The sequence below is a fragment of the Hordeum vulgare genome, chromosome 5H (assembly GCF_904849725.1).
Source record: "Hordeum vulgare subsp. vulgare chromosome 5H, MorexV3_pseudomolecules_assembly, whole genome shotgun sequence".
NCBI classification, from domain to species: domain Eukaryota; kingdom Viridiplantae; phylum Streptophyta; class Magnoliopsida; order Poales; family Poaceae; genus Hordeum; species Hordeum vulgare.
In genome coordinates, this window is record NC_058522.1 from 519107483 (window position 1) to 519179571 (window position 72089).

Genomic DNA, 72089 nt, shown 5'->3' on the forward strand with positions numbered 1-72089 from the left:
GTCCATGAGGACGCCTGAGCTCGACGGAGTCGCACGGCCTGAGCTCAACGGAGTCGCACGGAGTCGCACGGCCTGGAGATCATGAAGCTGCAAACCGGGGGAGGACGGACGCCTGAGGCGCCGGGTCGTTGCTCAGCAGCACGGCCGAGCCCGGCGACGCGGCCTTCGAGCTCTCCGTGCTCTGCGACGAGACGCACATAACCTGTTCGATGTAATGCACATGAGGATGGAGAGAGGTGGAAGAAAGGTCTGACGTGTGGGTCCTATCTGTAATAACGGTCAAAGTTAATGATCAACCTGACTTGTGGGCCCAGCATGTCAGAAAGGTGCTTAGAAGAGGTTAATGGAGCAGTTTTCACACTTGGTAGTTTTTAGCAACGGATTAATAAAATAGTAGTAGTTTTTGGGACAAAATCGTATTGTTGTAGCTTCTCGACACGGTTGCGCGAATTGTGGTAGTTTTTTGCAATTTACTCCGCTCCGTCCAACCCAAAACAATTGTCACAGCTTTGGACCCAAAACAATTGTCACAGCTTTAACTGAAGTTTGTCCCTGACTAAACCTGGTTTTTAACACCTTTGAACAAAGTCATGGTATCATTAAAGAGAATGGGAGCAAATATCTGAGTATGGCATCGAAAACATAGTGAAAGTGCATTTGAACTACTGCACTGAATTTGGTTCTTAAACAGAAAATTCGACAAGATTTAGAGATTCTCAAACAGAAAAATCGACAAGATTTAGTATTCAGCACAAACTTTGGATCTTTTACCATACCATTTCTAGGGGTGTAAACATACACAGCTTCGACAGTTTGTTCGAATTTGCCCCAGCTTCCGCTGCGAGGGAACATACCAGAGTCGGAATACAAGAGAATGAGACTTTTGAATTCTCGTTCAGCTATACTACATAAAATACATGAGGCCACAACACGCCAGGCCTCTTCTGAAGTTTTAACTATGGCTACTGCTCCCTGTCCTGTTATACCGAGGGAGATTCAGACAGAACTCTCAAGCTTGCTATTTCCTTGCTGCAAGCCTGCAGATCCTCATAGGTTTCTGTCAGTGTTTGTTTGTTTGGGTCAGCCACGGACATCATTGGTTGGTCATAGCGACCGCCTTTCACGGTGCCGCCTGAAGAAGCGGTGGCTCAGGGCTTCCTGGGCGGTCAGCCTGGCCGAAGGCTCGTATGCCAGGAGGCCCTGCAGCAGCCCGATCAGGTCCCCGGCAGAGTGATCCACATGCTGCATCACCAGGTTCTGCATTGCAGGATTGGATGAAGGTAGTTATAAAACAATCTTCTCTTCTGACAAACTTAAGCAAATACTGTGTCACTGCGGTGGAGAAACACAAACACATTTTGAATCCAAACAAGGAAACTTAAGAGCCACTGGCACTAGATTTCAGGGCGAGAAAAAATTAAAATGCTCCGGAAACTAATAGGGAACCTAGTCCTGTTTGCGTACCTGGAGGCGAGGCAGCTTGAGAACAGCTCTCATGCTCTCTCGTGTCGTTGCACCTTCTGGCCAGTTCAACCTTCCTCTTCTGATGTACTTCTGCGCATGGTGGCTGCATTCACACAAGGCAAAAAGGTCAACCGTCAAAACTAATCACATAGGTGGCATTAGATCCTAATAGTGGCAATCTACAACACAGATAATGGATAATTAATAAACATACTCGGCTCTTTCCAGCATGTGCCGTGGGAGAGGACCTAGAACCCTCTCCATCATCGCCAAGTGCTCCAAGTTTTCATGGGTCTGGAATAATGTCTCACCCTGTAAAACATGAGAGGGCAGTTCAATCATACATACATGGATGAACGTCCCAATAACAAAGACAAACAAGATACACAAACACATACCGAGCAAAGCTCAACGAGTATACAACCAATGCTCCATATATCACATGGATAGCTCCACCCGTGCCCTAACACAAGACCAGGGAAAGTCAGCTCCAGTATTTGATAAAACAATCAACATGCACCTAATATCCAGTCATGTCCAAATTCATACCCAAAATAACCTCAGGAGCACGGTAGTGCCTAGTAGAGACAATGTAGCTACAGTCTTGATGACCATATGCTGTGCTACCAAAGTCGATTAACTTGATCGCACTTGATTTTGGCACCTTCTTTGAGAATGATCCATCCTAGATTTTAAACATGTATACAATTAGGAAAAATAATGCAGCGTGCTGTATTTAACACAGAACTATACTGAACGCGACTTTTATCTGCTTTAAACATGGTGCAAATTTTAAGAGAGAGAAAATCGGTGTTATGCAACGGTAATACATACCTTGTTTTCAGCTAACTTAGCATCCTCTGAAGAAACAAGGAGAATGTTCTCTGGTTTTAGATCAGTATGAATTAACTTCAGGCCATGCATAACTGCAATGAGGTAAGATAAATATAAAGATACATGACACAGAAGTATATGAACCAAATTATGAGCACCCGAATACACACAAAAGCAGATAGCCTAAAAATCAGAAACAAAAGAGAAGAAAAATGTATGCGGAAACTTCTACTCATTTTTCCAAGAACAACGAAAGTACTCAGTCCAAGATATGATACTTAGGCAATAAAAGGTGAGATATAGAAGAATGAGTGCGCAGAGATAAAGAACAGCAAGCAAAGAGTAGAATCTTAATAGAAAACAAAGCAAGTACGAAAAATATGAGGTTTGCAAAGGTACTGTCTCTACACACATGCGACAGATTCCAAAAGTTGCTCTCCAAGCTCGCGAACTAGGTCGATTGGAAATGGGCGGTAGGCAGTTTTCCGCAGAAAGTCATACAAGCTTGGGCCAAGCTTCTCGCATACCTGTCGAGTCATTGAAATTTATTGACTAACTGGACCCCAAGTCTAACAGACAAGTTGGGGAAATTCTATGAATCAAGCATATATACTTACAATACAAATATGGTTACGATAGTCAAACCAGTTCCGTATTTGCACACAGCTGCAAAAACACTCAGGAGTATGTAACTTATTTCTTTAGCAACATGACACGAAAAACAAATACACAATTTAGTCCATCCCATACTTATTTGTTTAGCTTCCTTGTGGAGGTAGAAGAGTTAGATGTGTAACTTACTGTTTTCCTGTGGCGTCATTTCTTGCGAGCTTCTGCAGCACATCAATCTCTATCATTGCTGCGTCACTGTATTTGTTTACAGCGCGAACAATTTTAATAGCTACCATTTCTTTTCTTTCCCTGTCCCAACATTCCAGTACCTGGCCAAAAGTACCTAAACAGACAAAGATATTCCAATATTATTGTAAATATAAAATAGAAGTTAGTTACTAGACAATATCAGGTGGATCTGAGCAACATTGGTGTCATTCACTACTTTAAGACTTAACAGATCTATATACTCATGATCATAAGAAAATACTAACCTTCGCCCATCTTTCTGTATATTTTATCTGCAAAGATAGTGAGAAGGGGTATGAGAACAGAGCCTTCTAAGGAGCTCAATAATTTAAGACAATTTGTGCAAACAAAGATAACTAGCATGCACTTTGCAAAAAGACATGTTTGTGTTAAGAGTAAGACATAACAGTAACATCATCTGGTGCAGCTACAAAATAGGCCAGCATGGAAAACTTTGTAGACTTCAAACCACCCGAAACCAAGCAAATAAAGTTAAATGTAAAAAACCTACACAAGAAAAGGGGAAATCCAAAAACTATTTGAAAATTCAAAGATGGAAAACAAATTTGAGTTAACATGAAACTAACTATATCAACCTTTTTTTTGTAAAAGAAGTTAAATCATGGATTTAAAGGTACTTGTTGACCGAACATTACATAAGTAACCAAGGAACATAAGCAGGTACCATATGTCTGCAGAATGAACAAATTCAACATAGAGATACATCTCTAGTTTTATGTAGTGCAGTTTAACCAATGCTAAAACATTTTTTTATTAAAAAGGAAAATGGAAAAAGAAGTTTCCTGCAGGCTAAGGGAAACACAGTCATTATACTCAAATAATGATGGTCAAGTGTAATTACAGCGAGAGGTCAAATTCTCTCCAACAGCAAATACATAATGGCCATCTTTATCGTCTTCTCTCCGAGGAGGGGAAGCATTTCGAGCAACACCCTTTGAGAGCAGAGAGAAGCAAGTATAGTCCGGAGGATGTGCCGGCAATACCATGGTGGTCATATCGCCAACTTCTTGCCCACAAAATGTTATCTGAGCCTACACACATCGATCACTCATGTTTTTCATGCAGAAAAGAAAATATAATACCCATCTGATGTTAATGCTCTCAAGTGGAACATAAAATAAAGAAAGCTCAGAATCGAACATTAGCATCACAGTAATAAACCTATAGCAATTATAGCATCATACAAAAAATAACTTACCTGAAAACACTCGTGTTAACAAAGAAAATGAGACTTGGTATGCTAGACGCTATTCATACGTGTAAATTTGAGCCACTAATACGCTGCCGAATATTCTGAAAATGCCGTCCATAGTTCTCACTAGATGAAGCGAGTTATGTTAGACAATAATGATGTAGATCCACCCAAGTATTTCACATACACATATTATTTTTTATAGGCAGTGAACATAGGTGTATCATGTTAAACATGAATTGTACTAAGTTCAACAACATCATGATAAGCTGAAAGTTTGTATGAAACTAAGCACTCGAACTCAAGCAAACGAGGCCTGAGGGAGAACCACAGACACAAGAAATTACAAGGGTAATTTGTTCCAACATCGTGTAATTTAACCTACGCTGGCCCCATGTTAGCTGCAACAGCTCTACACAATCGCAGAGCCGATGGTATCTGCGGTTCAATCAATCAATCGCGGCCTGAGCAGGTCTAGCATCGGACATACGACACTCTAAACGCTGGATTCTGCACCAGAATTCCCGCTAGGCGCGACCCCTACGAGCTAGATCTACAAGGACCGCGCCTCGTTCAGCTCACGCTACACCTCGGAACAGAAGCAAAAGGCCCTGATCATGCTACGGCTAACGAAACCGCGGACGAATTCCGTGGAACCGCGCCCCGAATCGGCGGATCGGGCCAGGGCGGGGTGCGTGGGAGGGACGGGGGGGAATGGGGGCGTCTGTTTACCTTGGTCGCTGGCGCGACGTCCCAGCCGTGGCGGGCCCGCTTGCGGGGGCGGCCGGCGGGCAGATCGGCCGCGGCGGCGCACCTGGTCGCCATCGGTGGGCTCGAATTTGGGGGGAGGACGGGACGGGAGGGAGGAGAGGTGGGGGAAACGCGCCAAAGGGGAAAGTGTGAGGCCGGTTGCTATGTAGGGAGGGAGGGGGTTGGGTTGGGTGGGGATCGGATGCTGCCTGGTTTTGACTTTTGACCGGGCCAGCGCGCCGAGATTCGTGCCAGGCCTGATGTTAGGTACTCCTCCTTACTACAAGGTTGGGAAATTTGGTAAACATGGTTTTTATGGGATTTGCAACGCTTAGAGCATCTCTAGCAGACCACGTATAATGTCTCGATTCATAAAATAATCGTTAAAATACAAGCCGGGGCGGAAAATGCTGCCAGACCACACACCGCAAACGCGTCCGGTCCGTAATTTTTTTTGCGGGGCGCGGCAAAAGTTTGCCCTCAGCCTTCAGTTTCACGGGGTCGGAGGCCGACCCGAGCTCACCCCTTATCCACAACGAGATTTGGCACAAGGAAAATTTCCCCGCGGTCGTTCCCCGCTCCCCCCCCCCCTCCTCGGCAGCCGTTGCCCCGCCCACCGCATGCTCCGGACCTTCTTCCCCACCATTCTTCGCTGCCATGGAAGCCTTCCAGCCGGCGGATCTCGTCAACGTGGAGGTCGCGCACGCACAATATCGTTCGACAGATCTCGTCGTCGGCCATGTCGCCCCCGCCATCGCCCTAGTCACCAACGCGCTAGCCCACAAGCGGCAAGGCAACGTTCTCATGCAAGACGGCAATCCGGCTGGCCCAGTCGGAAAGGAAGGCGTGCCAGGCGTCGCCCCTGCTGCGCGATCTGCCCGGTCGCCGACGGGAAAGATGAGCAAGGTTTCGGGCATGAGGCAGAAGAAGGTTCCTATGAAGAAACCTTCGTCCATTCCATCCGCCCCGGTGAGACGTTCCTTGGCGGTGCCTTTCTACGGCGCGGCTTCCATCGCAAGCGAGGTGTTCGATGAAATGGCCGGAAGGTATGCATCTTCGCTCATTTACTTTTTGCTTCGATTTTTCGCCATTTTTAGTAGGTCGTGATGTGCTTTCACTCAATGTAGCGGTGGTTCGAAATGTCGTTGCCGAGTTCGTGAACTTGTTGGCCACCAATGCAGTCGACATCGATCAAGCCCCGGTCACTGGTTTCGATTACAATGAATTGGAAGGTGGCGTTGATGACCACGGTGGTGAAGATGAGGTGGAGGAGATAGATGAGGGGACGTATCAATAATCGCAAGGGAAAACGTGAGGTTGAAGAACTACACGATCTTGGAAGATCAAATCTTGATCAAGGCTTGGAGTGCGGTGTCTATCGATCCTTGCACGGGGGTGTCCCAAACCGCGAAGACGTATTGGCAAAGAACTAAAGATCAATACTTCCAACTCATGGCCAAGTATCCCAACAGGATAGCATAGACCTTTCAGTCACTCCAAGGTCGTTGGGACATGATCAAGCCGACTTGTTGTCGTTGTGCAGCTTGCTTGGATCAAGTTTACAATGCTCCTCCAAGTGGAACCGTCGAATCCGACTATGTGAGTTGGTTCATGTCAAATGGTTTCATCAGTTTGCATAATGTAAAATGGTTCCATCAGTTTGACTTTGTTTTTATTGTGTAGAAAAAATTGCCCAACAACAGTACAAAGCCATGGATGCTTCCGAAGGCAAATTATTTAAACTAGAGCATTGTTGGTAATTGCTACGGTGACAGAAATCCTTTTGTCGTCTCTTGAGCTTGCGTTGGTTTTCCCTTGAAGAGGAAAGGGCGATGCAGCACAGGAGCAGTAAGTATTTCCCTCAGTTTGAGAACCAAGGTATCATTCCAGTAGGAGAATCGCGTCAAGTCCAAAGTACCTGCGCAAACACAAAAGAGCTTGCACCCAACGCTATGAAGAGGTTGTCAATCCCTTCAAGATTGATTGCAAAGTGAGATCTGAAGGCGGAAAGTGCAACGAAGTAAAATTGTAAGGCTAAAAATATGGTGTGAAGTAGACCCGGGGGCCATAGTGTTCGCTAGAGGCTTCTCTCAAAATAGCAAATAATGCGGTGGGTGAACAAATTACTGTCGAGCAATTGATAGAACCGCGCAAAGTCATGACGATATCTAAGGCAATGATCATACATATAAGCATCACGTCCGAGACAAGTAGACCGATACTTTCTGCATCTACTACTATTACTCCATGCATCGACCGCTATCCAGCATGCATCTAGTGTATTGAGTTCATGACGAACTGAGTAACGATTTAAGCAAGATGACATGATGTATAGGGATAAACTCAAACCAGTGATGAAAACCCCATCTTTTTACCTTTGATGGCAACAACATGATGCGTGCCTCGCTACCCCTTCTATCATTGGGTGAGATCACCGCACGGTATGAACCCAAAACCAAGCACTTCTCCCATTGCAAGAATCATAGATCAAGTTGGCCAAACAAAACCCACAACTCGAAGAGAATTACAAGGATATCAAATCATGCATAAGAGAGATCAGAAGAAACTCAAATAAGATTCATAGATAATCTGATCATAAATCCACAATTCATCGGATCTCGATAGACACACCGCAAAAGGAACATTACATCGGATAGATCTCCACGAAGATCATGGAGAACTTTGTATTGAAGATCCAAGAGAGAGAAGAAGCCATCTAGCTACTAGCTATGGACCCGAAGGTCTATGGTGAACTACTCACGCATCATCGGAGAGGTCATGGTGTTGATGAAGAAGCCCTCCGTATCCGAATCCCCCCTCCGCCAGGGCACCAGAACATGCCCCAGATGGGATCTTGCGGAGACAGAAGCTTGCGATGGCGGAAAAGTATTTTCGTGGATCTCTCGCGCAGTTTTGGAATTTTTCTGAATTTATAGGCGGAAGAGGTAGGGCAGACGAGCAACGGGGGGCCCACAAGCCTGCTAGACGTGGGGCCCCTGGGCGCGCCTAGGGGGCTTGTGGGGTCCCCTGCTGGCCCCTGCCTTGGTTCTCAAGTCTGACGCGTATCTTCTGTTCCGGAAAAAATATTTTTGGAAGTTTTATTCCGTTTGGACACCGTTTAAAATCCTCCTCTAAAAAGGGTCAAAAACACGGAAAAAACAGGAAGTGGCACTTGGCACTGAGTTAATAAGTTAGTCCCAGAAAAGATATAAAAGGCATACAAAACATCCAAAGTTTGACAAGATAATAGCATGGAACCATCAAAAATTATAGATACGTTGGAGACGTATCAAGCATCCCCAAGCTTAACTCCTGCCCGTCCTCGAGTAGGGAAGTGATAATGACTGAATTTTTGACGTGGAATGCTACCTAGCATAGTTGTCCTTTGTAACTTCTTTCATGTGACATGAATGTTCAGATCCGTAAGATTCAAAACAATAGTTTGCTATTGACATGAAAACAATAATACTTCAAGCAAACTAGCAAGGTAATCATGAACTTTCGAAATAACAAGGCCAAAGAAAGTTATCCCTGCAAAATCATATAGTCTGGCTATGCTCCATCATCCTCACACAGCTAGCTTAAATCATGCACAACCCCGGTATTGGCCAAGTAATTGTTTTCACACTCTTACTTTCTCAAACCTTTTTCAACTCTCACGCAATACACGAGCGTGAGCCATGGATATATCACTATAGGTGGAATAGAGTGTGGTGGTGATTGTGAGACAAAAAGGAGGAGATGGTCACATTGACTCGGCATATTAAAGGGCTATGGAGATGCCCATTAATAGATATCAACGTGAATGAGTAGGGATTGCCATACAAAGGATGCACTAGAGCTATAAGTATGTGAAAGCTCAAAAAGAGAACTAGTGGGTGTGCATCCAACTTGCTTGCTCACGAAGACCTAGGGCAATTTTGAGGAAGCCCATCATTGGAATATACAAGCCAGGTTATAAAATAAAGATTCCCACTAGTATATGGTAGTGAAAAAACGAGAGGCTCTCAATCATGAAGAACATGGTGCTATTATGAAGCACAAGTGTGGAAAAAGATAGTAGCATTGTCCCTTCTCTCTTTTTCTCTTTTTTTTATTTGGGCTCTTTGGCCTTTTTTCTCTTTTTTTGTGTGGGCAACTTTGGCCTCTTTTTTTTATTTTCTCACATGGGACAATGATCTAATAATGATGATCATCACACTTTTATTTACTCACATCTCAAAGCTTAGAACGATGATGACTCTATAGGAAATGCCTCCGGCAGTGTACCGGGATGTGCAACGATCTAGCTTGGCGTATGACGTTGAAACATCTCGCTAGCTATCTACTATCATGCAATGGAAATATGAGAGTGACGGCACAAGTCATGAGACGAAATGGTGGGAGTTGCATGGCAATATATCTCGGAATGGCTATGAAAATGCCATAGTAGGTAGGTATGGTGGCTGTTTTGAGGAAGGCATATGGTGAGTTTGTGCACCGGCAAAAACTGCGTTGTACTAGAGAGGTTAGCAATGGTGGAAGGTGAAAGTGCATCTATACCATGGACTCACATTAGTCATGAAGAACTCACATACTTGTTGCGAAAGTTTTTATTAGTAATCGAAACAAAGTGTTAAACGCATACTCCTAGGGGAAGGGTTGGTAGGTGTTAACCATCGCGCGATCACGACCGCAACACAAAGGATGACAATCAATAGATTAATTATGCTCCGACTTCCTAACATAGCGGTTCACCATACTTGCATGTTACGGGAATTACTAACTTCAACACAAGTATTTCTAGATCCACAACACCCTACTAACATAACTCTTAATATTACCAAATCCACGTCTCAAAACTAATTGAGAGGAATCATACTTCTCTTTCTACTCAATGCACATGAATATGGAAGTTTTTGTATCCTCTTTGGGTACCTATCACCTTTGGGACTACTTTCATAGCACAAACCAACTACCAAGTCACGCACCGCCGTGCTCTAAAAGATCTAAGTGAAGCACATAGAGCAAAATTATCTAGCTCAAAAGATATAAGTGAAGCACGATGAGCATTCTAGCAAAATCACGATGAGTGCATGTCTCTCTCAAAAGGTGTGCAACGAGGATGATTGTGACACAACAAAAATAAAAGACTCCTACGATACAAGACGCTCCAAGCAAAACACATATCATGTGGTGAATAAAAATATAGCTCCAAGTAATGTTACCGATGGATTGAAGACAAAAGAGGGGATGCCTTCCCGGGGCATCCCCAAGCTTAGGCTTTTTGGTGTCCTTGAATTTGGCTTGGGATGCCTTGGGCATCCCCAAGCTTGATCTCTTTCCACTCTTTATCCCTTTGTCCATGAGAACATCATCCAAAACTTGAAAACTTCACAACACAAAACTTAAACAGAAACGTGTGATATCATTAGCACAAAAAAACAAACTACCACCTATTTAGGTACTGTAGCAAACTTGATTTCTATTTATATTGGTGTTAGATTACTGTATTCTCACTTTTTCATGGCTAGTACCCCCCGATACTATCCATAGTTTCATCAAAACAAGCAACCAACTCAACAAAAATAGAATATGTCAAAAACAGACGAGTCTGTAGCAATCTATATACTTCGTATACTTCTGGTACCTCAAAAACTCTGGAAAATTACGAATGCCTGGGACAAAGGTATATCAACCAGCAGAAAAAAGAATCAACTCAAAATCTCTTTCTGAATAAAAATGAAAAATAATCTCGTGAGCGAAAAGTTTCTGTCTTTTTCCAGCAGGATCAAACAACCATCATCAAGACTAGTCATAAAGGTTTTGCTTGGCTCAAACACAAAAAGAAACACAAAAAACACAATCATAACAGAATTACGATGGTGTGGACGCAAGAAAACAGAAAAAAAGATAAATTCATTGGGTTGCCTCCCAAGAAGCGCTATTGTTTAACGCCCTTAGCTAGGCATAAGGCGATAGAATCACGTATCGTCGTCTTTGGTGCTCAAACCATAAGTAGCCCTCATCATAGATTCATAAGACAATCTTATTTTCTTTCTAGGAAAATTCTCCATGCCCTTCTTTAAAGGAAATTGAAATCTAATATTTCCTTCCTTCATATCCATGATAGCACCGATAGTCCTTAGGAAAGGTCTACCAAGAATGATAGGGCATCTAGGATTGCAATCAATGTCAAGCACAATGAAATCCACGGGTACATAGTTCCTATTTGCAATAATAAGAAAATCATTGATCCTTCCCATGGGTTTCTTGGCAGTAGAATCCGCAAGATGCAAATTAAGAGAACACTCCTCATTCTCATTAAAACCCAGAACATCACATAAAGACTTTGGAATCGCGGAAACACTAGCACCCAAATCACACAAAGCATTGCATTCATAGTTTTTGATTTTGATTTTGATAGTAGGTTCCCACTCATCATGAAGCTTTCTAGGGATAGAAACTTCTAATTCAAGTTTCTCTTCAAGAGATTTTATCATAGCATCGATGATATGATCGGTAAAGGCCTTGTTTTGGCTATAAGCGTGTGGAGAGTTTAGCATGGATTGCATCAAGGAAATGCATTCAATCAAGGAGCAACTATCATAATTGAATTCCTTGAAATCTAAAGTAGTAGTTTTATTACTACTCAAGGTTTTAATATCTTTTACTCCACTTTCAATGCTTTTAGCATCAAGATAGATGGACTCCAAATCATTGGGGCGTTTTTCAACCAAAGTGGGTTCATATCCAGCCCCATCATCATTAGGTTTGACACAAGAAAACAAAGATTCAATGGGAGTCACACCAAACACTTTAAGATCTTCGTGATTCTTATCACGAGAACACGCCTTTTTAAGCCATTCATGTCTAGCACGAATTTGGGCGGTTCTTTCTTTGCTCTCACTCATGGAAACACGCATAGCTTTCAAAGTTTCATCCATGTTGATTTTGGGAGGAGCACATCTAACTTTCAAAGCATCAATATCACCAGACATTCTATCAACGCTCGTAGCCAAATCGTCAATTTTGAGTAGTTTTTCCTCTATGGACGCATTGAAAATCTTTTACGAGTTGATAAACTCTTTGATATTACTCTCTAGATCAGAGGGTAATCTATTGTAATTTTCATGAGTATTGTTGTGGGAGTTGCCAAAGTTATTAGAGGGGTGATGACCCACAAGTATAGGGGATCAATCGTAGTCCTTTCGATAAGTAAGAGTGTCGAACCCAACGAGGAGCAGAAGGTTCTGATAAACGGATTTCAGCAAGGTAATAACTGCAAGCACTGAAAGTAGCGGTAACAAGTGATTGTGTAGCGAGGTGAAACGTAGCAAGCAAAGAGTAACAAGTAACAAGTAGTAGCAACGGTGCAGCAAGTGGCCCAATCCCTTTTGTAGCAAGGGACAAGCCTGAACAAAGTCTTATAGGAGGAAAAATGCTCCCGAGGACACACAGGAATTTCTGTCATGCTAGTTTCATCATGTTCATATGATTCGCGTTCGTTACTTTGATAGTTCGATATGTGGGTGGACCGGCGCTTGGGTACTGCCCTTACTTGGACAAGAATCCCACTTATGATTAACCTCTCTCGCAAATACAAAAGAAGAATTAAGACAAAGTCTAACCATATCATTAAACTAGTGGATCCAAATCAGCCCCTCATGAAGCAACACATAGACTGGGGTTTAAACTTCTGTCACTCCAGCAACCCATCATCTACTTACTACTTCTCAATGCCTTCCTCTAGGCTCAAATATGGTGAAGTGTTATGTAGTCAACGTTCACATAACACCACTAGAGGAAAAACAACATACAACATATCAAAATACCGAACGAATATCAAATTCACATGACTATTATTAACATGACTTATCCCATGTCCTCAAGAACAAAAGTAACTACTCACAAGACATAATCATAATCATGACCAGAGGTGTAATGAATAGCATCAAGGATCTGAACATAAACTCTTCCACCAAGTAATCCAACTAGCATCAACTAAAAAGAGTAATCGACACTACTAGTAACCTTACAAGTACCAATCGGAGTTGCGAGACGAAGATTGGTTACAAGAGATGAACTAGGGATTGGAGAGGAGATGGTGCTGATGAAGATGTTGATGAAGATGCCTCCCCTCCGACGAGAGGAGTGTTGGTGATGACGATGGCGACGATTTCCCCCTCTGGGAGGGAAGTTTCCCCGGCACAATCGTCCTGCCGGAGCTCTAGATTGGATCTGCTCAAGTTCCGCCTCGTGGCGGCGGCGAAACCACGAAAAAGCTCCCTCTTGATTTATTCCAGACCAGGACGCTTCATATAGCAAAAGAGGGGGGCTAGTGGGCCTTCAGGCAGCCCACAAGCCTGCCCTGCGCCACCAGGGGGGTGGCGGTGGGCAAGTTTGTGGAGCCCTGGTGGCCCCCTCCGGTAGTTCTTTCGCCCAGTATTTTTAATATATTCCAGAAAAAATCCACGTAAATTTTCAGGGCATTTGGAGATGTGCAGAATAGTGGACTAGGATTTGCTCCTTTTCCAGTCCAGAATTCCAGCTGCCTGAATTCTCCCTCTTCAAATAAACCTTGCAAAATAAGAGAGAAAAGGCATAAATATGGCACCACAAGTAATATAACAGCCCAAAAAGCAATAAATATCAACATGAAAGCATGATGCAAAATGGACGTATCAAGGGGTTACTAGGAAAAGGCCTAGGAACATAGTTTCCTAAAAAAGCATTGTTGTTGCCAAAATTATTCCTACCAACAAAATTAACGTCCAAACTAGCGTTGCTACTCTCAATCAAGGAAGGCAAGGGCATTTCATTAGGATCTAAAGGAGCACTTCTACTAGCAACCAAATTCATTAACTCATCCATCTTAGCACTCAACGAGTTAATTTCTTCTATAGCGTGTACCTTCTTACTAGTAGGTGACCTTTCAGTGTGCCACTGAGAGTAGTTCGTCATGATATTGTCTAGGAGTTTTGTATCTTCTCCTAACGTGATTTTCATGTACGTTCCACCTGAGGCGGAGTCCAAGATATTTCTAGAAGCGAAATTCAAGCCAGCGTAGAAGATTTGTGTAATCATCCAAAGACTCAAGCCATGAGCGGGACAATTTCTAATCATCAATTTTATTCTCTCCCAAGATTGTGCAACATGTTCATGATCAAGTTTCTTAAAATTCATGATATCATTACGGAGAGAGATAATCTTAGCCGGCGGAAAATACTTGGATATATAAGCATCTTTGCACTTGTTCCAAGAATCAATACTATTTTTGGGCAAAGACGAAAACCAAGTTTTTGCTCGATCTTGCAACGAGAAAGGAAAAAGCTTCAATTTAATCACATCATTATCCACATCTTTCTTATTTTGCATATCGCAAAGCTCAATGAAGGTATTAAGATGGGATGCGACATCTTCACTAGGAAGGCCGGAGAATTGCTCTTTCATAACAAGATTCAGCAAAGCAGCATTGATTTCGTATGATTCCGCACTAGTGGCGGGAGCAATCGTAGTACTAATAAAATCATTATTATTAGTATTTGAGAAGTCACAAAGTTTGGTGTTTTCAGTCATGGTGACTTCAGCAAGCAAACAAGCACACAAGCGAACATAAAGCAAGCGAGAGAAAAGGGCGAACGAAAAAGGCAAACGAAAAAAAGGCAAATATTTTTGTAAATTTTTGTTTTTCAGAAGTGGGGGAGAGGAAAACGAGAGGCAAAAAAGTAAATGCAAGAGATGAGTTTGCGACACTTACTTGGATGAGTTCTTGACTTGATCCTCCCCAGCAACGGCGCCAGAAATTTCCACGTTGACAGAAGACTATTCTTGACTTGATCCTCCCCGACAACGGCGCCAGAAATGATTCTGCTACGGCGACAGAAATCCTTCTGTCGTCTCTTGAGCTTGCGTTGGTTTTTCCCTTGAAGAGGAAAGGGCGATGCAACACAGGAGCAGTAAGTATTTCCATCAGTTTGAGAACCAAGGTATCATTCCAGTAGGAGAATCGCGTCAAGTCCATAGTACCCGCGCAAACACAAAAGAGCTTGCACCCAACGGTATAAAGGAGTTGTCAATCCCTTCAAGATTGATTGCAAAGTGAGATCTAAAGGCGGAAAGTGCAACGAAGTTAAATTGTAAGGCTGAAAATATGATGTGAAGTAGACCTGGGGGCCATAGTGTTCACTAGAGGCTTCTCTCAAAATAGCAAATAATACGGTGGGTGAACAAATTACTCTCGAGCAACTGATAGAATCGCAAAAAGTCATGACGATATCTAAGGCAATGATCATACATATAGGCATCACGTCCGAGACAAGTAGACCGATACTTTCGGCATCTACTACTATTACTCCACACATCGACCGCTATCTAGTGCAAGAACTGACACTTGGCACTGAGTTAATAAGTTAGTCCCAGAGAAGATATAAAAGGCATACAGAACATCCAAAGTTTGACAAGATAATAGCATGGAACCATCAAAAATTATAGATACGTTGGAGACGTATCAATAATTGCTCAAAAACTGCGACAAGTGGGCGTTGATTGACAGAGAATCCCCACCGAAGAGAGGTTCATTTACGGACATGGATGAAGATAAAGATGATGATGGCCCAAGAAACTTGCACAAGCCCCATGGTGACAAAAAGACAAAGGAGAAGATCAAAAGGGAACACGAAGCATTGACCTTGCGGGACAAGATAGATTCCTTGTTGCAATCAAATGAGGTATTGCTAGTAAAGTCTTTGGAGGAAAATATAGAGTTAGCCGATAAGAAGGCACGAGAGAAGCAAGAGAGGTGGAAATTGCTCAAGGAAGTTGAAGAGAGAAAAGCACGTGCCGCTGAGAACAAAACCATGGCCAACCTTCTTGCCGAAGAGAATAGGATCATGACTTTGAACCGCAATGACATGGACGACATCAGCAAGGAATGTCATGATATGACAAGGAGGGAAATCTTGAAGAGGAGAATGCTTGTGTGTTACAATGGCGGCAATGGTTTCTTCTCTGGAATCGGAACCGATGATTTCAGTACGGGAGTAGGAACAAGTGCAGGCGATGGATTCGGGGGCAGCGATGACCCCGATGGTGCAGAGTGAAGAGCGACTAGGATGCATGAAGTCCTTTTGCGTTTGTCTTTTAAACTATGCTCTCATTTCACGTGCGAACATATGTTTTATTGTTTAAATTCGTACTCATTTCCCGGAATCGCTGTCAAATTCCAACTATGTTTTATTGGGAGGTTTTTCGGTTTGCGGGTCGACGCGGTGGCGCCCGACCAGATCCCTCATTGACGACCCGTATAATATCATATTCTACGAATATCATTTTATACGGGTCCGTTTGGAAGGGTCAGCCTCCGTCCGCACCCGCGCCAGTCCGTAAAAAACGTTTTTTGCAAACTGTAAACCACTTTTGCGGGTCGGCCTTATACGGGATGTGCTAAAGATGCTCTTAGCCGTTTTCCTCAGTGCTTATAAACGAATGAACTACTCCCTTTGTTCTTATAAGACATTTTAGAGATTTCACTATAGACTACGTATGAATGTATATAGACATAGTTTAGAGTGTAGATTCACTCATTTTGCCTCATATGTAGTCTATATCAGAATCTTTAAAAGGTCTTATATTTAGGAGCGATGGGAGTACATCAGATTATCCGATGCATAGGAAACCGAACGGAGGGTCGGGTGGAGGCAGTGGCGATTTCATCATGGAGGCTTCAATAGGCTTAAGTCTATCCTCCAAAAATCTCATTTTAGCTAAATATACTACTCCCCCGTCTCAAAATTCTTGTCTTAGGTTTGTCTAAAAGTGGATGTATCAAAATGCTAAAACGCGACTAGATACATTCATATCTAAACAAATCTAAGACAAAAAATTTGACACGAAGGGAGTACTTGGCAGTTATACTAAGATGTTTATCATGTAAATTGCTATGCATTTGCTAATTAGATTTAGAAACTTGACGTTTTGAGCCTACCCTTCAATTCCGTGTTAGATTCACAACTGGGTGGAGGAAACGTTCTCGTCAACTACGAGTCGCATGTGGTGACCTCGTCAATCTCAACATGATATATCGGCTTAGTTTCTCGGAGTATATGTGCATATATATGGGGCGCATGCATCTATACTGTGTTCTAAAAAATAAGTTCTCATTTGATGCGCGCATGTATGTACTCCCTTCGTCCCATAATATAGAAGTGTCTTCGACACTCGAGTACATTTCATGTGCCATATCGTGGGTTGAACTTCTCTTGTGGTGATTTCAATCAAGAAGCCAAAGGGGAGGCATCTAGGGGTAAAGTCCGTGAAATTTTGTTGCGTGTATCACATGTGCACCTCATTGGATCGAATTCTAAGATATAACCATATCTAGAATGATAATGATATTGTAAGCATTCTAGCAATATACATGCACATGCATGGACCAAGAATGAGACCCTGGAAAACTAATGTGATCATTACGAAATACATATGCACAAGTCACCAGTTATAAACCTTCAAGGACAAGATTGATGAGAGATTTGTCAGCAAAAATGATTCAGCAAAGAGCGGTACCAACTTCTAAGAGAAATGATGAAAATCAGGGAGAACCCGGCCACCAGCTCATTGACACATATACTCTAGAATTTTCTATTGGTTACAACTAATCTAGAAATCCTACTCTACTCTAGAACCTCTATTAGGGTATTTCTTGCATTTGTGCATATATCAAGATTCTTAAACTGGAGCAAACATGTATAAACACACTATAAGACCTCTAAGTGTCATGCATTATTATGCTGTATTATTTGCTCATATTTAGATGGAATTCTGATTTACTAAGATACATCTAACTACTTTTTCAGAAAATAACATACCCCCACCCCTCGGCCCCTGGGCTAATAAACACTATATTTACACACTTCATATTTGACAACATGGACATTTGGATTGTATAACAACACACTTTGAATTTCAATGTTGGTTGCGATTTATTGTTATAATATAATTGTAAGTTAATGCATTTATCATCAATAAATAAAGTTAATAGCAAAAAATGATTTATAAAAGATAGAAATATTTAGTATAAATAGGTGATGATTTGTTCATCATTTTATCATACATGACTCGTGAACTATCGAAGTAAAGTGAACTTGTATTGTTTTTCTATTTATTTGATGACATATTATTGTTCGTAGTCACATAATCGAGTTATGCGAAGCACGGTGCAGTAACTAAACCATAAATAAAAGCATCATGATTATGACTCTTGTATAATAACTCAATGAGATGACCCTCATTTCGACCCTTTTGAATATAGCGGATAACAATGAAGCAAAGCTATCAAATTGGTACGAACGTAATCAAATTATCGACACCGGGTCTACCATTTTTTAATTATTTTAAGCTTAAATAACCCGCATTCCTTTCATTCTGAATTCGTGTCACCAATTCAAACTCAGTGACTCTATGCACATACTCAACACTAAATGTCAAAAGATGTTGATCGTATAGAGTACTAGAGTGAAATTACACTTGAATGAGTTAATAACAGAGACATGACAACTTAGGCTCATTATGAATTAGTGGCATCATTATTTGATCCATGGCATCTGTACTATTGAAAATAAAAATAATAAAGTTTTTTAAGAAAATAAAAAATAAAAATAATGAAGTTCCCCAAGAAAACTGAATTAATGGCATTGATATTACCCTTTAAGAATACAGAAAATAAAAATAGTGAGAAAACTAAGGCACAATTTATAGAAAAATTTAGCGTTTTTATATATGCAAAAATAAGCATATAATAGTGCATCACCAAAAATGTCATAAGAATGAATGAATTAATGGCGTTGGTATTAATGCTTAAAGAAATATTAAAATGAAATAAAAGACCAAAACCAAATCAGGAAATAATGAAGTTTCTTAATAAAAAATTGAATTAGTTGCATTGGTATTACAGGAAGAAATGAAAAATAAGAAAGTAAACAATGAACGAAAGTGGACTCAATTTACACAAAAATCATGCTTTTTTATACTATGCAAAAATAAGCATGCAATAGTGGAGTTTTCACAAAAGAAAGTTTCTTAAGAGGGCACTAATTAGTGGCATTTTATTATCATTAAAGAAGAAAGAAAATGCAATAAATTAAACAAAACCAAAATAGTGAAGTTCTATAAGAAAGAACGAATTAGTGCATTTGGTATTATCCTTTAAGAAAGAAAATGAAATAAGAAATAAATCGAAATCGAAATAATGAGGTTTTCTAATGAAGAAAGATTTAGTGGCATTGATATACCCTTTAAGAAGAGAAGTTCACATGGGGAAGTAAGCATTACAACAATTCACATGGGAAAATAAGCATTTACAACAGTTCCATTTTTCTATACCCACCAGTATCAATGTTATTTACATTAAATGGTATTGCCAAACGACAAGTCATACCATGAATTTTCTCTCAGTAACCTCACAAGTCAAAATAATGAAGTCATATGGATTTTATTTTGCTGCACAACTCACTGTGAGGACTTAAATCACATTTCAGTGTCACCCATTCCATCAGAGCCTACAAGCAATAGCTTGTTAGGATATGCTTCAATGTGCCCGAATGCACTGGTGCGAGGAGGACACTCTAGCGCCGCCTCAAGGGTGCGATGGTGGACGCCGTGAGAGTCCACTGAGTAGCCACCCTTGTGGTCGTGCCCGGCGAAGCAGGCCTTAACACAGCTGTACTGTCGAACAACAACCATCACCTCATCATAGGATGCAATGCACTATTGGAATCTGCTAGTTTGCCGACAGCTTTAAGCTTTGCCGTCAGCAATTTTACGGGGCTGACGGCAAAGAGACTTTGCCCTCAGCCAAAATACAAGCTGACGGCATAGGAGTGGCTGACGGGAAATAAAATCTATGCCGTCCGCTTTATCTAAGCCGGTAGCCAGCTGACGGCAAAGGACAAAAAAGCGGTTGGCATAGGAAGGCTGACGGCATAGGGGCTAACCCCAGTCGCCGCCTCGGCCAGAAAAAAAAATCGGGGGCCTTCTTTGCCGACAGCCAGCTGAGGGCAAAGACTAACGGCTGTCTTTGCCGACAGCTGGCTGAGGGCAAAGAGGCTAACCCCATAACCTGCCTTATCCCCCCGTGACCTCTCTGTCACCGCGCGCGTCTCTGTCTCACCGCGTCTCTCTCGCCCCGCCGTCGCAGCCTCGAGCTCGCCCCGCCGCCGCCGCCTCGAGCTCGCCCCGCCGCGCCCGTCGCCGCGCTCGTCGCCTCGCCTCGCCCGGCCGCGCCCGTCGCCGCGCCCGTCGCCTCGCCTCGCCCGGCCGCGCTCGTCGCCCCGCCGCCTCGAGCTCGCCCCGCCGCCGCCTCGAGCTCGCCCCGCCGCCGCAGCCCCCTCCTCCCGTGGCCCGCCAGCAGCTCGAGGTAACATTTCATGAGCCCAACTCAGCCACTCCAAACGAAAAACACACCTTGAATTTTGGGCATTTGTAGTCTGATGCAAATCGATTTCTAGTTAAAAATATCATTTCAAGTCACTTGAGTTTTCCTTAAAAAGACATTGACTGGCCTTTACTTAAATCGCTGGTGAGGTGGTTATTGAAGACCCTATGAACACTTTGACATATGCATTGTCTGCATTTTCTGAGTTTGATGGCTGACCTTTACTTGAGTTTGATGGCTGACATATGCACTGGCCTTTACTTGAGTCTGATGCAAATATCTAATTATACTAGTACTACAAAATAATTGATTCAGATGGGTACTTGTACATAGTGGGCCGTTTGAAAGACACTATCAAGTACAAAGGATTTCAGGTATGCCTGCACCGCCTTTGCTCAAGTACAAAGGATCCCAAGGTGACAGCCGGCCTAGGATAGATCAAAACTTGGACTATATGTTAAGAGAGAGAGAGATACGTTAGAGATATTATTTTTTGAGATAGAGATACGTGAGGGATGCGTAACTGACAAAAACGGATATGTGAGAGATTGAATTGGAAATATCTGGTATTTCCATAGTATAAAAATAACATAATATATATTGCAAACTTCATATTATATAGAGTAATCTACACCGTAATAACTTGGTCCCACCAGATTAACGGCTCCTAATTTCTAATTAATGTAGGAATTTCTTGTGTTCATTGAGTGCATTTAAATGTGCAGTAGCTTCTCCGCGAGGGATTGGTTTTCGACGACCTCCCCTGCATTCGAAAGTGAGCACATTTGTTAACTCCTCCTCCACCCCCTTTATTTTGCTCTGTTCCGGCCTTCGTGCTGATGACACTATCTAGCTAGGTATTTTTAGTATTAAAATGCAAAGGTGTTGCGTAACCAATATGCGTCTCCCATTCGAAAGGGTTCCTGTCATAAATATGCATGCATTTGCATATTTATAACGGTGATTCTTTTGAATTGTCCAACGTTATCCATGGACAGCCCGGGTATGTGTAGATTGGGTTGTTTCCCACGCTTTGCTTCGGATCCCATGCAGAGTTTCGACAGCTCCTCCTTGTTGTTCTCCGGGTACACATCCTCTCGGTTAGTTGCCGAGACGTGTATCAGGAGAACAGCGGGGAGGTGCTGCCGAAATTTTGCGTTGGGTCGGGAGCAGAGCAGTGGGAAATGACCCAATCTACACATACTCGGGTGGGATTAGGACCCATCTTTACCTAGTAGCTGGTAGGTGTGCATGCCGTGCATCCCAATGTATTAACCATGATTAAAAAATGGCCATAATTAATTTAACATACTTGATGAATTGATATTTTATATTGTTTTATATGTGGATACTATGTAGCTAGCTTGCCAGAATGACTGATCGTGAATGGATGTACACCGGTCACCATAGTCAGAGAGATATGACCGATGAATGGTTGAGCAAAACCTATGAATTCGTGGAAACGACGTTTTCTAAAGGCCAACCAAAAACATGGTGCCCCTGCACTAAGTGCAAGAATTATTCGCGACAGACAAAGGATGTAATGGGTAAACACCTGCAGATGCGTGGTTTTACTCCCGGCTATACCTTGTGGACATTTCATGGTGAGTCGGCCCAACGTAACAGAGACGAGGTGTTGCGTCGGCGCACCGATGATCATGGTACAGGGATTGAAGACATGGTGAATGACTTTGATGATGCTCGGAACAAGGACGAAGAGATGGAGGAATCCGCGAAAGCCTTCTATGCCATGTTGGAGTCTTCAAAACGTCCTCTTCACGAGCACACTAAGATTTCTCAGCTAGATGCCATCGCACAAGTAATGGCTCTGAAAGCCCAGTTCAACATTGGAAGAGATCTGTTTGACTCAGTGATGACCCTATTTGGGCGCTTTCTACCAGAAGGTCATATTATGCCTTCAAACCTATATGAGTCAAACAAAATCCTTAGTGCACTCAAGATGCCGTATGAGCAGATACATGCTTGTGAGAAGGGATGTGCCTTATTTAGGAAAGAGTATGCGGAGGAAACATATTGTCCATTTTGCAAGTCTTCCAGATATGTTGAGGTAGAAAACGGTGAAGGTGAGAAGAAGCAGAGCAAAATCCCCGTGAGTGTCCTACGGTATCTGCTGATCCTACCAAGACTTCAACGACTTTACATGCTCGAAGAAACAACAAAACAGATGACATGGCACAAACATGGAATTAGGAAAGAATTAGATGAACACGGAGTTCCGATGTTGGTACACCCTTCAGATGGTGACACATGGAAGGCATTCGATAGTATACATAAGGAAAAAGCTAAAGAACCAAGGAATTGTCGAATCGCCATCAGCCTCGATGGGTTCAATCCTTTTGGTATGACGGCTACCCAATATAGTTGCTGGCCTGTATTTGTCGTTCCCCTCAATCTTCCACCATCATCCATTATGCAAAGAAAGCACATATTTCTGACGTTGATAGTTCCAGGGCCAAAATACCCGGGGAAGAATATGAGTGTGTACATGCAACCGCTGATGGATGACTTGAAAGAAGCTTGGGTGAATGGGGTCAACACATACGACGCAGCTAAGAAAGAGAACTTTCAAATGTATGTTTGGTACCAAGAAGAACCTCTGAAATAGGTTTGACTTGAAAGAGAACTTTAGGGTCGAGGAGGGGACGGAGGAGGCGGCCAAGAAGAACCTCGTGAAAGAGTGCAATAGTTTATTGAATAACACGAGGCACGAAATGCGTGTTCAGGCTGTTCGAGATTGGTACGCCAAGCAAGGGGAGCCGAAGACAAAGACTGAATGTCGAAAGATTTTCCTTGATAAGACCGAGTACATGGAGGTATGTACATTCCAAAGATCAATTCTTAGGTCTAGTTAGGTCTATTTAGTTATAATACTTAGTTTCATTCTTCATTAACTTACATTCATAGGTGCCCCCGAGATGGTTGGCCGATAAGATGGATTGTTGGGAGATGATAGCGGACAGGTGGTGCACAGAGGCTTGGTTGAGCACCCACACTATGGCCAAGGACCGTCGTGCCCAACTGGTTGGTGTGCCACACCACCAAGGCAATGCCAACATCAAGCAATACGCCAAAAAATGGGTATGTGTGCCTTGTTTTGTTTCATCAATAATCCGTTCGTTCATGATTTTTGTTGTACTAATTCTGTCTTTTCGTGTAGGCCAAACACAATAACCAGCCCGAGCCTGAGGGATACGCCGCGTTTAGCATGGCCCATAAGGGCTCGTACAAGACGGCGAAGGCATATTCTGAGGGGGACGGGCCGTCGGCGTACACAAGCCTGTCCGCCTACAGCAAGATGACGTCTTATTCTGAGGTGGTCAAACAGCTGCGCGGGCCTGACTTTGACCCGAGCCAGAATCCTATCGATCCAGAGGCGTTAATGATCTCTGGTGGCGGTAATAGTCATGGCACGCTGGCCATGTGTGATGGCTTCGTCCCTATCACTGAGACTCTATCTCAGATCAAGTCGAGGCAAACGAGCTCGGCTCCTGCAATACGGCAACGCGCGAGGCCAGTTGATCTTGCCATCGAGGTTAGTTTTCTTCATTAGTTCTTTCGTTCTTTTGTCCCTGGATGGATGATGAAAATTCCTTTTGAGGAGTGGTTGTAGGCCGCACTTATGAAGGAGAGGGAGGCCACCAGGCTCTTGTTGGAGGAGAGGGACCGGAATACGCAGAGGTTGCTTGACGATGAGAGGGCACGCAATAATGCCCATGCGAAGGCCATGCACGACTTCGTTGCGGTAAGTCAGTTGTGTGAGAAGCAAGGCCATGTGTGAGACGCAACAAGGCTATTTCTTTGACTCCTCGAAAACTAATTTGCAGGCTATGTGTGAGAAGCAAGGTTTGCCGCCCCCTCCGCCGATGCCTTCTCCGGTGGGAACGGTGAGTTCCCTTTCAATGACCGACCTTGCACGGTCTTATACCATTGTCTGTTGCCGTGCTAACCACATATTTTAACTCTTGCCTTGTTGCAGCATCATTCAAGAGTTGAATCCCACGATCCCTTTGCTTCTCCTGGTGAGAGCCCTAGCAATCCAGCGACCAACGGAGATGCAGCTTCTCCTTCGTTTCCTGGCATTTGGTAAGTTATTCCTCTCCTTCTTATTCTTCTTATTGTTTAGATCAACTTAGATTATGCCAGGCTTTAATTAGCTTAGTAAATTCTAGTTGATATTAGCCATGGTTTAGTTAGCTTAGTAAATTCTAGTTGATATTAGAGCTCAAAAATGACATAATTAGTTTAGAAAGTTTTAAAAGAAACCAGAAGAGAAGAACAAACAAGAGATGAAGAAATAAGAGAAGAAGAAAGAGGAGAAAAAGATAACTTCTCTTCTTTCTTTTTCTCTATCTTCTTCTTCTTCTTCTTCTTCCACTTCTTCCACTTCTTCTTCTTGTTCTTCTTCTTCTTCTTCCCCTTCTTCTTCTAATTGCTTAGCTTAATTTAGGTAACTTCTTTCTTATTGTATTCTTCTTCTAAATTCTTTCTCATTATGCAAATTTTGATAAAGCAGCATGGCATATGGATGGATGCTCGAGACTTTTTAATGCACTTGTGTAGTCCTAGATGAACTTTGTAATGCAATTGTATTTGTGGATGCACTTGTGATGCTTTGTAATACTTTGTGATCTTGTTTGCACTTTAATGACATATATTCGTGTTGTTTGCACTTGTGTTGTGCTGTCCGTACTTTGTGATGCACTTGTGGTGCTGTTTAGGGGCAGATTCAATATATATATGTTGCTGTTTGTATCTATGTTTTGCAAATGCAGGGAATTAACAGAAAACAAATATGGAAAAAAAGCAAAGAGGGTCTTTGCCGACAGCTCACTGACGGCAACACCTTTGCCATCGGTGGGCTGTCGGCAAAGAGGACACGTGGCGGCAGCCTGTGCATTCTGGCAACTCTGGGCATCACAATTTTTCGGCTTTGCCGTCAGCTGGGACAAAGCTGTCGGCAAAGAGGCGGCCAAGGGGACTCAGGGGTAGGCTTTGCCGTCAGCTGGGACAAAGCTGTCGGCAAAGAGGCGGCCAAGGGGACTCAGGGGTAGGCTTTGCCGTCAGCTGGGCTCTAGCTGTCGGCAAAGAGGCGGCCAAGGGGACCCAGGTGTTTGGGCTTTGCCGTCAGCTCTGCTGCGGCTGTGGGCAAAGAGGGGAGGCTTTGCCGTCAGCTTTGCTACGGCTGTGGGCAAAGCCTACCGTTAACCTTCTAACGGAGCTCGGCCTGTGCCGTTGCCGCCACTTCTCTTTGCCGTCAGCCCGTGCCACAAGGCTGATGGCAAAGTCTTTGCCGTCGGTGGAGCTCCGGCTGTCGGCAAAGAAGGTGATTGCCGATAAAATCTTGGCCGACACCTTTGCCGACAGCTCACTGACGGCAAAGCCTTTGCCATCAGTTAAACTGTCCTTTGCCGTCAGCTCTGGCTGTCGGCAAACCAACAGATTCCAGTAGTGATGGGAGGTGACTGCACAAGACAACATTCCCTGTGCCGACCCTCCGATGCATCCCGTAGGACATCAATGAGGCAGGACAACTGCTCCTTTCCAACCGCACCATTCAACTTCACGAACCGCTGGTCGACGCCCACCAGACCCTCGGGGCTGTTCTTGTCGGCGTTTGGGTTGTTTTCTTCAAGGAGCCTCATTGCTGCTGCAGTCACCGGATGATCACGAGGCCAGCCAAGCGTGCTGAAGCCATAAGGATCCAGAGCAACAAATCTCTATTCAGGACCCGGCGTACGCGCGGTCGGAACCCGTCGGCATCTTCATCAAAGCCACTAGCTCGCTCCGAGGTAGGTCGGTCCGTCGAACTTCTGAAACTCGCAAGGACCTTCTGCACCGTGCACAACGACTTGTCCTTTGGGCAGAACCCGTTGACGATGTTAAATTGTGATTCAAATTTTACCGTATTGGATTAGACGTAGTACAAACGGTGTGGACCTTTGCGTTGGTACCGACGCGTATGAGGACAACTCGTTTACTTGTCCTTCAAAGACTCTCATGTATTGTCCCTCATATATACTTCATGTAGTCGCACCTAAAAACGGTATGTCGTCTCGTGCTTGTAATACTCCACCTCCATATTGATTGCGTCTTTATACGTCCGTGGTTTTCTTCCGCAAGGGTTTCCACGTAAAAATGCATGTCTCTCGTATCTCGTTTTATCTAACAAGTGGTATACATAGCTATGATTTAGTATACGAGATTTAAGACGAGAGGATTAGGATTTGGCGTCCTGCCGCAACCGACGCGACCTGGCCATCCGAAGCCATATCGATCCAGAAGCCGAGCCGAGTTCGACGGAGAGTCGATGCAGGCCGCCGCTGTTAAATCGCTGCCCGGTTGCTGCGTTGTCGCTGCAGAGTCTTGTCCGATCCGCCGTGTTACTCTGATCCAACGCAAGGAGGAGCGACCTAGCAGCCGTTCACGTGAAGCCGCCGTTGTTCTGCTGCTCAGCTGTCACGCCGCCACTTCCTAACACGTGAAGATCGAAATCGCTGTTGCCACCTCACGTCCACAGGAGATCAAGTCGATTGCTGTCTACAACTTTAGGTCTGTTTGTTTCACAAGTTCCGGGATTTTTTAGTTTCAACTTAAAAGTCCCTAGTTTCTACCCGTTTGTTTTCAGTGACTAAATAAGAACTAGAGGTCATTAAATGACATGCAAAAACACCATGTTATCCTTAGTAATGTAGTAGTAGTTATTAAATGACACGCTAAAAGTAATGACATTGTTGAAAAAAGTGTCAAAAAAGTTCCAAAAAAACCCTCCCGTAGGGACTTCTCCAAATAGTCCCAAATACCCCCCTTTTAGTCCCTAAAAGTCCCTCCTATTTGTTTCACATGAGATTTTTTGGATTTTTTTTAGTCCCTACACCAAAAAGTCCATGGAAACAAACACCCCCTTACGTCCGAGTGGCAAAGAAAAAAAATCCATCAAGCAAGCCGGCGTGGAAACCAATCCGCTGTGGTGCTGCTTTGCAATTTTTTTCACATCGATCCATCCATCCATGAGCACCTGAACGAACTACTACAAAGTACTACTCCATCCGTTCTTAAATATAAGTTTTTTTAGGATTTCATTAGGAGACTACATACGGAACGAAATGAATGAATGTACATTTTAAAGTATGTCTATATACATCTGCATGTAGTTTTATAATAGAACACCTAAAAAGACTTGTATTTAGGAACGGAGGGAGTAGTATTGTACTAGTTCGTTCCTTGCTCTTAGTTCGATCCTTGATCTTCCATCTTGGGCTGCTACATCTATCCGAGACATACTACCAGGTGTTATTTACTCTGTTTGTTTCATCCGCATATTAATTCTCTCAAGAATTTTTCTGCTGCTTGTACTACTTTGTGTACACAGATTTATCTACTAATGGCTTTCATGAAGTACGATCTTTCGTTGCTGGATCGTGACACAAGGTTTATTCTATAACAAGTCAAGATGCGGGCGTTGTTGGCGCCCATCGACTACGATGATGCACTGGATAGTTTTGGGAAGAATAGAATTGAGGATTGGACTGCTGAGGAGAAAAGAAGGGATCGTAAGACTTTATTACAAATTCAAATCCATTTGCATAATAATATTTTGCATGAAGTTTTGAACGAGAAAACTGCCGTCGCTCTATGCTTAAGTTGAAAGGGATTTGCATGACAAAAGATCTCACGAGCAAGATGCATCTGAAGCAAAAATTATTCATGCACAGGTTACCCGAGGGAGCTTTGAACTCTAAGGAGAAGATGAAATTAATGATGCCTCATGATGGTTTGAGTTCATCCCAAGCCGAGGGATTATGTGACAGCCCGATGCCGACGTTCCAGAAGATTCCCCTCTCTTTCCGTTTTCGTCGTGTGGCTTATTTTATTTGTCGTGTCATCATCGCATTCTGCGCATCATCTGCATTGCATCGGCATCTCCGTTGCCGCCAGTTTTCAAAACTTGCATTCGTTAGTAGTTGCCGGTTCTCGTCGTCGTCCGTTCTGAGTCCAACCGCACACGCACGCGCCCGCGGCACCGTCGAAACCCTGTTTTAAAAGTGTGCGTAAAACTTCCTCTGATCGGGTTGAGATTTGACGTGCGGTCGTAATTAGTTATCGCTAGACCGCCTGTCGAATTTCGTCGCGATCAGAGACCGTCAGGTACCCGAACGGTCGCCCGTAGCGGCACCGTATTCGGTTTACCGTCGGACGTCTGTCGGTGTTTTAAAATTGTGTCGCCGCGCCGCCCGTTCTCCCTCTCGTCTCCGGTAAACCACCATACACGGCCATTTAGTCCGTCCTGCATTCAGAATTAGTCGAATCCGACCGCGCGGTTGAAATCGGGGCGGAATTTCGCTAAACCTAGCCCCCATTTGTCTATATATAGTCCCGTGTGCATTTTTAGACAGCCAACCCCCTCTGCCTCGGGATCCGCGCGCCTACCCCCGAAACCCTAGCCGCCTCGCACCAGCACCCTCCTCCCACCTCCAGCGCCGCCGGCCCGCCAGGCCCAGATCGGGCCCGGCCGAGCCCATCCGGCCGCCGCCCGTTCAACCTACTACCTCTCGAGCTCCTGCCCAAGGCCTCCTCCCTGCCTCCCATCGCTGTGCAGGAGCCGGCCAGCGCCACCCCTTGCCCTGCCGGTCGCCGGAGCTCCCACTACCGGAGTTGCTCGCAGCCGCCGCCGGGAGTGGGGCTCCCGTGCCCGGATCCACCAAATCCGGGCGGCCTCCTCACCGGTCGCCCTTTCCCCGCCGTCGCCTGGTCCCAGCTGGAGTCGCTGTCAGAGGGCTCCTTCCCGCGACGCCCGCCTCTCCCTGCACGAGCGTCAGCACGCAGCCGCGACCAGATCAGCGCTGGCTCGATCCCAGCGCCCCTCTGCGTTGACCAGGGTTCCAAGGCTCGCGTCGTTCCGCGAGGCAACGCCGAGGCTAGCGCCAGCTGCCGATCGAGGGGCCAGGCCGAGCCGCCGGCCCAGCTCGCCTCTCCACCACAGCGCGCCCCGTGGGCCCCGCGTCGACCCAGTATCCGCGCCGCAGCGGCCCAGCGCTGCCTCCCGAGGCCGCCTTCCCTCCGCTCCTCAGATCCGGCCCAGCCCGTGAAGGTAAGATCCCCTGCCCCCCTATGTTGTTCCAGTGGCAAGATTTACTATCTTGCGCCCGCCTGACCGGCCCATTAGATATTAGGGTTGTTTTTTTCGGAATTAGTTAATTCCAGAAATTAGACGTTTAGTTAAACCCCCGTATCTTTTTATCCGTAAGTCGGAACGAGGAGTATTTTAGATGGTTTTGGGGTAGCTTCGCGAATAGAACACGATTCCACCACATGCATAATCGTTTGACATCGTTTGGCGTGTCGGATGCCTAGAACAACGTGCTGTTTTAATAGGTTTCGACCCGTATTTATTTTTCGTGCAAGACCGGGTTGCCCGTATGCCTTAGATTAAATGCCCGTATTTTAGGAACCATAATTCCATGTTTTTTAGAGCGGTCGTAGGTATTTTTGCATGTAGGGTTTGCCGGTAGTTTATTTTCCGGTATATCGGTTTTTTTCCCGCATTAATGTGTGGCTTTATTTTGTGTTGCAACCCCACGTATTTTATATGTTTCCGGGGTAGAAAAATCCCATGGTACTTGATATCAATTAGTTTTAGGTTTCGAGTAAGTTAGTTCGCGAGATATTTTGCTATGTTGCCCTTTTGATTAATTCGTAGGATTTATTCCGTGCATCGTTTGACGGAGTTGTCAACTAGAGAGTTGATCTTGGATGCTTTGTTTAGCCCATGGTATTTTTGCTTGCAATAGAAATGCATGTTTAGGTGTGTTTTGCTTGATCTCAAGTTGCTAGAAATAGTGCTGTTTTAGAGGAGCTGAAATATTTCTAAGTCTGGAATCTGTTATTATTTTGTTGCTGTCTTGTCTTGCTTGCATATTGTGATCTGTAGCTCTTTTGAGGTTGGTCCAATGGAGTTAGTTGTACCCCTTCTGTTTCTCTAGCATGTTGTAGAGTTTCATGCCATTTGGAGTCATGTAGCTTAGGATTGTTCTGCTGTCAATATTGCTTCAGATCGAAAACTGCACTTTCATGAGGTGTAATTTTCACTAAGTCTGAAATAGTGTGTGAGATGCCATTTTGTGTCTTCTTTTCCTAGTGCTCCTTGCCTCCATGATAGTTGTTGTTAGTTGTTTGTAGTAGTGCTTCTTGCCCTCTTCCGTGCCATGCCTTGCTTGAGCAAATCGGAGTTGTGTAGGCGTAGTTGTGGGGCGTAGAAAATGCTATGTGGCTGATTTTGACAGATTGTAGTAATTTCTTGTTTTGCTCGTAGTTGTTGAACCGTAGCTCCGATCTGATCGTGTCCTACATGAAACTTGCTTATAATCTTGTGTAGTTTCATTTTCTCTTGCGGGTTGTTTGTTTTGAAGTGCTCGTAGCCGTCGTTGCACACATATTGCATTCATGCCATCATATCTTGCGGTGCTTGTATCTTTTGAACCGTAGCTCCGTTGGAGATGTTCTTTATGTGTAGATTGCTTGCCTTGACGCGTAGAATCACGTGAACCTATTTGTTTTGCTGTTTAACAACTAATAAAAGGTGTTAATTCAGATCTGGACAGAATTGTAAATTAACATGTGAGGTCGTCTCGGAGATGCTATATGTCATTTCCGACCTCGTTTAAAATGTCTAGATAGGTAGGTTAATTTGCCCTTCATCTCTTGCCATGTTTAACCACATTTAATATTGCCGTGTATCTAATCGGGATAGAACCAAATAATTAACGTGGAGTTTCGTCAATATGCAACTCGTTGCATATAGAACTTCACTTAAAGTGTAGTGTTTGATTGGGTGAATTGTCTTGCCGTGACTTGTTTGCATTCAGCCTGTCCATGCATCATATGTGTTGTGCATCGTGTGGTGAATCCCGTGTGTTGATGCTTGTTTCCGGTTTTCCCCGTCTCGATAGAGTTCCGCAAGCGTGTCGGATGTGAGGACCCGTTCGACTACGTCGGTTCGTCTGCTTCACGGAGGCATTGTTCTTCTAAGCGGGATCTCAGGCAAGATGATCATTTTCCTAGATACCATCACTATCATTGCCATGCTATTTTTATCGCTTCGATCGATTATGTCTCGTTGCCCACCACATGTTAAATATCAGCCTTCTCAACAATGCCATGAAACCTTCAACCTGTTCAACCTAGCAAACCACTGATTGGCTATGTTACTGCTTGCTTAACCCTGTTGATAGCGTTGCTAGTTGCAGGTGCAGATGCTTCCATGTGAAAACATGGGTTCCTTGTTATATCACCATATTTAAATGCTATTTAATTTAATGCACCTATATACTTGGTAAAAGGTGGAAGGCTCGGCCTTTCTAGCCTGGTGTTTTGTTCCACCTTTGCCCCCTTAGTTTTCGGCTACCGGTGTTATGTTCCATAATTGAGCACTCCTAACACGATCGGGGTTGTTATGGGGACCCCCTTGATAATTCGTTTTAGATTAAAGCTGGTCTGGCAAGGCCCAACTTTGGTACTACATTTGCCTAATAACCTAATAATAATGCATAGGGACCCGCCGGCACCCGAGGATAATTTAATCAACCCCCGGGCCAGTGCTCCTCATGAGTGTTGGTCTAAATTGGCAGACTACGGGGCCACCGCGGGGCAATCCGAGGTTTGGTTCTGCTAGTGTGACCCATCCGTCGTGTCCTGAGAACGAGGTACGCGACTCCTATCGGGATCGTCGACACGTCGGGTGGCCTTGCTGGATTAGTTTTACCTTTGACGGAATATCTTGTGCATCGGGATTTCGGTGATGCTTTGGGTAATCTCAGAGTTGAGGTTTCCACTAGGGAATCCGACGAGATCGAGAGCTTCGTGATGGAGGATTTCTATGCGGCTTGTGGTAATTTGTGATGGACTAGTTGGAGCACCCCTGCAGGGTTAAATCTTTTCGGAAAGCCATGCCCGCGGTTATGTGGCAACGTGGAAACTTTGTTTAACACTGGTTCTAGATAACTTGAAGTTAACTTAATTAAAACTTGCCAACTGTGTGCGTAACCGTGACTGTCTCTTTCGTGAGTTCCTTCTCCGATCGACGACACGGTGGGGTTATGTCTGACGTAGGTAAGTGTTCAGGATCATTCATTTGATCATCAGTAGTTCACGTCCGTTATGCGTAGATCTTCCGCCCTCTTATTTCTTGTACTCGTAAGTTTAGCCACCAAATATATGCTTAGCCGCTGCTGCAACCTCACCACTTAACCTGATCTCACCCTTTAAGCTTTGCTAGTCTTGATACCTTTGGAAATGAGATTGCTGAGTCCCATATGGCTCACAGATTACTACAACACCAGTTGCAGGTACAGGTAAAGGTCACTCGACGCGAGCGCGTTGATTGTTCATTTGGAGTTGCTTCTTCTTCTTCTTCTTCATCGATCTAGGATGGGTTCCAGGCCGGCAGCCTGGGATAGCAAGGATGGATGTCGTTTCATTTTCTCGTTTGTTTTCGTCCGTAGTCGGACCCTGCTCTTATTCTTGATGATTATGTAATGTACTGATGTGACTCTGATGTAGCTTGTGGCGAGTGTAAGCCAACTCTTTATATATCTCTTCTTTTTAGTACATGTACTTGTAACGATATCCATTCTTGCGACACGACGAGATGCGCTTCTATCCCTGACGAGGCCCTCGTGCCAAATTGAGGATAGGGTCGCATCTTGGGCGTGACAAGTTGGTATCAGAGCAAGGACCGACCTAGGAGCCCCCTTGATTGATCGAACTTGGCCGAGTCGAGTCTAGTGAAAAACTGCTTTGAGTCTAGTTATATATCAGAGAGTAGGATTCTTTTTTCTCCTCTTCTATGCTCTGGTGAGGAATCTTGACGTAATAATTTATTCTACTTCTCTTCTCACTCAAATTTTTTTTAGGATCACGCGGATATTTTTGGAATCTATATGATGCCGATGTGACGGAGTTCTGTCTTGGTGCCTCCTGTCTGACTTGATTTTCTTCCAGGGAGTTGAGCTCCATGGGATTCTTGAGCACATCGTTATCATTCAGATTTCTTAGTATCTCAGTACGAAGGATGTTCGTAATTGCTTCAATACTAGTAGTGGCGAGATAACCCCGATGTCCCCAGTACTGGTGCAGATTGTTCGGGAGTACTGCCATACTTTGTATCGTTGTGATCACGAGGGTCTGTTGTAGATGAAGGTCCGAGATCCTGGTCATGTGTTGACGGATGTGATACAGGTGACGGGTTAGTTTAGGAGTTGTGTGATTATTACTCCTTGTATCCGTGTACCAGATTGCATGACCAGATATTTCGGGAATTCTTAGGTGGGAATTCAAGTAGTTACTTATAGGACATTCTTCCAACAAATGCATGATGTTAGGTTGGGGTTCGACATCTAGTGGATTCGTTTGTTCACGGTCGACTTACAGCGGTACACGTTGTGTCTTAAAGAGTCCTTGTAGCTTGCTACGACTCGGGGGCGCTTCGTATGTCGGGTGCACTGCCTTGCACTTGATGGCTACTGTAAGGATCGAGCCCGTGCGATCCTGTCCACGAAAATATCGGACGAAATCTCTCTCATGAGTTTGTTCTGGCTTGTTTCATAAGCCTCTCCCTTTGTTTTGTTGAATATGGTAATTCAAGTTGCTTCGATGTCAAGTGGTGATTTCAGATCTTTTCTAAGAGGTGTTCTCATATTTTTATGAGAGGATTAATTCTTTGCTCAATCAATTGTCATATCAATTCTTGTCAACCGGAGTCGTCATGTTAATTCTTTTTCAACCTGTGTGTCTCTCTTCAAGTAATTCTATCCTTTCCAATTTTTGCAAGATCATTCTCTCATATTATTTCGGAGTTCATCTCATCTGTCCCAAGTTGTCTTTGTTTTCCCCACCCTCCCGCCCTTTTTCTCAGTGATTCAATTTTCATCCAAGAGTTTTCTTTTCATTGTGCTTCCGTTGTGTGTTCTTTTCTCTCTTACCCGGTGATTCTTGTGAAGATTCTCAGGAGCTTCGTGTTATCATCTTGAATTTGTTCCCAATCATGAGAATCCATTTCTCGCTATCCGGTGGTTTTCTTTCTCGTTCCTTCGAAGGCCATCATTTTAGAAGATTCTTCGTTCTCAACTTTCAGCTTTCATCCTCAATTCTTCTCAATTGTTGTCTCTTCGTTCGTCTCTCGTTTATCCGGTGCCTTATTCAAGTTTTCTGTTAGGTGGATCATGATCTCTTCATTCTCATGTGTTTCCATGCATTCTTGGTATCCCCATTTAATTGTGAATTCTTACCGGTGCTTTCTTCAATCATGCCTCAAGTGATGCTTATCTCTCTCCTCAATCATCTCTAGAAGAATAAGTTGTATGCTAAATCCGTTGCTAGTCATCAATTAAACTTGATGAAGGATAAGCATAACATAATTCTTATTCTTGTTCTTCCTTCTTCCAAGAGATTTAAATTCTTCTTCCGGAGTGGCTCATGGGTTCAATTCTTTTCTCGTGTGCTTATCTTTTTCCGGAGTTCCATGTTCTTTTAATTATCTCTTTGTGAGGCTTCATCTAAATCCCGGCAAGGTCATAATCTTATTCTTTCTACCTTGATATCTTTGCATCATTCATTCATATACGGAGGTCCTTCTTGGTGGTCCTTCAAGGATGTGATTCATTCTCATGTGTTCTTCAAGATTCTTGTTGGAGTACCTCAAGTATTCTTTCCCTTGCATTTCCAATGCGTTTGTTATTCCTTTATCCTTTGAGGTGGTATTATAGCATTCTTGTAGTGTAGGAGCCTCGAAGAGTTTTCCTTTCAAGAATAAGATAATTAAACCCACCATTCTATGATCATGAGATATTTTCAACCCATGATTTCTTCATTGAGCTATTTTGGTTTGGACTTCACCTAAAGCTTTTCCTATGGATTGTGCTATCAAGGTGCTTGTCATTAATCCCAGTTCTCAATGTATCCTCTTGGTGTAAGTAAGTGTTCGTATCTTGTTGCTCCGAATCTATCCTTGTTTTTTAGTGGTTGGTTGTCACCTTATAAATGTGAGATGATTTCCTTAAGCCCACTACTATCTTGTTCTTTCGTTGTTGTTTTTCCAACAACTTCGTCCAATTCTTCTCGCAAGGATGCTTGTCAAGTTCATTTGAGTTAGTAGTTGTCATTCTCTCTTCATTCTCTTCTTCCGTATGAGCTAGTTCCTATTCTATTGTTCCGGAGGCATTGTGTTGTTGCTCTTTTGGGTCTAGCTTCTTGTTCTGCCAAGATCATGGTCTTCCCTTGCTCTATTTAGTTGTTTGTTATGAATATTGTCTAATTCTCTCTTCTTATCGAATTTTTTGTCCCTTTTTCCTACCGAAGTGCTGCCGAAATTTTTCGTGAATTCTTGCTTCTCTCCCATATCATTCCTCATCTCTTTGCAACTTTCAAGGATCGTTGGTTTCACTCGTTTGTCAAAGAAGCGACTAAGTTTTACCTCTGGCTTTCTCGTCCTCTCCCCCTTTCGTTCTTGGATCTCGGGGCGAGATCCTCTTGTAGTGTAGGAGAGTTGTGACAGCCCTATGCCGACGTTCCAGAAGATTCCCCTCTCTTTCCGTTTTCGTCGTGTGGCTTATTTTATTTGTCGTGTCATCATCGCATCCTGCGCATCATCTGCATTGCATCGGCATCTCCGTTGCCGCCAGTTATCAAAACTTGCATTCGTTAGTAGTTGCCGGTTCTCGTCGTCGTCCGTTCTGAGTCCAACCGCACACGCACGCGCCCGCGGCACCGTCGAAACCCTGTTTTAAAAGTGTGCCTAAACTTCCTCTGATCGGGTTGAGATTTGACGTGCGGTCGTAATTAGTTATCGCTAGACCGCCTCTCGAATTTCGTCGCGATCAGAGACCGTCTGGTACCCGAACGGTCGCCCGTAGCGGCACCGTATTCGGTCTACCGTCGGACGTCTGTCGGTGTTTTAAAATTGTGTCGCCGCGCCGCCTGTTCTCCCTCTCGTCTCCAGTAAACCACCCTACACGGACATTTAGTCCGTCCCGCATTCGGAATTAGTCAAATCCGACCGCGCGGTTGAAATCGGGGCGGAATTTCGCTAAACCTAGCCCCCCATTTGTCTATATATAGCCCCGTGTGCATTTTTAGGCAGCCAACCCCCTGTGCCTCGGGATCAGCGCACCTACCCCCGAAACCCTAGCCGCCTCCCACCAGCACCCTCCTCCCACCTCCAGCGCCGCCGGCCCGCCAGGCCCAGATCGGGCCCGACCGAGCCCATCCGGCCGCCGCCGCGCCCGTTCAACCTACTACCTCTCGAGCTCTTGCCCAAGGCCTCCTCCCTGCCTCCCATCGCTGTGCAGGAGCCGGCCAGTGCCACCCCTCGCCCTGCGGGTCGCCGGAGCTCCGACTACCGGAGTTGCTCGCAGCCGCCGCCGGGAGTGGGGCTCCCGTGCCCGGATCCACCAAATCCGGGCGGCCTCCTCACCGGTTGCCCTTTCCCCGCCGCCGCCTGGTCCCAGCTGGAGTCGCCGTCAGAGGGCTCCTTCCCGCGACGCCCGCCTCTCCCCGCACGAGCGTCAGCACGCAGCCGCGACCAGATCAGCGCTGGCTCGATCTCAGCGCCCCTCTACGTTGACCAGGGTTCCAAGGCTCGCGTCGTTCCGCGAGGCAACGCCGAGGCCAGCGCCAGCTGCCGATCGAGGGGCCAGGCCGAGCCGCCGGCCCAGCTCGCCTCTCCACCGCAGCGCGCCCCGTAGGCCCCGCGCCGGCCCAGTATCCGCGCCGCCGCGGCCCAACGCTGCCTCCCCAGGCCGCCTTCCCTCTACTCCTCAGATCCGGCCCAGCCCGCGAAGGTAAGATCCCCTGGCCCCCTCTATGTTGTTCCAGTGGCAAGATTTACTATCTTGCGCCCACCTGACCGGCCCATTAGATATTAGGTTTTTTTTTCGGAATTAGTTAATTCCAGAAATTAGACGTTTAGTTAAACCCCCGTATCTTTTTATCCGTAAGTCGGAACGAGGAGTATTTTATATGGTTTTGGGGTAGCTTCGCGAGTAGAACACGGTTCCACCACATGCATAATCGTTTGACATCGTTTGGCGTGTCAGATGCCTAGAATAACGTGCTGTTTTAATAGGTTTCGACCCGTATTTATTTTTCGTGCAAGACCGGGTTGCCCGTATGCCTTAAATTAAATGCCCGTATTTTAGGAACCATAATTCCATGTTTTTTAGAGCGGTCGTAGGTATTTTTGCAGGTATGGTTTGCCGGTAGTTTATTTTCTCGTATATAGGTTTTTTTCCCGCATTAATGTGTGGCTTTATTTTGTGTTGCAACCCCACGTATTTTATATGTTTCCGGGGTAGAAAAATCCCATGGATTTTTCTGTGCAATTAGTTTTATCTTTCGAGTAAGTTAGTTCGCGAGATATTTTGCTATGTTGCCCTTTTGATTAATTCGTAGGATTTATTCCGTGCGTCGTTTGACGGAGTTGTCAACTAGAGAGTTGATCTTGGATGTTTTGTTTAGCCCCTGGTATTTTTGCTTGCAATAGAAATGCATGTTTAGGTGTGTTTTGCTTGCTCTTAAGTTGCTAGAAATAGTGCTGTTTTAGAGGAGCTGAAATATTTCTAAGTCTGGAATCTGTTATTATTTTGTTGCTGTCTTGTCTTGCTTGCATCTTGTGATCTGTAGCTCTTTTGAGGTTGGTCCAATGGAGTTAGTTGTACCCCTTCTGTTTCTCTAGCATGCTGTAGAGTTTCATGCCATTTGGAGTCTTGTAGATTAGGATTGTGCTGCTGTCAATATTGCTTCAGATCGAAAACTGCACTTTCATGAGGTGTAATTTTCACTAAGTCTGAAATAATGTGTGAGATGCCATTTTGTGTCTTCTTTTCCAAGTGCTCCTTGCTGCCATGATAGTTGTTGTTAGTTGTTTGTAGTAGTGCTTCTTGCCCTCTTCCGTTCCATGCCTTGATTGAGCAAATCGGAGTTGTGTAGCCGTAGTTGTGGGGCGTAGAAAATGCTATGTGGCTGATTTTGGCAGATTGTAGTCATTTCTTGTTTTGCTCGTAGTTATTGAACCGTAGCTCCGATCTGATCGTGTCCTACATGAAACTTGCTTAGAATCTTGTGTAGTTTCATTTTCTCTTGCGGGTTGTTTGTTTTGAAGTGCTCGTAGCCGTCGTTGCACACATATTGCATTCATGCCATCATATCTTGCGGTGCTTGTATCTTTTGAACCGTAGCTCCGTTGGAGATGTTCTTTATGTGTAGATTTCTTGCCTTGACGCGTAGAATCACGTGAACCTATTTGTTTTGCTGTTTAACAACTAATTAAAGGTGTTAATTCAGATCTGGACAGAATTGTAAATTAACATGTGAGGTCGTCTCGGAGATGCTATATGTCATTTCCGACCTCGTTTAAAATGTCTAGATAGGTAGGTTAATTTGCGCTTCATCTCTTGCCATGTTTAACCACATTTAGTATTGCCGTGTACCTAATCGGGATAGAACTAAATAATTAACGTGGAGTTTCGTCAATATGCAACTCGTTGCATATAGAACTTCACTTAAAGTGTAGTGTTTGATTGGGTGAATTGTCTTGCCGTGACTTGTTTGCATTCAGCCTGTCCATGCATCATATGTGTTGTGCATCGTGTGGTGAATCCCGTGTGTTGATGCTTGTTTCTGGTTTTCCCCGTCTCGATAGAGTTCCGCAAGCGTGTCGGATGTGAGGACCCGTTCGACTACGTCGGTTCGTCTGCTTCACGGAGGCATTCTTCTTCTAAGCGGGTTCTCAGGCAAGATGATCATTTCCCTAGATACCATTACTATCATTGCCATGCTAGTTTTATCGCTTCTATCGATTATGTCTCGTTGCCTACCATATGTTAAATATCAGCCTTCTCAACAATGCCATGAAACCTTCAACCTGTTCAACCTAGCAACCCACTGATTGGCTATGTTACTGCTTGCTTAACCCTGTTGATAGCGTTGCTAGTTGCAGGTGCAGATGCTTCCATGTGAAAACATGGGTTCCTTGTTATATCACCATATTTAAATGCTATTTAATTTAATGCACCTATATACTTGGTAAAAGGTGGAAGGCTCGGCCTTTCTAGCCTGGTGTTTTGTTCCACCTTTGCCCCCTTAGTTTCCGGCTACCGGTGTTATGTTCCATAATTGAGCGCTCCTAACACGATCGGGGTTGTTATGGGGACCCCCTTGATAATTCGTTTTAGATTAAAGCTGGTCTGGCAAGGCCCAACTTTGGTACTACATTTGCCTAATAACCTAATAATAATGCATAGGGACCCGCCGGCACCCGAGGATAATTTAATCAACCCCCGGGCCAGTGCTCCTCATGAGTGTTGGTCCAAATTGGCAGACTACTGGGCCACCGCGGGGCAACCCGAGGTTTGGTTCTCCTAGTGTGACCCATCCGTCGTGTCCTGAGAACGAGGTACGCGACTCCTATCGGGATCGTCGACACGTAGGGCGGCCTTGCTGGATTAGTTTTACCTTTGACGGAATATCTTGTGCATCGGGATTCCGGTGATGCTTTGGGTAATCTCAGAGTTGAGGTTTTCCACTAGGGAATCCGATGAGATCGAGAGCTTCGTGATGGAGGATTTCTATGCGGCTTGTGGTAATTTGTGATGGACTAGTTGGAGCACCCCTGCAGGGTTAAATCTTTTCGAAAAGTCGTGCCCGCGGTTATGTGGCAATGTGGAAACTTTGTTTAACACCGGTTCTAGATAACTTGAAGTTAACTTAATTAAAACTTGCCAACTGTGTGCGTAACCGTGACTGTCTCTTTCGTGAGTTCCTTCTCCGATCGAGGACACGGTGGGGTTATGTCTGACGTAGGTAAGTGTTCAGGATCATTCATTTGATCATCAGTAGTTCACGTCCGTTATGCGTAGATCTTCCCCCTTTATTTCTTGTACTCCTAAGTTTAGCCACCAAATATATGCTTAGCCGCTGCTGCAACCTCACCACTAATCTGATCTCACCCTTTAAGCTTTGCTAGTCTTGATACCTTTGGAAATGAGATTGCTGAGTCCCCTGTGACTCACAGATTACTAAAACACTAGTTGCAGGTACAGGTAAAGGTCACTCAACGCGAGCGCGTTGATTGTTCATTTGGAGTTGCTTCTTCTTCTTCATCATCGATCTAGGATGGGTTCCAAGCCGACAGCCTCGGATAGCAAGGATGGACGTCGTTTCATTTTCTCGTTTGTTTTCGTCCGTAGTCGGACCCTGCTCTTATTCTTGATGATTATGTAATGTACTGATGTGACTCTGATGTAGCTTGTGGCGAGTGTAAGCCAACTCTTTATATATCTCTTCTTTTCAATACATGTACTTGTAACGATATCCATTCTTGCGACACGACGAGATGCGCTTCTATCCCTGACGAGGCCCTCGTGCCAAATTGAGGATAAGGTCGCATCTTGGGCGTGACAGATTATCTGTTCGTGGCAGGACAAAGGAGAAGAACTTACACAATGGAAATCATGGAAAAAGTAAGAACGGCCAGAGGGGCCGCTCGCAATCCAAAGACAAGAAGCGGTCTTGCAGGTATTGCAAGAGAGACGGGCATGACATCTCAGAATGTTTCAAGTTGCAAAACAAGGAAAAGAGGAATGGTACGTATAAACTGAAAGGTAACAAACAAGGTGAAAATTCTGCTAATGTTGCTCGTGATGATAGTTCCGATGATGCTCTTGTTGTTATTGCTGGATGTGCTCAGACCAATGATGAGTGGGTACTTGACACTGCGTGTACTTTTCATATGTGCCCGCATAGAGATTGGTTTACTACTTTTGATTCTACTACCGCTGCTGGTTCCGTTTTGGGTTTTGATAATTCATTTTGCAAGATTGAAGGCATAGGTTCCATTCGAATCAAGATGTTTGATGGCACAATCAGAACTTTGACAGATGTTCGGTATTTTCCGAAGATGAAGAGAAATCTTATCTCTGTGAGTGCCCTTGATGCAAAGGGGTACAAGTATTCAGGTGGAGATAGCGTTTTGAAGGTCACCAAAGGTTCTCTCATTATGATGAAAGGTGACTTAAGTTCGACCAATGGTCTTTATTACCTTCGAGGTTCTACCGTTTCAGGTAACGCTACTCCGGTTATTTCAAAGAATTCTGATTGTGATGCTTCTAACCTTTGGCATATGCGTCTTGGACATATGAGTGAACTTGGGTTGGCAGAGTTAAATAAGAGAGGTCTTCTTAAAGGATACCAAACTGGTAAATTGAAATTTTATGAGCATTGTATCTTCGGCAAGCACAAGAGGGTGAAGTTCAACACTTCGACTCATACAACTGAAGGTATTCTTGATTATGTGCATTCTGATTTATGGGGACCATCTCGCAAAAAGTCACTAGGTGGTGCTAGTTACATGTTGACTATTATTGATGATTATTCGAGAAAGGTTTAACCTTATTTCTTGAATCATAAATGGCAAGCTTTCTCAGCTTTTAAGGAGTGGAAGATTACGATTGAGAGACAAACTGAAAAGAAGGTAAAAATAGTTCGCACTGATAATGGTATGAAATTCTGTTCTAAGCAATTTGGGAATTATTGCAAGTCTGAAGGCATTGTCGAACACCACACCGTTCCTTATACTCCTCAACAAAACGGTGTTGATGAGCGTATGAACAGGACCATTATTTCCAGAGCCCGTTGCATGTTGTCCAATGCAGGTCTGCATAGGCGTTTTTGGGCTGAGGCTACTTCCACTGCTTGTTATCTCATCAACCGTTCACCATCTATTTCTCTTAACAAGAAAACTCCAATTGAGGTATGGTCTGGTTCACCTGCTGATTATTCACAGTTGAGAGTTTTTGGTTGCACTGCTTATGCTCATGTGAAAAGGACGTGGATGTCGCCTAGAGGGGGGGGTGAATAGGCGCTTTGAAATAGTTAAGGTTTAGGCTTGAACAAATTCGGAATAAAACTAACGTTTAATATGTCAAGCACAAAACCTACAAACAACTAGGCTCACCTATGTGCACCAACAACTTATGCTAAGCAAGATAAACAACTAAGTGATAGCAAGATATATTACAATAAACAATATGTCTATCACAAAGTAACGTGCATAAGTAAAGGGTTCGGCTAAGAGATAACCGAGGCACGGGGAGACGATGATGTATCTTGAAGTTCACACCCTTGCGGATGCTAATCTCCGTTAGAGCGGTGTGGAGGCACAATGCTCCCCAAGATGCCACTAAGGCCACCGTAATCTCCTCACGCCCTCGCACAATGCAAGATGCTGTGATTCCACTAAGGGACCCTTGAGGGCGGTCACCGAACCCGTACAAATGGCAAACCTTGGGGGCGGTTACCGAACCCGTACACGTGGCAACCCTTGGGGGCGGTTACCGGTACCCGTACAAATTGCTCGGGGCAATCTCCACAACCTAATTGGAGACCCCGACGCTTGCCCGGAGCTTCACACCACAATGATTGAGCTCCGAGACACCACCAAGCTTCTAGGACGCCAAAGCATCCACGAAGAACAATATCAAGGGTACTAAGTACCAAAGGTAGTAAGCTTCGCAACTTCTCACTTCCACGTATCACCGTGGAGAACTCAAACCGATGCAACTAATGCAATGGCAAGAACACACGAAGTGGTCAAGTCCCTCACACTCAAATCCCTCCACAACCACAAAAGCTATGGAGAAATATGAGAGGAAGAACAAGGAGCTCACAAAGAACTCCAAGATCAAGATCCAAGGGGTTCCCCTCACATAGAGGAGAAAGTGATTGGTGGAGATGTGGATCTAGATCTCCTCTCTCTTTTCCCTCAAGAACAAGCAAGAATCATTGGAGGGATTGAGAGTAATCAAGCTCTAAGAATGTCAACAATGGAGGTAGAACAAGAGCTCAACGGATAGATAAAACCAAGGGGGAAGAAGACCCCCTTTATATAGTGGGGGAAGGAATCAGACCGTTACCCCCACTTTCTGCCCGAGCTGCAGCGGTACTACCGCTGTCACTCCAGCGGTACTACAAGAGCTATCCAACAACATGGAAATCTTAAGACCATGCGGTTATGAAAATGCCAAAGATATAGAGATGTGAGTCCTCTATGAATGAAGAACCGACAAAAACTCCAACATCGAAAACATCATAGTAGATGCATATGGACTCCGTTTTCGATGAACTCGAGCTTGGCACGAAGATGACCATAAGCTCTAAAACTCACAAAGAGAAACACCAAACAAGAACCAAGAAGTATGATGCAAGGATGCAAATGGTTTGAGCTCTCAATGAATGATACGATCAAGCTACTCACTTGAGAGCCCCCTTGATAGTACATCAATCTATCCTAAACAGAAAACCTATCAAGGGCAAACCTATACCTTGCACCTCGTCCTCTTGAGCTAGATGATGATGATCTTGGCTTCCTCAAGATGGACCACCTTTCTTGATTGTGTTGGCTTGATGAAGACTAGTTGATTGCTCCCCCATACTCACTATGGGTGAGCCACTCTTCAGCATATCTTCACAAGTCCATTGCCACCACAATGGACGGCAAGCTTCAAGCATGATATCTTCGTGCTGATCCACTTGAACTTGCACATCGCAATCTTGATGACGATCACAACTTGACGTCATACTTCATGGGTTGTATGAGATCTTCCCTTTGACGCAAGCCCATGGAAACACACCTAACCCCCACAAAGAACTCCAACGAAGACCATGGGTTAGTACACAAATACGTAATGGACAATGCTTACCATACCATGGGATCACTTGATCCCTCTCGGTACATCTTGTACGCTTTGTGTGTTGATCATCTTGATTTACTCTTTGTCTGAGATCTTGATCAACCATGTGTCTCTATGACCATTCTTTGGATAATACCTTGAATACCATCTTGGTCATCATATAAACTCCTTGAACCCAACAGATGGACTTCAAGAAGTGCCTATGGACAAATCCTATAAATGTAACTTAAGGCAACCATTAGTCCATAGGAATTGTCATCAATTACCAAAACCACATATGGAGATATATGCTCTAACATCATGTTGATAATGGAAAGTTAGAGCCTAGGGCTGTTAAGTGCATCTTTCTTGGTTATAAATCTGGTGTTAAAGGTTTTAAATTGTGAAATCCCGAAACACAAAAGATTGTTATTAGCAGAAACGTTATCTTTAATGAACTGCTATGCTACATGATGTTCCATCTACTAATGTTCCTGTTGAGAGTGAACAACAGTCTACTGTTCAGCAGCCTACTGTTCAGATGGAGCATGTTATTGATTCAGGTGATACTTATGATAAGGAAAATGTTGATGCACATGATGAACCCGTCTTTGATGATGAACATGTCACTCCAAATCAGCCTATTGTTCCACCCGGTTCTCGCACGTGACAGAGTTAGGCGGGGTATTAATGCACCTGAAAGGTTAATCGACGAGTGCAATATTGTTTCTTTTGCTTTATTTGTTGCAGAAGAAATTGAAGGTAATGCTGAGCCTTCTTCATATTTCGAGGCTATTATTTCTGGTGATAGTAATTAGTGGATGACTGCTATGCATGATGAGATGGAATCACTTGAAAAGAATGGCACTTGGGATTTGGTAAGATTACCTAGAGAGAAGAAACCTATTCGTTGCAAGTGGGTTTTTAAAATAAAGGAAGGTGTTTCTCCTAATGATGAGACAAGATATAAATCAAGGTTGGTTGCTAAAGGTTATAGCCAAATTCCAGGTATTGACTATAACGAAGTCTTTTCTCCTGTTGTGAAGCATAGCTCTATTCGCACTTTACTTAGTATTGTTGCCATGAATGATTTTGAGCTTGAACAATTGGATGTTAAAACTGCATTCTTACATGGAGAATTAGAAGAGGATATTTATATGGAACAACCTGAAGGTTTTGTTATTCCTAGAAAAGAAAAGCTTGTCTGTAAGTTAAAGAAATCTCTTTATGGATTGAAGCAATCCCCTCGACAGTGGTACAAGAGATTTCACACCTTTATGCTCTCTCAAGGTTTCAATCGGTCTAATTATGATAGTTGTGTTTATTTGAAAACTGTCAATGGTTCAGCTATTTATTTGCTCCTTTATGTTGATGATATGTTAATTGTTGGAAATATGCCCTAGAGGCAATAATAAAATGGTTATTATCATATTTCCTTGTTCATGATAATCGTCTATCGTTCATGCTATAATTGTATTAACAGGAAACAGTAATACATGTGTGAATGAATAGATCACAATGTGTCCCTAGCAAGCCTCTAGTTGGCTAGCTCGTTAGTCAATAGATGATCATGGTTTCCTGATCATGGACATTGGATGTCATTGATAACGGGATCACATCATTGGGAGAATGATGTGGTGGACAAGACCCAATCCTAAGCCTAGCACTAGATCATATTGTTCGTATGCTAATGCTTTCCTAATGTCAAGTATCTTTTCCTTCGACCGTGAGATTGTGCAGCTCCCGGATACCGTAGGAGTGCTTTGGGTGTATCAAACGTCACAACGTAACTGGGTGACTATAAAGGTGCACTACGGGTACCTCCGAAAGTGTCTGTTGGGTTGGCACGAATCGAGATCGGGATTTGTCACTCCGTGTGACGGAGAGGTATCTCTGGGCCCACTCGGTAGAACATCATCATGAGCTCAATGTGACTAAGGAGTTAGTCACACGATGACGTGCTACGGAACGAGTAAAGAGACTTACCAGTAACGAGATTGAACAAGGTATAGGTATACCGACGATCGAATCTCGGGCAAGTTCTATACCGACAGACAAAGGGAATCGTATACGGGATTGATTGAATCCTTGACATCGTGGTTCATCCGATGAGATCATCGTGGAGCTAGTGGGAGCCACCATGGGTATCCAGACCCCGCTGATGGTTATTGGCCAGAGAGGTGTCTCGGTCATGTCTGCCTGTCTCCCGAACCCGTAGGGTCTACACACTTAAGGTTCGATGACGCTAGGGTTATAGGGAATTGTTATACGAGATTACCGAAAGTTGTTCGGAGTCCCGGATGAGATCCAGGACGTCACGAGGAGCTCCGGAATGGTCCGGAGGTAAAGATTGATATATAGGACGGATGGTTTCGGAGACCGGAAGTGTTTCGGGCATCACCGGTAACGTACCGGGACCACCGAAGGGGGGCTGCGACCCCAAGAGGTAAGATGGGCTAAGTGGGGGTGGGAACCAGCCCCTAGTTGGGCTGGTGCGCCTCCCCACTCAGCCCATGGCGCAGGGGAAAGGAAAAGAGGGGGGGAACCCTAACTCAGGTGGGCCTTAGGCCCACCAGAGGGGTGCGCCACCCCTCCTCCCTCATCTGGCCGCCACAAACCCCATCTGGGAGGGCTGCCGCACCCCCTAGGGTGGGAACCCTAGGGGTGGCACCCCCTCTCCCATTCCCCTATATATAGTGGGCACTTTTGGCCTTTGGAGGAGACAGTTTTTCCTCTCCCTCGGCGCAGCCCCGCACTTTTCCCTCCTCCTCTCTGCCGGCGCTTGGCGAAGCCCTGCCGGGAGACCTCGTCTCTCCACCAACACCACGCCGTCGTGTTGCTGGTCTTCTTCCCCAACCTCTCCCTCCTCCTTGCTGGATCAAGGTGCGGGAGACGTCACCGGGCTGCACGTGTGTTGAACGCGGAGGTGCCGTTGTTCGGCACTAGATCGGAATCGCCGCGAGTACGACTCCATCAACCGCGTTCTAGCAAACGCTTCCGCTTAGCGATCTTCAAAGGTACGAAGATGCTCTTACCCCTCTCTCGTTGCTGGTCTCTCCATAGGAAGATCTGAATAAGCGTAGGAAAATTTTGAATTTATGCTACGTTACCCCAACAGTGGTATCAGAGCCAGGTTTTCTATGCGTAGATTCCATGCACGAGTAGAACACAAAAGTTGTGGGCGATGGTTTGTCAATTTGCTTGCCGTTACTAGTCTTATTCCTTTTCGGCGGTATTGTGGGATGAAGCGGCCCGGATCGACCTTACACGTACGCTTACGTGAGACTGGTTCCACCGACAGACATGCACATCGTGCATAAAGGTGGCTAGCGGGTGTCTGTCTCTCCTACTCTAGTCGGATTGGATTTGATGAAAATGGTCCTTATGAAGGGTAAATAGCTTTGGCATATCATCGTTGTGGCTGTCACGTAGGTAAGAAGGCGTTCTTGCTAGAAACCCAAATCAGCCACGTAAAACTTGCAACAACAATTAGAGGACGTCTAACTTGTTTTTGCAGGGTTTGACATGTGATGTGATATGGCCAAAGTTGTGATGTTGCATGTATGATGTATGAGATGATCATGTTATTGTAATAGGTTTCACGACTTGCATGTCGATGAGTATGACAACCGGCAGGAGCCATAGGAGTTGTCTTAATTTATTGTATGAGATGCAACGCCATGTGCTTGCTACTTTTACTTCATTGCTAACGGTTAGCCATAGTAGTAGTGATAGTAGTAGTTGGCGTGATGACTTCACGAAGACGCGATGATGGAGATCATGGTGTCACGCCGGTGACGATGATGATCATGCGATGCCTGAAGATGGAGATCGAATGAGCAAAGATGATAATGGCCATATCATGTCACTATATGATTGCATTGTGATGTTTATCATGTTTTACATCTTATTGCTTAGAACGACGGTAGCATAATAAGATGATCCCTCCTAAAATTTCGAGAACGTATTCCCCTAAGTGTGCACCGTTGCGAAGGTTCGTTGTCTCGAAGCACCACGTGATGATCGGGTGTGATAGATTCTAACGTTCGCATACAACGGGTGTAAGCCAGATTTACACACGCGAAACACCTAGGTTGACTCGACGAGCTTAGCATGTACAGACATGACCTCGAATACAAGAGACCGAAAGGTCGAACATGAGTCGTATGGTTGAATACGATCAGCATGAAGTTGCTCACCATGGTGACTAGTCCGTCTCACGTGATGATCGGACACGGGTTAGTCAACATGGATCATGTATCACTTAGATGACTAGAGGGATGTCGATTTAAGTGGGAGTCCATACTTAATTTGATTAAATGAACTTAATTGTCATGAACTTAGTCTAAAAGTTGTCTTTATAAATATTGTAGATGTCCAACGTCAACCTCAACTTCAACGCATTCCTAGAGAAAAACAAGCTGAAAGATGATGGTAGCAACTATGCGGACTGGGTTCGCAACCTGAAGCTCATCCTTGAAGCAGCTAAAAAGGCTTATGTCCTTAATGCGCCGCTAGGTGACCCTCCCGCTCCCGCAGCAGCCCAGGACGTTCTAAACGTCTGGCAAGCGCGGAGTGATGACTACTCTCTGGTCAGGTGTGGCATGTTATACAGTTTAGAAACGGGGCTCCAAAGACGTTTTGAGCAACACGGGGCATATGAGATGTTCCAAGAGCTGAAGCTAGTTTTTCAAGCTCATGCCCGTGTCGAGAGATATGAAGTCTCCGACAAGTTCTTCAGCTGTAAGATGGAGGAGAACAGTTCTGTCAGTGAGCACATACTCAAAATGTCTGGGTTACACGGTCGTCTGACTTCACTCGGAGTCGAACTTCCGGATGATGCTATCATTGACAGAATCCTCCAGTCTCTCCCACCAAGCTACAAAGGCTTTGTGCTTAACTACAACATGCAAGGGATGGAGAAAACCATTCCCGAGTTGTACTCGATGCTCAAGTCTGCAGAAGTAGAAATCAAGAAGGAGCATCAAGTGTTGATGGTCAACAAGACCACTAGTTTCAAGAAAGGCAGGGGTAAGAAGAACTTCAAGAAAGACGGCAAAGCTGTTGCCGCGCCCGGTAAACCAGATGCCGGGAAGAAGAAAAAGAACGGACCCAAGCCTGAGACTGAGTGCTTCTACTGCAAGGGAAAAAGTCACTGGAAGCGGAACTGCCCCAAATACTTAGCGGACAAGAAGGCCGGCAACGTTAAAGGTATATATGGTATACATGTTATTGATGTGTACCTTACCAGCGCTCGTAGTAGCTCCTGGGTATTTGATACCGGTGTTGTTGCTCACATTTGCAACTCAAAGCAGGAACTGCGGAATAAGCGGAGACAAGGACGAGGTGACGATGCGCGTCGGGAATGGTTCAAAGGTCGATGTGATCGCCGTCGGCATGCTACCTCTACATCTACCGTCGGGATTAGTTTTAAACCTTAATAATTGTTATTTAGTACCAGCTTTAAGCATGAACATTGTATCAGGGTCTTGCTTAATGCGAGACGGCTACTCATTTAAGTCAGAGAATAATGGTTGTTCTATTTATATGAGTGATATGTTTTATGGTCATGTTCCGCTGGTGAATGGTTTATTCTTGATGAATCTCGATCGTGATGTTACACATATTCATAGTGTGAGTACCAAAAGATGCAAAGTTGATAACGATAGTCCCACATACTTGTGGCACTGCCGCCTTGGTCATATCGGCGTTAAGCGCATGAAGAAGCTCCATACTGATGGACTGCTAGAGTCTCTTGACTTTGAATCATTTGACACATGCGAACCGTGCCTCATGGGCAAGATGACTAAAACTCCATTCTCAGGTATAATGGAGAGAGCCACCGACTTATTGGAAATAATACATACTGATGTGTGTGGTCCAATGAACGTTGAAGCTCGCGGTGGTTATCGTTATGTTCTCACTCTCACCGATGATTTGAGTAGGTATGGGTATATCTACTTGATGAAGCACAAATCTGAGACGTTTGAAAAGTTCAAGGAATTTCAGAGTTAGGTTGAGAATCAACGTGACAGAAAGATTAAATGTCTACGATCTGATCGTGGAGGAGAATATTTGAGTCACGAGTTTGGCACACACCTAAGGAAGTGTGGAATCGTTTCACAACTGACGCCGCCTGGCACACCGCAGCGCAAGGGAGTGTCTGAACGTCGTAATCGCACTTTATTAGATATGGTACGATCTATGATGTCTCTCACCGACTTACCGCTATCATTTTGGGGATATGCATTAGAAACTGCAACATTCACTTTAAATAGGGCACCGTCTAAATCCGTTGAGACGACACCGTATGAACTGTGGTTTGGCAAGAAACCTAAGTTGTCGTTTCTTAAAGTTTGGGCTGGGGCTGCGATGCTTATGTGAAGAAACTTCAACCAGAAAAGCTCGAACCCAAAGCGGAGAAATGCGTATTCATAGGATACCCTAATGAAACTATTGGGTATACCTTCTATCTTAGATCCGAAGGTAAAACCTTTGTTGCCAAGAACGGATCCTTTCTAGAGAAAGAGTTTCTCTCGAAAGAAGTAAGTGGGAGGAAGGTAGAACTTGATGAGGTAATTATACCCCCTCTCGAACAGGAAAGTAGCGCAGCGCAAGAAGTTGTTCCTGTGGTGCCTACACCAACTGAAGAGGAAGTTAATGATGATGATCATGAAGCTTCAGATCAAGTTACAACTGAACCACGAAGGTCCACAAGGGTACGCTCCGCACCAGAGTGGTACGGCAACCCTGTGATGGAAATCATGTTGTTAGACAACGGTGAACCTTCGAACTATGAAGAAGCGATGGCGGGCCCGGATTCCAACAAATGGCTTGAGGCCATGAAATCCGAGATAGGATCCATGTATGAGAACAAAGTATGGACTTTGGTGGACTTGCCCGATGACCGGCGAGCCATAGAAAATAAATGGATCTTCAAGAAGAAGACTGATGCAAACGGTAATGTAACCGTTTACAAAGCTCGACTTGTCGCAAAGGGTTTTCGACAAATTCAAGGAGTTGACTACGAAGAGACTTTCTCTCCCGTAGCGAAGCTGAAATCAGTCCGAATCATGTTAGCAATTGCCGCCTTTTATGATTATGAAATTTGGCAAATGGACGTCAAAACAGCGTTCCTTAACGGGAATCTTAAGGAAGAGTTGTATATGATGCAACCAGAAGGTTTTGTCGATCCTAAAGGTGCTAACAAAGTATGCAAGCTCCAGTGCTCCATCTATGGGCTGGTGCAAGCATCTCGGAGTTGGAACATTCGCTTTAGTGAGGTGATTAAAGCATTTGGGTTCATACAGGTTTACGGAGAAGCCTGTCTGTACAAGAAAGTGAGTGGGAGCTCTGTAGCTTTCCTCGTACTATATGTGGATGACATATTATTGATGGGGAATGATATAGAGATGTTGGAGAGCATAAAGGCCTACTTGAACAAGAGTTTTTCAATGAAGGACCTTGGAGAAGCTGCATACATATTAGGCATCAAGATCTATAGAGATAGATCGAGACGCCTCATAGGTCTTTCGCAAAGTACATACCTTGACAAGATATTGAAGAAATTCAATATGGAAAACTCAAAGAAAGGGTTCTTTCCAGTTTTGCAAGGTATAAGATTGAGTAAGACTCAGTCGCCGACCACGGCAGCAGATAGAGAGAAGATGAGTTCTGTCCCCTACGCTTCAGCCGTGGGCTCTCTAATGTATGCCATGCTGTGTACCAGACCTGATATAAACCTTGCGATAAGCTTGGTAGGGAGGTACCAAAGTAATCCCGGTACGGAACACTGGACAGCGGTCAAGAATATCCTTAAGTACCTGAAAAGGACTAAGGAAATGTTTCTCGTTTATGGAGGTGACGAAGAGCTCGTCGTAAAGGGTTACGTCGATGCTAGCTTCGACACAGATCCGGATGACTCTAAGTCACAAACCGGATACGTATATGTGTTGAATGGTGGGGCAGTGAGCTGGTGCAGCAGCAAGCAAGAAGTCGTGGCAGCATCTACATGTGAAGCGGAGTACATAGCTGCTTCAGAAGCGGCTCATGAAGGAATTTGGATGAAGGAGCTCATCACCGACCTTGGAGTGGTTCCAAGCGCGTCGGGTCCTATGACACTCTTCTGTGATAACACTGGAGCCATTGCCATAGCCAAAGAGCCCAGGTTTCACCGGAAGACGAAGCACATCAAGCGCCGCTACAACTCCATCCAGGACCATGTCCAAACCGGAGTGATAGATATTTGTAAAGTACACACGGATCTGAATATTGCAGACCCGTTGACTAAACCTCTTCCACGAGCAAAACATGATCAACACCATGATGCTATGGGTGTTCGATACATCACAATGTAACTAGATTATTGACTCTAGTGCAAGTGGGAGACTGTTGGAAATATGCCCTAGAGGCAATAATAAAATGGTTATTATCATATTTCCTTGTTCATGATAATCGTCTATCGTTCATGCTATAATTGTATTAACAGGAAACAGTAATACATGTGTGAATGAATAGATCACAATGTGTCCCTAGCAAGCCTCTAGTTGGCTAGCTCGTTAGTCAATAGATGATCATGGTTTCCTGATCATGGACATTGGATGTCATTGATAACGGGATCACATCATTGGGAGAATGATGTGGTGGACAAGACCCAATCCTAAGCCTAGCACTAGATCGTATTGTTCGTATGCTAATGCTTTCCTAATGTCAAGTATCTTTTCCTTCGACCGTGAGATTGTGCAGCTCCCGGATACCGTAGGAGTGCTTTGGGTGTATCAAACGTCACAACGTAACTGGGTGACTATAAAGGTGCACTACGGGTACCTCCGAAAGTGTCTGTTGGGTTGGCACGAATCGAGATCGGGATTTGTCACTCCGTGTGACGGAGAGGTATCTCTGGGCCCACTCGGTAGAACATCATCATGAGCTCAATGTGACTAAGGAGTTAGTCACACGATGACGTGCTACGGAACGAGTAAAGAGACTTACCAGTAACGAGATTGAACAAGGTATAGGTATACCGACGATTGAATCTCGGGCAAGTTCTATACCGACAGACAAAGGGAATCGTATACGGGATTGATTGAATCCTTGACATCGTGGTTCATCCGATGAGATCATCGTGGAGCTAGTGGGAGCCACCATGGGTATCCAGACCCCGCTGATGGTTATTGGCCAGAGAGGTGTCTCGGTCATGTCTGCCTGTCTCCCGAACCCGTAGGGTCTACACACTTAAGGTTCGATGACGCTAGGGTTATAGGGAATTGTTATACGAGATTACCGAAAGTTGTTCGGAGTCCCGGATGAGATCCAGGACGTCACGAGGAGCTCCGGAATGGTCCGGAGGTAAAGATTGATATATAGGACGGATGGTTTCGGAGACCGGAAGTGTTTCGGGCATCACCGGTAACGTACCGGGACCACCGAAGGGGGGCTGCGACCCCAAGAGGTAAGATGGGCTAAGTGGGGGTGGGAACCAGCCCCTAGTTGGGCTGGTGCGCCTCCCCACTCAGCCCATGGCGCAGGGGAAAGGAAAAGAGGGGGGGAACCCTAACTCAGGTGGGCCTTAGGCCCACCAGAGGGGTGCGCCACCCCTCCTCCCTCATCTGGCCGCCACAAACCCCATCTGGGAGGGCTGCCTCACCCCCTAGGGTGGGAACCCTAGGGGTGGCACCCCCTCTCCCCTTCCCCTATATATAGTGGGCACTTTTGGCCTTTGGAGCAGACAGTTTTTCCTCTCCCTCGGCGCAGCCCCGCACTTTTCCCTCCTTCTCTCTGCCGGCGCTTGGCGAAGCCCTGCCGGGAGACCTCGTCTCTCCACCAACACCACGCCGTCGTGTTGCTGGTCTTCTTCCCCAACCTCTCCCTCCTCCTTGCTGGATCAAGGTGCGGGAGACGTCACCGGGCTGCACGTGTGTTGAACGCGGAGGTGCCGTTGTTCGGCACTAGATCGGAATCGCCGCGAGTACGACTCCATCAACCGCGTTCTAGCAAACGCTTCCGCTTAGCGATCTTCAAAGGTACGAAGATGCTCTTACCCCTCTCTCGTTGCTGGTCTCTCCATAGGAAGATCTGAATAAGCGTAGGAAAATTTTGAATTTATGCTACGTTACCCCAACATTAATTGCTGCAAAGAGCATGTCAGAAATTGATGAACTAAAGAAGCAATTGAGTAATGAATTTGAGATGAAGGATTTGGGTGCAGCAAAGAAAATACTTGGCATGGAAATATCCAGAGATAGATCATCTGGAAAATTACATCTCAGTCAGAAGGGATATATTGATAAAGTTCTTCGTCGTTTTAATATGCATAATGCCAAGCCACTAAGTACCCCGTTAGCTGCACACTTCAAATTATCATCAGCCTTATGTCCTGAGTCAGATGCAGATATTGAGTACATGTCTAGAGTTCCCTATTCGAGTGCAGTTGGTTCACTTATGTATGCCATGGTTTGTTCTCGTCCGGATTTATCTTATGCTCTGAGCGTTGTTAGTAGATACATGGCTAATCCTGGAAAAGAGCATTGGAATGCAGTTCAGTGAATTTTCAGATACCTGCAAGGTACTTCTAATGCTTATTTACAGTTTGGGAAAAATGAAGATGGACTTGTTGGTTTTGTTGATTCTGATTTTGCTGGTGATTTGGATAAGAGAATATCACTCACAGGTTATGTTTTCACCATTGGTGGTTGTGCTGTGAGTTAGAGAGCAATTTTGCAGTCTATTGTGGCTTGTTCCACTACTGATGCCGAGTATATGGCTATTTCTAAGGCATGCAAAGAAGCTATCTGGTTGAGAGGTTTGTACATTGAGCTTTGTGGAGATTCATCTTGCCCTACCATATTTTCTGACAGTCAAAGTGCTATATATCTTACAAAGAATTCAACGTATCATGAAGAACAAAACACATTGATGTCAGATTTCACTGTGTTCGAGATGTTGTTGCTAAAGGTGATTTGAAGGTATGCAAGATAAGTACTCATGATAATCCAGCTGATATGATGACAAAGCCAGTTCCTACCAATAAGTTTGAGCTTTGCTCAGGCTTAGTTGGTATTTCTCACTAGTCCTATGGACTTTGACGCACAAGGTGTTTAAGCTGATTTGGATGGAGTTATTCACTTTCTTCGACTACTGGAGGGAATTTGGCTCAAGGTGGAGATTGTTAAATTGTGATCCAAATTCTATCGTATTGGACTAGACGTAATACAAACGATGTGGGCCTTTGCGTTGGTACCGACGCGTACGAATACAACTCGTTTACTTGTCCTCCAAGAACTCTCACGTATTGCCCCTTATATATACTCCATGTAGTCACACCTAAAGACAGTATGTCGTCTCGTGCTTGTAATACTTCACTCTCATAGTGATTGCGCCTTCGTGCGTCCGTGGTTTTTTCCCGCAAGGGTTTTTACATAAAAATTCGTGTCTCTGTGTCTCGTTGATCTTGTTTTATCTAACAAACGATATCGTCAAAGTTGATGGAGAACTTGACACCGTCTTGCTTATTCCACGCACTCATAGCCCTCTCGGGGACGTCGATGCTGTGCCGGTAGTAGCGCGGGATGCCAGTGAACGAGCGCCCGTCCGGGATGTCGGCGTAGTGGACATCGGCAATGACACCAAAGGTAAACAGGGGCTTCTGGGCAGATGCATGGACTAGCCCGTTTGTCGCAGCCATCATCAAGCTTTGATGCCACCAGACCTTTGCCATCTCACTCCTTGTCTGCGATGAACTGAACCTACATACAAGCAGTGAGGAAAAGATCTCTGCGCTCGTGCAAGAGAAGCCAAGAAATATTTGTTCAGGACTCTATACCGGTGATGGGAACAGTACAGACTACAGAGCACTCTGGTTGTCGCCGTAAAGTGTAAAGCAGATCAGATGAGCACGCTGAATACCAGTAGCGTAGCAGTAAAGTCCCCACGTATTCTTGTTCCGAAATTATGTTCTACAGTTTCAATTTCCTCTTTCAATCATTTCCACTGACTATAGATGAGACCAGCTCCGAATACTGAATAGTGAACAGTGAATTCTGCAGCGTTGCATATTAGTGAACCACTAAAAGCATCTCCAACCGCACGAAAAAATCCGCGTCCAATAATTTTTTTGCACGCCACTGTATCGCTTTTAAAGCGCGAGGATCGGAGCATCTTCAACAGACACGCGCTAGTGCGGGACCCAATCCAGTCCGATCCAGCGGTCCCACCTGCAGCAGCTCAGAGTTTGCTGCGCGCGTAAGCCGGCGCACCAAATATGCTGCGCGTGATAGCGTTTTTGAACGCGTGCTCAAAAGTTTTTAGCGCGCACACTATTTTGATCGTCTGTTGAAGCTGTCCGGCACCTAAAAAACGAATCTTTTATCGCGCGGAGCAGTTTTTGAACGCCTGTTGGAGATGCTCTAAGGCATCGACCAATTAGTGAATTTTTTTAAACAAAGCAAAAGACATACCATTTCATTGATTAAGGGAGAAGGTTTTGAACATAGACCGCAAAACGGCAAATGTTTTGCTCCAGCCAAAGCTCAAAGTGACATCTCATGTTTGATTTTGTTCATGATGATCATGAAAGGGGTGGCCGAGTTGCGGAAAGCTCTAGCATTGCGTTCCGACCAAACCTTTCAAGAGATGCGCATTGTGAGGGAGGCAAGCGCCTTGGGCAAGCCGAGCCGGATCTGAAGGTTACTATTCCACCACTCTCTCACCGAAGCCCTTGTCACCTAAGTAGACGTGGTGATGTGATGCATGCCGAGCCATGGAAGGCCATCATTCCAAATACGCATGGTGTAGCGGCACCAAAAGAGAGCCGCGGTTTATTGAATTTGCTTGCAAAAAAGGCATAGACCGCAACTAGGCCAACCAACTAGTGATCTATAACTTGTTTTTTCTTATTTGTTCTCTTCTGTCGCCAGAACCCTCCTAAACCAGGTTTTTTCCTGGTTCATGGTCATTCCGGGACGGATTTATTTGGGTTTTCTTTTTTAAGTTTGTTTTTTCAAGTCGATGATTTTCCACTTTTGCTTTTTAAAAAATCAATATTTTTTTTTCAAAGTCAACGAAGTTTTTTTTCCTAATTTTATAAACTTATAAAAATTCGGTGATTTTTTCAAACTTTCTGAACTATTTTTGTGTCTGATGAATTTTGTTTTAAATTTGATGAACTTTAAAAAAACAATGATATTTTTCAAATATGGTGAAATTTTTTCAAATCCAATGAACCTTTCTCAATTTCGATGATTTATTTTTATTTTCTTGAACTTTTTCCAATTTCGATGATTTTTTTGCAAATTTCATTAATTTTGAAAAAAGTTTATTAGAAAATGATGAAAATGGAAAATTTTCATCTCTATGCAAAGAGTTCCGGAATTTAAAAAAAAATCATCATATAAGGAAAAAATACAGAAAGAAAAAAATAGAAAAAGGAAAAGAAAATAAGAAACAACCAAATAAGGGAAAATATATGACATATGAGATCTGGATAAGTGGCCGAGTGGTTAGCGCATTGTAACAAAGAACAATAAGTCGCCAGTTCTATTCGCCTCGCGCGCACCACTTTTTCTCTTATTTTCCTTTGGGGTGCCGCCTGCGTTTTGGGTTGGCCCAAGAGCGTGGCAGCGTTGGTTGGATTTAGTCCTCACTTGCATTAAAAGAAATACTGACCCCTCAAAAGTTTTTTAAGATGGTCCCTCTTACCTTATCATTTCACATGAGAGATAAAAGTTCCCTTTTAAAAAAAATGAGAGATAAAATTATATAATAATTCTGATCCGTTGATTTTATTTATTAGTAATGGGTCTGAGTAAGAGAACGGACGTTTGGCTTCCGGGAGCCATGGAGGCCGAAATTTTTTAAAAATCAAAATTTGAAAATTTTAGTTCCAAAAAATCTGAAAAAATATACAACTAAACAAGGATGTAATCCGTGTGTGTGTAAAATTTCAGGTCCAAATACTTTGAAACGCGACCTATACAAAAAAGACAATTTCATGGTCTGAAATGATAAATAGTAACATGTGTTAAAAAAGTTTCAGATTTGTCTTTTTTGTACAGACCTCATTTCAACGTATTTTGTTCTGAAAATTTACACACTTTTGTATTATACCTTCATCTATCTATGTATTTTTTTCAGAATTTTATGAAATATTAAAATACGAATGTCCATGAAATTTGAAGTTTGAATCTAAAGGCCTTCATGGAGCTCGAGAGTCAAAAGCAATTTCCGGTCCGAGTAACTCTTACCTTATTACCTTTCATGTGAAAGGAGGGGTTAAGAGGGACCATCTTCTCTCGCATATCAAATCCTCGACCCTGATTAAGGCCCCTCGCCGTTTCCTCTCGAGTTACATCACTTCTCTACTTGCAATACGGCAGCATCCCGAAGCGAACTTAACGAAGGGCAAGTAGGTGATGGATTACTTGGGCAGCACATCAAAGTACGCACATGAAATAATGACAATGTCAAGGCCCCTGATGTGAACTATGCTAAGTTGAATATAGATGTGCTTTTCTAAAAGAGGATGGTACAGTCGAGGCTGGGATGGACCTGGGTGATGCCGTGATCATGAATGACACCTTCACCACACTGTGGTAAACCTGTAGAAACAGAGATGGCGGCCATGGAGCGATGGACGAAGGGATCCGGCTTGTGCTTCACTGGTCGAACTTGTCATTGGTTGTGGTAACGGATTGCGTGAGTTGTTGAAGATGGTGCAATCTCAAGATGTTTGAGTGCTCAAGTATGCAAACCAGGTCAATGAGTTCAGAATGATTTTGACTCATGAAAGGGGCACTAGTCTAGCTAAAATGCGCAAACATACTAATGTAGCGAGTCAAACCCTTACTTGTATGGGGCGCACAACTGTGCACAGCATGTTGGCTTCGAAATTCCCATATGAAAATAGTTAACATTGTCATCTTTGAATGTAATCATCATGGCTGATGAATGAAAAGTTTCTTTCTTAAAAAAAAGCACCATCTTAAAATTGCTCGTATAATAAAGCCCATACAACGAACAACTTGGTTCAGATTACCCGCAAAAAAAACTTGGTTCAGGGAGTAGATGGTCAAGAAACTGGTGGGTATCGAAGATGTGAGAAATGGCTTGAAAATACCCTAGCCTTTACATATTCGGTATAAGAGGCAAGTGAGATTTTACATTTTTCTGAATCTTGTCAATCATAGAGACCCTAAATCTAAATGTAGTTACGATATGGCTAATTTCACTCTGGTGTGTCTCTTTAATGTTTTCATGCCACGCATACAGGATGTAAACATGATCGTTATAGCTTCTAAACATACACTCATATCTCAGATGAGAAATAATATAGATATGTCGATCTCACAAGAATTCTCTAAAGCACAGTACACAGTTTCGCATGCATGTAAATACAATCAACGAGACTGTAAATCTGACAGTACACAGTTTCCGCTGCCTGCTTACAACCAATCTAGACCATCATACTCTGGGAACATCTATTGGGACATTTCTTACTCCGTGCGTTTTAACTTCTTATCAAGATATATTCAAAGACAATAATAAAAATAGAAATAACATGGATTTTCCATCCAAAATAGTATTGCATTTGTACACTTACAACAAAGACTCCTGAATAGTAGAGCCTAACACTGTGCTCCATTCAGCAGTTCCCAGATGGTGAAGTAAGCATTACAACAGTTCCATTGTTATTTTTCCACCACTTTCAATGTTATTTACATGTAATAGTGTTGTCAGACAACAGGAAGTCACATGAGTTTTCTTTCAATAGCATCACCAAGAGTCAAAATAATGAAGTCACGTGCATTTTACTCTACAGCGCAGCTCGATCTGAGGACCGAAAACACATTTCAGTATCAGCCATTCCATCAGAGCCTACAAGCAACAGCTTGTCAGGATAGGCTTCGATATGCCCGAATGCACTGGTGCCAGGAGGACACTCAAGCGCGGCCTCGAGCGTGCGATGGTGCACGCCATGGGAGTCCACTGAGTAGCCACCCTTGTGGTCATGCCCGGCAAAGCAGGCCCTAACACAGTTGTACCGTCGAACAATAGCCATCACCTCATCATAGTTCCACATAAGAGCTGCTGGGTACACTGCGCCAGGGTCCATCGGGAGATGACTGCATAGGACGACATTCTGCCGGCGGTCCGATGCATCCTGGAGGACATCATTGAGCCAGGACAGCTGCTCCTTGCCAACCGCACCATTGAACTTCACAAACCGCCTGTCGACATCAACCAGACCGTCAGGGCTGTTCTTGTCGGTGTTTGGGTTCTTTTCATCGAGGAGCTTCATTGCTGCTGCTGTCACAGGATGATCCTGAGGCCAGCCAAGCGCGCTGAAATCATAAGCATCCAGAACAACAAATCTGTACTCAGGACATGGTGAGAAGTCATAATACGCACGATCAGAACCCGTCGGCATCTTCAACAAAGCCACCAGCTTGCTCCGAGGAAGGTTGTAGAGGCAATGGTTGCCGAACATGTGGTAGGTCGGGCCGTCAAACTTCTCAAACTCGTCGAGGACCTTCTGCATCGCCCACACCGACTTATCCTTTGGGCAGAACCCATCGATGGTGTCGCCAAAGTTGATCGAGAACTTGATATTGCCTTGCTTGTTCCATGTGCTGACAGCTCTTTGAAGGACGCTGATGCTGTGCCGGTAGTAGCGTGGAACGCCAAGAAACGAGCGGCCGTCTGGGATATCGGCGTACTGCACATCAGCAATGACGCCAAATGTGAACAAGGGCTTCTTGGCAGATGCATGGACTAGTCCGTTTGCGGTAGCCATCACAAGAACCTCAGCGTGACCTGTCCTTCGAAACCTCTGTTTGCAGGGAAGGCAAAAGTAGAATCTGGAACAGAAACGCGGTGCCCCTTTGCTAGAACCTGCATAATATAAGCCAAGCAACATTTGTTCAGAATTTGGGTGAGGGGAACAGTATATATCACACTGTCACATTGATGGAGTATAAAGCAATGTGGCGCAATGCATGTATCAAGAATTCAAGATCATAGCAGTAAAAATCTCTGCTTATGGAACCGTTGTGTTCCATATAAAAAAAGGGTATCTGCATATTCTTCAAAATTTGTAGTGTAATAAAGCGTAGTTTCACCCACCCTCGGACACTAGCTCCTGAAGCCATAAGACGAGAAATGTCCTAGCATTTCCACTAACAATGTCTATTGCGTGTTACACATTCCACCACGAAGTAACCTTGGTAGACTCTCAAATCTTGCTGTACATGTGTGTGCCCAACTAAAACAAGCACTTGTGATTTACTGCTAATAAATTCTATTCACCTATCTATCGACCCGAAAAACTGCTGATAAAACCACTCCTGAGATTCACACGAAGCGATGAGATGCAGCCGAGCTGCTTGTGATAGGAGCCTAAGAACTACCGTGCCGAGAAACAACAGACAGCAACGACCAAACGATCACAAGAGGAAGGAAACAGGGATGATGGATTACCGGCGCAGCCACAGGGGCGGCGAGGTAGGCAGCGGCTGCCGCGAGCGGGCTGGGAGGACTCCGGCGGGATCTCACGCGCGCTGGGTTGGTAGCTCCTGGATCGGACGGTGGAGTATATAAGCAGCGAGCCGCCGGGAGGGGGAGGAGTTTGGATCTTGACGGAAGCCTCTGTCCTCCGCACTTCGGCTGGGGAAGGGAAGGGAGAGGCGGAGACGGTGGGGCAACGAGTCGGAGTCGGACCACCGGCTGGTCGTTAGCCCTGGGCCGAGGAAGCCCATAACAAAGCCCAAAAATGCAAGGGGTTGAATGTGATGACTTTTTTTTTTGTGTGAAAATATTTTTTCTTTTTTTGTATCTCAAAGTAAATTTATTTGCTTTCAAGAAAGGGGGCTGCTACGCATCTACCGGTGGATATTTATTAAACATCCACCGCCTCGACAATCGTTAGATCTCGCGCGTTGCGTCCGATCCGCTCCGTCCGATCCGCTCCTGTACTTAATTCCTGAAACGACGCTCGAGTTGCAGAAACTTTCGCTTCGTTGCAAGAAATAAACTTTGGATTCGTTAATTCCTGAAACAACGGTCGAGTTTCAGAAACAATTTGCTTGTTCCAGATTTTTTTTTCTTCGTCTTTCTGTAACATAAGTAATTTTACGGAAGGATTTTTTGCAACAACGGTCGAGTTTCAGAAAATTTTACAACGAAAGTCACGTTGCAGAAGCAGGGGCGGCGACGTAGGGGCACGCGAGGCCGCGGCCAGGCTGGCGGTGCCGCGCTGTGACAGCCCGATGCCGACGTTCCACAAGATTCCCCTCTCTTTTCGTTTTCGTCGTGTGTCTATTTTTATTTGTCCCATCATCATCGCATCATTCACATCATCTGCATTGCATCGGCGTCTCCGTTGCCGCCCGTTTTCAAAACTTGCATCCGTTAGTAGTTGTTGGTATCCGTCGTTGTCCGTTTTGAGCCGACCGCACTCGCACGCCCCCGCGACATCGTTCGAAACCCTGTTTTTAAAGCGTGCGTAAAACTTTCTCTGATCGGGTTGAGATTTGACGTGCGGTCTTATTTTAATATAGCCAGGCCGCCTGTCGAGTTTCGTCGCAATCGGAGACCGTCTGGTACCCGAACGGTCGCCCGTAGCGGCACCGTATTCGGTCTATCGTCGGACGTGTGTCGGTGTTTTAAAATTCGTGCCGCGCCGCCCGTTCTCCCTCTCGTCTCCGGATATCCCCTCTACACGGCCGCGTACCCATACCCGCGTTCGGAATCGTCCGAATCCGACCCCGCGGTTGGATCCGGAACGAAATTCCGGTTAACCGAGCCCCCCGTTTGTCTATATATAGCCCCCATGCCATTAATTAGAGAGCCACTCCCCCTCTGCCTCGAAATCCGTGCAAACTACCCGAAACCCTAGCCTCCCGCCTTCCCTCTCTCTCCTCCCCCCAGCCGCCGGGCCCGCCCGAGCCCGTGCACGGCCCGCCGAGCCCATCTGGCCGCCGCCCCGGGCATGCAGCCACCGCCGTTCAGCCCCGCAGCCCGAGCTCCTCCTCCCGAGGCAGCAGCTTCGCTGCCAGCCCCGATCCGGAGCCCCGCTCCCGAGCGCCGTCGCCGCCAGATCGGGCCGCCGCCTCGAGCGCTCCGCCGCCTGGGTCCCGCGCTGCGCCCCGCCGGATCCCAGAGTCCCGCCGCCCGATCTCCCGCGCTCCGCCGCCTCGGATCCGTGCCCCCTGCTCCTCGTGCCGCCATCCGTCGTCTTCCCAGAGGGCCGCCGCGCCCCTCGCCGGTGTCTCCTCGCTCCGTCCTCGCCAGGGACCTGCATGCAGCCCCGCCGCCAGCCGCCGGTTGCAGACGCTCGCGAGCGAGCTGGAGACGAACCCCCAAGCGCTTCGCTGCTAGGCGCCTTGGGCCGCGCCTCCCTGGACCGGCCCAGTCGGCCTCCCGAGCCGCAGCACCCCTCGGCCTGCCATCGCGACCGGCCTCCTCCAGCAGGCCAAGCCTGCCTTAGCCTTCTCCACCGACCCCGGCCCATCTCCACAACCGGCCCAAGGAGAGGTGACATCCCCCCCCCCGCCTGTGCACCTCTTATCTATGTAGTGCCCCTGTTCGGCCCATTGGCGAGTTAGGGTGATTTTCGGAATTATCTAAATTCCAGCAAAATATACGTATATTAGACGTTTAGTAAAACCCCCGTAACTTTTAAACCGTTAGTCGGTTTGCGACGTGTAATATATGGTTCTGAGGCAGATTTGCGCGTAGATCACGATTTCACAACTTGCACATTTGTTTGACGTCGTTTGACATGTCGTATGCCTAGATTTACGTGCTGTCCCAATAGTATATTGCCCGTGTTTAATTTTCGTGCGTGTCCGGATAGCCCGTATGCCTTAGACTAAATGCCCATGTTTTAGGGACTAATTTTTCCATGTATTTTAGAGCGGTGACAGGTATTTTTTACGTGTAGGTATTGCCGGTAGTTTATTTTCCCGTGCATAGGTTATTTTTCTCGCATTTAACGTGTGGCATTATGTTCTTGTGCAACCCCACAAATTATATATGTTTTCGGGGTAGAAAAATCCATGGGAGATATTTCGCATTTAATGGGATTTTTCTGTGCAATTAGTTTTAGCATTAGAGCAAGTTAGTTCGCGAGATATTTTGCTATGTTGCCCTTTTGTTTAATTCGTAGGATTTATTCCATGCCTCGTTCGAATTAGTTGTCAACTAGAGATTTGATCTTGGATGTTTTGTTTAGCCGCTGGTATTTTTGGTTGCAATAGAAATGCATGTTTAGGTGTGTTTTCATAGCCCTCAAGTTGCTAGAAATAGTGCTGATTTGGAGGAGCTGAAATATTTCTAAGTCTGGAATCTGTTATATTTTGTTGCTGTCCTGTCTTGCTTGCATCTTGTGATCTGTAGCTCTTTTGAGGTTGGTTCAATGGAGTTAGTTGTACCCCTTGTGTTTCTCTAGCATGCTGTAAATTTTCATCCCATTTGGAGTCCTGTAGCTATAGGTTTTGATGCTGTCAATATTGCTTCAGGCTGAAAACTGCACTTTCATGAAGTGTTATTTTCACTATGTCTGAAATAGTGTGTGGGAAGCCATTTTGTGACTTCTTTCCCTAGTGTTCCTTGCTGCCATGCTAGTTGTTGTTAGCTGTTCGTAGTAGTGCTTCTTGCCCTCTTCCGTGCCATGCCTTTCTTGAGCATATCGGAGTTGTGTAGCCATAGTTGTGGGGCGTAGAAAGTGCCATGTGGCTGATTTTGGCAGATTGTAGTCAGTTCTTGTTTTGCTCGTAGTTGTTGAACCGTAGCTCCGATTTGAACGTGTCCTACATGAAACTTGCTTAGAATCTCGTGTAGTTTCATTTTATCTTGCTGGTTGTATGTTTTGAAGTGCTCGTAGCAATCGTTGCACACATATTGCATTCATACCATCATATCTTGCGGTGCTTGTAACTTTTGATCCGTAGCTCCGTTGGAGATGTTATTTATGTGTAGATTGCTTGCCTTGGCGCGTAGAATCACGTGAACCTATTTGTTTTGCTGTTTAACAACTAATTAAATGCATTAGTTCAGATCTGGACAGAATTGTAAATTAACATGTGAGGTCGTCTCGGAGGTGCTATATGTCATTTCCGACCTCATTTAAAATGCCTAGATAAGTAGTTTAATTACGCTTCACCTCTTGCCATGTTTAATCACATTTAATATTGCCGTGTACCTAATCGGGATAGAAACTAAATAAATAGACGTGGAGTATCGTCAATATGCAACTCTTTGCATATTGAACTTCACTTAATGTGTAGTGTTTGATTGCGTGAATTGTCATGCCGTGTCTTGCATGTATTCAACTGCTCATGCATCATATGTGTTGTGCATCGTGTGGTGAATTCGTGTGTTGATTCGTGTTTCCGGTTTGCTTCGTCTCGATAGAGTTCCACAAGCGTGTTAATGCTATTTAATTTAATTTAATGCACCTATATACTTGGTAAAAGGTGGAAGGCTCGGCCCTTTTCTAGCCTGGTGTTTTGTTCCACCTTTGCCCCCTTAGTTTCGGCTACCGGTGTTATGTTCCATAAATGAGCGCTCCTAACACGATCGGGGTTGTTATGGGGACCCCCTTGATAATTCGTTTTAGATTAAAGCTGGTCTGGCAAGGCCCAACTTTGGTACTACATTTGTCTAAACACCTAATAAAATTGCATAGGGACTTTCCGGACCCCGAGGATAATTTAATCAACCCCCGGGCCAGTGCTCCTCATGGGTGTTGGTCCCACCTAAGCGATGTCCGGCGCCCCTCTGGTCACCCGGAGGTTTAGCGATCCCGACGTCTAGCTCATCCGCCGTGTCCTGAGAATGAGGTACGCGACTCCTATCGGGATCATCGACACGTCGGGCGGCCTTGCTGGATTAGTTTTACCTTTGACGAGATATCTTGTGCATCGGGATTCCGGTGATGATTCGGGTAATCTCAGAGTTGAAGTTTTCCACTAGGGAATCCGACGAGATCGCGAGCGTCGTGATTGAGGATTTCTATGCAGCTTGTGGTAATTTGTGATGGACTAGTTGGAGCACCCCTGCAGGGTTAAATCTTTCGGAAAGCCGTGCCCGCGGTTATGTGGCAACTTGGAAACTTTGTTTAACACTGGTTCTAGATAACTTGAAATTAACTTAATTAAAACTTGCCAACTGTGTGCGTAACCGTGACTGTCTCTTTCACGAGTTCCTTCTCCGATCGAGAACACGGTGGGGTTATGTCTGACGTAAGTAGGTGTTCAGGATCATTCATTTGGTCATCAATAGTTCACGTCCGTTTTACGTAGATCTCCCCCCTCTTCATTCTTGTATTCGTAAGTTTAGCCACCAAATATATGCTTAGCCGCTGCTGCAACCTCACCAGTTAACCATACCTCACCCATTAAGCTTTGCTAGTCTTGATACCTTTGGAAATGAGATTGCTGAGTCCCCTGTGGCTCACAGTTTACTACAACACCAGTTGTAGGTACAGATAAAGGTTACTTGACGCGAGCGCGTTGATTGTTCATTTGGAGTTGCTTCTTCTTCTTCTTCTTCTTCATCGATCTAGGATGGGTTCCAGGCCGGCAGCCTGGGATAGCAAGGATGGACGTCGTTCTTATTTTCTCATTTGTTTTCATCCGTAGTCGGACCCTGCTCTTATACTTGATGATTATGTAATGTACTGATGTGACTCTGATGTAGCTTGTGGCGAGTGTAAGCCAATTCTATTATATATCTCTTCTCTTCAGTACATGTACTTGTAACGATATCCATTCTTGCGACACGACGAGATGCGCTTCTATCCCTGACGAGGCCCTCGTGCCAAATTGAGGATAGAGTCGCATCTTGAGCGTGACAAGTTGGTATCAGACCAGTACCGACCTAGGAGCCCCCTTGATTGATCGAACTTGGCCGAGTCGAGTCTAGTAAAAAATACTTTGAGTCTAGTTATATATTGGAGAGTAGGATTCTTTTTCTCCTCTTCTATGCTCTGGTGAGGAATCTTGACGTAATAATTTATTCTACTCCTCTTCCCACTCAAATCTTTTTTAGGATCACGCGGATATTCTTGGGATCTATATGATGCCGATGTGACGAAGTTCTGTCTTGGTGCCTCCTGTCTGACTTGATTTTCTTCCGGGGAGTTGAGCTCCAGGGGATTCTTGAGCACATCGTTATCATTCAGATTTCTTAGTATCTCAGAACGAAGGATGTTCGTAATTGCTTCAATACTAGTAGTGGCGAGATAACCCCGATGTCCCCAGTACTGGTGCAGATTGTTCGGGAGTACTGCCATACTTTGTATCGTTGTGATCACGAGGGTCTGTTGTAGATGAAGGTCCGAGATTCTGGTTGTGTGTTGACGGATGTGATACAAGTGACGGGTTAGTATAGGAGTTGTGTGAATATTACTCCTTGTATCCGTGTACCAGATTGCATGACCAGATATTTCGGGAATTCATAGGTGGGAATTCAAGTAGTTGCTTATAGGACAATCTTCCAACAAATGCATGATCTTAGGTTAGGGTTCGACATCTAGTGGATTCGTTTGTTCATGGTCGACTTACAGCGGTACACGTTGTGTCTTAAAGAGTCCTTGTAGCTTGCTACGACTCGGGGACGCTTCGTATGTCGGGTGCACTGCCTTGCACTTGATGGCTACTATAAAATCGTGCCCGTGCGATCCCGTCCATGAAAATATCGGACGAAATCTTTCTCATGAGTTTGTTCTGGCTTGTTTCGTAAGCCACACCCTTTGTTTTGTTGAACTATGGTAATTCAAGTCGCTTCGATAGCAAGTGGTGATTTCAGATCTTTCCTAATCCGTGTTCTCATATTTTTATGGGAATGCAAATTCTTTGTTCAATCAGATCGTCATATCAATTCCATTCAACCGGTGTGTTTCTCTCCAAGTGGATTCAATCCTCTCCAATTTTTGCAAGATCGTTCTCTTTTCATCCGGAGTTCGTCTCTTCTGTCCCAAGTCGTCTTTGTTTTTCCCCGCCCTCCCGCCCTTTTTCTTCGGTGATTGGATTTCATCCAAGCGCATTCATTTCATTGTGCTTCCGCTATCTCTTCTTCCTTTCGTAGCCGGTGAATCGTTGTGAAGATTCTCAGGAGCTTCTTGTTGATCTTTATTCATTCTTGTCATCCTTACCGGTGAATTAATTTCAGTCGTCAGTGTTCATCATATCCTTTTCATCCTTGTAAATTCTTCCCCATGTTGGAGATTCTTATCAGCCTTTCTTGTTGTCATTTCTCTCTATTCTATCCGGAGTGCTGAAGTTATCCCAGAAGTTTCTTGTTCTCAATTCTTTTAATTATTTCAAGGTGCTAACCTTATCTAGTTTTCTTATACCGGTGCAATATCCCTCTTTCTAGAAATCTTTTCAACGGTGGTCTCTTCGAGTGGGCCCATAACCCACAGGTTTTTCCCAGGATCTTATATGTCTCTTCTAATCTTTTCAGAGATCTTTAATTCTTTTCAACTATGACGTAAGTATGAATTTCATCGGTCATATTCTTTCTCCAAGTTCAGTTTGAATTTATTCTCGTCTTTGGCTCAACCTTTCATTCTTCTTTATTCCGGAGTGTCTCAGCTATTCTTGGTGTTGTTCCTCATCATCATTCTCAGCTTGCAGATTCGAAGGAGTGTTTCTCTCAATCTTGGTTCATTCTCTTGGAGATTCATCATTTCAGCTGTTGGGGAACGTCGCATGGGAAACAAAAATTTTCCTACGCGCACGAAGACCTATCATGGTGATGTCCATCTACGAGAGGGGATGAGTGATCTACGTACCCTTGTAGATCGTACAGCAGAAGCGTTAGTGAACGCGGTTGATGTAGTAGAACGTCCTCACGTCCCTCGATCCGCCCCGCGAACAATCCCGCGATCAGTCCCACGATCTAGTACCGAACGGACGGCACCTCCGCGTTCAGCACACGTACAACTCGAGGATGATCTCGGCCTTCTTGATCCAGCAAGAGAGACGGAGAGGTAGAAGAGTTCTCCGGCAGCGTGACGGCGCTCCGGAGGTTGCTGATGACCTTGTCTCAGCAGGGCTCCGCCCGAGCTCCGCAGAAACGCGATCTAGAGGAAAAACCGTGGAGGTATGTGGTCGGGCTGCCGTGGAAAAGTCGTCTCAAATCAGCCCTAAAACCTCCGTATATATAGGTGGGAGGGAGAGGACCTTGCCTTGGGGCTCGAGGAGGCCCAAGGGGGTCGGCCGAGTCCAAGGGGGGAGGACTCCCCCCCCCCCAAACCGAGTTGGACTTAGTTTGGTGGGAGGGAGTCCTTCCCTTCCTTCCCACCTCCTCCCTTTTTTTTTTCTTTTCTCTTGATTTTCTTTTCTTGGCGCATAGAGCCCTTTTGGGCTGTCCCACCAGCCCACTAAGGGCTGGTGTGCCACCCTCAAGGCCTATGGGCTTCCCCGGGGTGGGTTGCCCCCCCGGTAAACTCCCGGAACCCATTCGTCATTCCCGGTACATTCCCGGTAACTCCGAAAACCTTCCGTTAATCAAATGAGGTCATCCTATATATCAATCTTCGTTTCCGAACTATTCCGGAAACCCTCGTGACGTCCGTGATCTCATCCGGGACCCCGAACAACATTCGGTAACCAACCATATAACTCAAATACGCATAAAACAACGTCGAACCTTAAGTGTGCAGACCGTGCGGGTTCGAGAACTATGTAGACATGACCCGAGAGACTCCTCGGTCAATATCCAATAGCGGGACCTGGATGCCCATATTGGATCCTACATATTCTACGAAGATCTTATCGTTTGAACCTCAGTGCCAAGGATTCATATAATCCCGTATGTCATTCCCTTTGTCCTTCGGTATGTTACTTGCCCGAGATTCGATCGTTAGTATCCGCATACCTATTTCAATCTCGTTTACTGGCAAGTCTCTTTACTCGTTCCGTAATACAAGATCCCGTGACTTACACTAAGCCACATTGCTTGCAAGGCTTGTGTGTGATGTTGTATTACCGAGTGGGCCCCGAGATACCTCTCCGTCACACGGAGTGACAAATCCCAGTCTCGATCCATACTAACTCAACTAACACCTTCGGAGATACCTGTAGAGCATCTTTATAGTCACCCAGTTACGTTGCGACATTTGATACACACAAAGCATTCCTCCGGTGTCAGTGAGTTATATGATCTCATGGTCATAGGAATAAATACTTGACACGCAGAAAACAGTAGCAACAAAATGACACGATCAACATGCTACGTCTATTAGTTTGGGTCTAGTCCATCACATGATTCTCCTAATGATGTGATCCTGTTATCAAGTGACAACACTTGCCTATGGCTAGGAAACCTTGACCATCTTTGATCAACGAGCTAGTCAACTAGAGGCTTACTAGGGACAGTGTTTTGTCTATGTATCCACACAAGTATTGTGTTTCCAATCAATACAATTGTAGCATGGATAATAAACGATTATCATGAACTAAGAAATATAATAATAACTAATTTATTATTGCCTCTAGGGCATATTTCCAACAGTCTCCCACTTGCACTAGAGTCAATAATCTAGTTCACATCACCATGTGATTCCAACGAATCCAACACCCATATAGTTATGGGGTCTGATCACGTCTTGCTCGTGAGAGAGGTTTTAGTCAACGGTTCTGAAACTTTCAGATCCGTGCGTTCTTTACAAATCTTTATGTCATCTTATAGATGCTGCTACTACGTGCTATTCAGAAATGCTCCAAATATCTACTCTACTATACGAATCCGTTTCACTACTCATAGTTATTCGGATTAGTGTCAAAGCTTGCATCGACGTAACCCTTTATGACGAACTCTTTAACCACCTCCATAATCGAGAAAAATTCCTTAGTCTATTTAGTTACTAAGGATAACTTTGACCGCTGATCAGTGATTCAATCCTGGATCACTCTGTGTACAGACTTGCTGCAAGGCACACATCAGGTGCGGTACTCAGCATGGCATACTTTAGAGTCTACGGCTAAGGCATAGAAGACGACCTTCGTCTATTCTCTTTATTCTGCCGGGGTCGGGTTTTGAGTCTTACTCAAATTCACACCTCACAACGCAACCAAGAACTCCTTCTTTGTTGATCTATTTTGAACTCCTTCAAAAACTTGTCAAGGCATGCATCTTGTTGAAACTTCTATTAAACGCTTTCGATCTATCTCCATAGATCTTTGATGCTCAACGTTCAAGTAGCGCAATCCAGGTATTCCTTGAAAAACTCCTTTCAAACAACCTTGTATGCTTTACAGAAATTCTACATTACTTCTGATCCACAATATGTCAACCACATATACTTATCAGAAATTCTATAGTGCTCCCACTCACTTCTTTGGAAATACAAGTTTCTCATAAACCTTGTACACACCCAAAATCTTTGATCATCTCATCAAAGTGTACATTCCAACTCCGAGATGTTTGCACCAGTCCATTGAAGGATCACTGGAGCTTGCATACTTGCTAGTATCTTTAGGATCGACAAAACCTTCTGGTTGTATCACATACAATGTTTGCTCAAGGAAACCATCGAGGAAACAATGTTTTTACATCCTATGTGCAATATTTCATAAATAATGCATCAACAACTAACATAATTCTAACAGACCTTTAGCATCGCTATGAGTGAGAAAGTCTCATCATAGTCAACTGTATGATCTTGTCGAAAACATCTTTGCGACAAGTCGAGATTTTCTTAATAGTGACTTGTCACCATCATTGTTTGTCTTCCTTTCAAAGATCCATATCTACTCAATAGTCTTATGACCATCAAGTAGTTATTCCAAAGTCTACACTTTGTTCTCATACATGG

General features: G+C 44.7%; 2 protein-coding genes and 1 pseudogene across 2 annotated transcripts; all 3 read right to left on the reverse strand.

The window, feature by feature from the left end:
• Nucleotides 1-745: 745 nt before the first annotated feature.
• On the reverse strand, nucleotides 746-5253 carry LOC123452063 (serine/threonine-protein kinase AFC2-like). The gene is made up of 12 exons (XM_045128638.1): nucleotides 5105-5253; nucleotides 4022-4211; nucleotides 3405-3431; nucleotides 3100-3253; nucleotides 2916-2964; nucleotides 2711-2825; nucleotides 2299-2390; nucleotides 2014-2149; nucleotides 1863-1927; nucleotides 1679-1776; nucleotides 1465-1567; nucleotides 746-1257 (listed from the first exon to the last, which is right to left on the reverse strand). Exons 1-12 carry the CDS (start codon nucleotides 5195-5197, stop codon nucleotides 1105-1107), a joined length of 1275 nt encoding a protein of 424 aa, XP_044984573.1. The 5' UTR covers nucleotides 5198-5253; the 3' UTR covers nucleotides 746-1104.
• A 14041-nt stretch (nucleotides 5254-19294) lies between these two features.
• LOC123398145 lies at nucleotides 19295-55955 on the reverse strand (annotated as a pseudogene).
• Nucleotides 55956-59806: 3851 nt separating this feature from the next.
• Nucleotides 59807-63773, reverse strand: LOC123397114 (manganese-dependent ADP-ribose/CDP-alcohol diphosphatase). The gene is made up of 3 exons (XM_045091788.1): nucleotides 63218-63773; nucleotides 61742-61987; nucleotides 59807-61156 (listed from the first exon to the last, which is right to left on the reverse strand). The coding sequence occupies exons 1-3, from the start codon at nucleotides 63771-63773 to the stop codon at nucleotides 60078-60080; spliced, it is 1881 nt and encodes a 626-aa protein (XP_044947723.1). The 3' UTR covers nucleotides 59807-60077.
• Nucleotides 63774-72089: the final 8316 nt, after the last annotated feature.

What these genes read in the sequence shown, in the direction of transcription:
- LOC123397114 (XM_045091788.1), bottom strand. Translation starts at nt 63,773, where the DNA reads ATGGGCCGGGGTCGGTGGAGAAGGCTAAGGCAGGCTTGGCCTGCTGGA. An exon ending in CCAGATGGGCTCGGCGGGCC is followed by an intron (nt 61,988 to 63,217) that starts GTGCACGGGCTC and finishes GCTAACGACCAG; the next exon opens with CCGGTGGTCCGACTCCGACT. An exon ending in CCGCCCCTGTGGCTGCGCCG is followed by an intron (nt 61,157 to 61,741) that starts GTAATCCATCAT and finishes TATATTATGCAG; the next exon opens with GTTCTAGCAAAGGGGCACCG.
- LOC123452063 (XM_045128638.1), bottom strand. Translation starts at nt 5,197, where the DNA reads ATGGCGACCAGGTGCGCCGCCGCGGCCGATCTGCCCGCCGGCCGCCCC. An exon ending in AGAGAATTTGACCTCTCGCT is followed by an intron (nt 3,432 to 4,021) that starts GTAATTACACTT and finishes CTATCTTTGCAG; the next exon opens with ATAAAATATACAGAAAGATG. An exon ending in AATGACGCCACAGGAAAACA is followed by an intron (nt 2,965 to 3,099) that starts GTAAGTTACACA and finishes GTGTTTTTGCAG; the next exon opens with CTGTGTGCAAATACGGAACT.